Raw genomic sequence first — 72,089 nt, 5'->3', positions numbered from 1 at the left:
GCACATTATTACAGCTTTGAATTGGTAAAATACTAATCAAGCCAACCTGAAATGAGGAAAAGCAACCCCTGACACAGTGTTTCGCTCTCATTAGAGTTCTTCAGAGAGGTATAGCTTTGTCCAGACACAAGGAAGCACCCAGTATAAGTCAAAGAAATACCCTTTCAGGCATAGAGTGACGAATGAATTATGCAAAAAAGAAGCAGAGAACTCTGGGTAGTTCTCAAGTTTAGGTGGAAAGCAGCTCCTGTATGGAGCACTCTCAACACCAGCGACACTCTAGATCTGCTCACCTCAAATGTCTGTTTTTCTATCAAAATCTTTAAGCATAGGATTAGCACAGTGCCATCCACACCGAGATAGAAAAGGACAAAGCATTTTGCCATTTGTACAGGAAAGTCTTTAAGCATAGGACTAGCACAGTGCTGTCCTTGCCGAGCTGTAAAATGACAAAAGCCAATTACCACTCCAGGCACATTATTACAGCTTTGAATTGGTAAAATACCAATCAAGCCAACCTGAAATGAGTAAAAGCAACCCCTGACACATTGTTTCGCTCTAATTAGAGCTCTTCAGATAGATATAGCTTTGTCCAGACACAAGGAATCACCCAGTATAAGTCAAAGAAATACCCTTTCAGGCATAGAGTGACGAATAAATTATGCAAAAGAGAAGCAGAGAACTCTGGGTAGTTCTCAAGTTTAGGTGGAAAGCAGCTCCTGTATGGAGCACTCTCAATACCAGCGACACTCTAGATCTACTCACCTAAAATGTCTGTTTTTCTATCAAAATTTTTAAGCATAGGATTAGCACAGTGCCATCCACGCCGAGATAGAAAAGGACAAAGTCGTTTGCCATTCGTACAGCAAAGTCTTTAAGCATAGGACTAGCACAGTGCTGTCGTTGCCGAGCTGTAAAATGACAAAATCCAATTACCACTCCAGGCACATTATTACAGCTTTGAATTGGTAAAATACTAATCAAGCCAACCTGAAATGAGGAAAAGCAACCCCTGACACAGTGTTTCGCTCTCATTGGAGTTCTTCAGAGAGGTACAGCTTTGTCCAGACACAAGGAAGCACCCAGTATAAGTCAAAGAAATACCCTTTCAGGCATAGAGTGACGAATGAATTATGCAAAAAAGAAGCAGAAAACTCTGGGTAGTTCTCAAGTTTAGGTGGAAAGCATCTCCTGTATGGAGCACTCTCAACACCAGCCACACTCTAGACCTGCTCACCTCAAATGTCTGTTTTTCCATCAAAATCTTTAAGCATAGGATTAGCACAGTGCCAATCACGCCGAGATAAAAAAGGACAAAGTCTTTTGCCATTTGTACAGCAAAGTCTTTAAGCATAGGACTAGCACAGTGCTGTCCTTGCCGAGCTGTAAAATGACAAAAGCCAATTACCACTCCAGGTACATTATTACAGCTTTGAATTGGTAAAATACCAATCAAGCCAACCTGAAACAAGTAAAAGCAAACCCTGACACATTGTTTCGCTCTAATTAGAGCTCTTCAGATAGGTATAGCTTTGTCCAGACACAAGGAATCACCCAGTATAAGTCAAAGAAATACCCTTTCAGGCATAGAGTGACGAATAAATTATGCAAAAGAGAAGCAGAGAACTCTGGGTAGTTCTCAAGTTTAGGTGGAAAGCAGCTCCTGTATGGAGCACTCTCAGTACCAGCGACACTCTAGATCTACTCACCTAAAATGTCTGTTTTTCTATCAAAATCTTTAAGCATAGGATTAGCACAGTGCCATCCACGCCGAGATAGAAAAAGGACAAAGTCGTTTGCCATTTGTACAGCAAAGTCTTTAAGCATAGGACTAGCACAGTGCTGTCCTTGCCGAGCTGTAAAATGACAAAAGCCAATTACCACTCCAGGCACATTATTACAGCTTTGAATTGGTAAAATACCAATCAAGCCAACCTGAAATGAGTGAAAGCAACCCCTGACACAGTGTTTCGCTCTAATTAGAGCTCTTCAGAGAGGTATAGCTTTGTCCAGACACAAGGAAGCACCCAGTATAAGTCAAAGAAATACCCTTTCAGGCATAGTGTGACGAATAAATTATGAAAAAAAGAAGCAGAGAACTATGGGTAGTTCTCAAGTTTAGGTGGAAAGCAGCTCCTGTATGGAGCACTCTCAACACTAGCGACACTCTAGATCTGCTCACCTCAAATGTCTGTTTTTCTATCAAAATCTTAAAGCATAGGATTAGCACAGTGCCATCCACACCGAGATAGAAAAGGACAAAGTATTTTGCCATTTGTACAGCAAAGTCTTTAAGCATAGGACTAGCACAGTGCTGTCCTTGCCGAGCTGTAAAATGACAAAAGCCAATTACCACTCCAGGCACATTATTACAGCTTTGAATTGGTAAAATACCAATCAAGCCAACCTGAAATGAGTAAAAGCAACCCCTGACACATTGTTTCGCTCTAAATAGAGCTCTTCAGATAGGTATAGCTTTGTCCAGACACAAGGAATCACCCAGTATAAGTCAAAGTAATACCCTTTCAGGCATAGAGTGACGAATAAATTATGCAAAGGAGAAGCAGAGAACTCTGGGTAGTTCTCAAGTTTAGGTGGAAAGCAGCTCCTGTATGGAGCACTCTCAACACCAGCGACACTCTAGATCTGCTCCCCTCAAATGTCTGTTTTTCTATCAAAATCTTTAAGCATAGGATTAGCACAGTGCCATCCACACCGAGACAGAAAAGGACAAAGTTTTTTGCCATTTGTACAGCAAAGTCTTTAATCATAGGACTAGCACAGTGCTGTCCTTGCCGAGCTGTAAAATGACAAAAGCCAATTACCACTCCAGGCACATTATTACAGCTTTGAATTGGTAAAATACCATTCAAGCCAACCTGAAATGAGTAAAAGCAACCACTGACACAGTGTTTCGCTCTAATTAGAGCTCTTCAGAGAGGTATAGCTTTGTCCAGACACAAGGAAGCACCCAGTATAAGTCATAGAAATACTCTTTCAGGCATAGAGTGACAAATAAATTATGCAAAAAAGAAGCAGAGAACTCTGGGTAGTTCTCAAGTTTAGGTGGAAAGCAGCTCCTGTATGGAGCACTCTCAACACCAGCGACAATCTAGATCTGCTCACCTCAAATGTCTGTTTTTCTATCAAAATCTTTAAGCATAGGATTAGCACAGTGCCATCCACGCCGAGATAGAAAAGGACAAAGTCTTTTGCCATTTGTACAGCAAAGTCTTTAAGCATAGAACTAGCACAGTGCTGTCCTTGCTGAGCTGTAAAATGACAAAAGCCAATTACCACTCCAGGCACATTATTACAGCTTTGAATTGGTAAAATACCAATCAAGCCAACCTGAAATGAGTAAAAGCAACCCCTGACACAGTGTTTCGCTCTAATTAGAGCTCTTCAGAGAGGTATAGCTTTGTCCAGACACAAGGAAGCACCCAGTATAAGTCAAAGAAATACCCTTTCAGGCATAGAGTGACGAATAAATTATGCAAAAAAGAAACAGAGAACTCTGGGTAGTTCTCAAGTTTAGGTGGAAAGCAGCTCCTGTATGGAGCACTCTCAACACCAGCGACACTCTAGATCTGCTCACCTCAAATGTCTGTTTTTCTATCAAAATCTTTTAACAGAGGATTAGCACAGTGCCATCCACGCCGAGATAGAAAAGGACAAAGTCTTTTGCCATTTGTACAGCAAAGTCTTCAAGCATAGGACTAGCACAGTGCTGTCGTTGCCGAACTGTAAAATGACAAAATCCAATTACCACTCCAGGCACATTATTACAGCTTTGAATTGGTAAAATACCAATCAAGCCAACCTGAAATGAGTAAAAGCAACCCCTGACACAGTGTTTCGCTCTCATTAGAGCTTTTCAGAGAGATATAGCTTTGTCCAGACACAAGGAAGCACCCAGTATAAGTCAAAGAAATACCCTTTCAGGCATAGAGTGACGAATGAATTATGCAAAAAAGAAGCAGAGAACTCTGGGTAGTTCTCAAGTTTAGGTGGAAAGCATCTCCTGTATGGAGCACTCTCAACACCAGCCACACTCTAGATCTGCTCACCTCAAATGTCTGTTTTTCTATCAAAATCTTTAAGCATAGGATTAGCACAGTGCCATCCACGCCGAGATAAAAAAGGACAAAGTCTTTTGCCATTTGTACAGCAAAGTCTTTAAGCATAGGACTAGCACAGTGCTGTCCTTGCCGAGCTGTAAAATGACAAAAGCCAATTACCACTCCAGGTACATTATTACAGCTTTGAATTGGTAAAATACCAATCAAGCCAACCTGAAACAAGTAAAAGCAACCCCTGACACAGTGTTTCGCTCTCATTAGAGCTCTTCAGAGAGGTATAGCTTTGTTCAGACACAAGGAAACACCCAGTATAAGTCAAAGAAATACCCTTTCAGGCATAGAAAGACGAATAAATTATGCAAAAAAGAAGCAGCGAACTCTGGGTAGTTCTCAAGTTTAGGTGGAAAGCAGCTTCTGTATGGAGCACTCTCAACACCAGCGACACTCTAGATCTGCTCACCTCAAATGTCTGTTTTTCTATCAAAATCTTTAAGCATAGGATTAGCACAGTGCCATCCACGCCGAGATAGAAAAGGACAAAGTCTCTTGCCTTTTGTACAGCAAAGTCTTTCAGCATAGGACTAGCACAGTGCTGTCCTTGCCGACCTGTAAAATGACAAAAGCCAATTACCACTCCAGGCACATTATTACAGCTTTGAATTGGTAAAATACCAATCAAGCCAACCTGAAATGAGTAAAAGCAACCCCTGACACATTGTTTCGCTCTAATTAGAGCTCTTCAGATAGGTATAGCTTTGTCCAGACACAAGGAATCACCCGGTATAAGTCAAAGAAATACCCTTTCAGGCATAGAGTGACGAATAAATTATGCAAAAGAGAAGCAGATAACTCTGGGTAGTTCTCAAGTTTAGGTGGAAAGCAGCTCCTGTATGGAGCACTCTCAACACCTGCGACACTCTAGATCTGCTCACCTCAAATGTCTGTTTTTCTATCAAAATCTTTAAGCATAGGATTAGCACAGTGCCATCCACGCCGAGACAGAAAAGGACAAAGTCTTTTGCCATTTGTACAGAAAAGTCTTTAAGCATAGGACTAGCACAGTGCTGTCCTTGCCGAGCTGCAAAATGACAAAAGCCAATTACCACTCCAGGCACATTATTACAGCTTTGAATTGGTAAAATACCAATCAAGCCAACCTGAAATGAGTAAAAGCAACCCCTGACACAGTGTTTCGCTCTAATTAGAGCTCTTCAGAGAGGTATAACTTTGTCCAGACACAAGGAAGCACCCAGTATAAGTCAAAGAAATACCCTTTCAGGCATAGAGTGACGAATAAATTATGCAAAACAGAAGCAGAGAACTCTGGGTAGTTCTCAAGTTTAGGTGGAAAACAGCTCCTGTATGGAGCACTCTCAACACCAGCGATACTCTAGATCTGCTCACCTCAAATGTCTGTTTTTCTATCAAAATCTTTAAGCATAGGATTAGCACAGTGCCATCCACGCCGAGATAGAAAAGGACAAAGTCTTTTGCCATTTGTACAGCAAAGTCTTTAAGCATAGGACTAGCACAGTGCTGTCCTTGCCGAGCTGTAAAATGACAAAAGCCAATTACCACTCCAGGCACATTAGTACAGCTTTGTATTGGTAAAATACCATTCAAGCCAACCTGAAATGAGTAAAAGCAACCCCTGACACAGTGTTTCGCTCTAATTAGAGCTCTTCAGAGAGGTATAGCTTTGTCCAGACACAAGGAAGCACCCAGTATCAGTCAAAGAAATACTCTTTCAGGCATAGAGTGACAAATAAATTATGCAAAAAAGAAGCAGAGAACTCTGGGTAGTTCTCAAGTTTAGGTGGCAAGCAGCTCCTGTATGGAGCACTCTCAACACCAGCGACACTCTAGATCTGCTCACCTCAAATGTCTGTTTTTCTATCAAAATCTTTTAACAGAGGATTAGCACAGTGCCATCCACGCCGAGATAGAAAAGGACAAAGTCTTTTGCCATTTGTACTGCAAAGTCTTTAAGCATAGGACTAGCACAGTGCTGTCGTTGCCGAGCTGTAAAATGACAAAATCCAATTACCACTCCAGGCACATTATTACAGCTTTGAATTGGTAAAATACCAATCAAGCCAACCTGAAACAAGTAAAAGCAACCCCTGACACAGTGTTTCGCTCTCATTAGAGCTCTTCAGAGAGGTATAGCTTTGTTCAGACACAAGGAAACACCCAGTATAAGTCAAAGAAATACCCTTTCAGGCATAGAAAGACGAATAAATTATGCAAAAAAGAAGCAGAGAACTCTGGGTAGTTCTCAAGTTTAGGTGTAAAGCAGCTCCTGTATGGAGCACTCACAACACCAGCGACACTCTAGATCTGCTCACCTCAAATGTCTGTTTTTCTATCAAAATCTTTAAGCATAGGATTAGCACAGTGCCATCCACGCCGAGATAGAAAAGGACAAAGTCTTTTGCCATTTGTACAGCAAAGTCTTTAAGCATAGGATTAGCACAGTGCCATCCACGCTGAGATGGAAAAGTTTAATTCTTTTGCCATTTGTACAGCAAAGTCTTTAAGCATAGGACTAGCACAGTGCTGTCCTTGCTGAGCTGTAAAATGTCAAAAGCCAATTACCAATCCAGGTACATTATGACAGCTTTGAATTGGTAAAATATCAATCAAGCCAACCTGAAATGAGTAAAAGCAACCCCTGCCACAGTGTTTCGCTCTAAATAGAGCTCTTCAGAGAGGTATAGCTTTGTCCAGACACAAGGAAGCATCCAGTATAAGTCAAAGAAATACCCTTTCAGGCATAGAGTGACGAATAAATTAAGCAAAAAAGAAGCAGAGAACTCTGGGTAGTTCTCAAGTTTAGGTGGAAAGCAGCTCCTGTATGGAGCACTCTCAACACCAGCGACACTCTAGATCTGCTCACCTCAAATGTCTGTTTTTCTATCAAAATCTTTAAGCATAGGATTAGCACAGTGCCATCCACGCCGAGATAGAAAAGGACAAAGTCTTTTGCCATTTGTACAGCAAAGTCTTTAAGCATAGGACTAGCACAGTGCTGTCCTTGCCGAGCTGTAAAATGACAAAAGCCAATTACCACTCCAGTCACATTATTACAGCTTTGAATTGGTAAAATGACAATCAAGCCATCCTGAAATGTGTAAAAGCAATAACTGACACAGTGTTTCGCTCTAATTAGAGCTCTTCAGAAAGGTATAGCTTTGTCCAGACACAAGGAAGCACCCAGTATAAGTCTGTGGAAATATGGATTTTTATGATCAATTATGTCCCCTATCTTGGACCCCAACGGTTTCATGTATAAATCACAAGTACATGTATGATTCCTCCAGTTCCAGTTATGAAGACGCAAACACATGTGCGGCCACCGTCAACATGTCCTCTTTCAGATCAGCCATGAATGGGCCGGATATTCTATTCCTAAGTATGAAAGGCCACCGGCTTTATATGGTTCAGTTATGCCATTCTACAGTCCAGGCGAGTAGGCCCTGATTCTGCCATTAAGCTTTTTCCTGCCTTCTGCCTCTGAAAGCTCCAGTCTGAGCTCGCATCTGTATCCATGAACTTTGTCCTACTCCCTGTGCGGCTAACGGTGCCTGACTCGATCTGTCTGCTTGCCAAAAACTGTATTTCACCTTCAAGATTATCTGCTCTGCTCCGTTCCTCACCCAATGCATTCCTGTCTAGTAGTTTAAGTAAACATTCTTCCAGCTACCGAGCAAAAGGCCCGGCTTCTCTGTCTTTATGCAAGTAATTCATAGCCCTGTTACCATGGAATATTCCTACCCCCTCGCATCTAGTGTAGACACTTAGACGCTTGTACACGCACTAACAGTCAGTATAGTCAGTATAGAATAAGATTCTATCCTAAGAGACCTCTCTTTTTGGATAACATAGTTCTTTAAACATAGGATGTTAGATATGATTTGGGATTAGGTTGACATAACCCCAGACTTCTGTCTCCACATGTAGAGCTAAATGTCAAGTCCCCTTCACCCCCTAGTTGCACGTCAATCACACGTCATGCTGCTGCGCGCGCATCTCTGCCAAGTATTTCTGCTGACATTGCGAAATTCTTTCATGGAACCACCCTATTGTGACATCATACCTGATGACGTTCTTTAAGTTACGCCCAGTTACACCCATTTTAGTTACGCATGTATGTTTTTATCTTTGTTATCAACTGTTACGCCTCCTGCATCTGTTTCACTGTAATGCCTATTGTATAAAAATGATTACTTGTCAATAAAGTTAGTCCTTCACTTCCTGAACCTTCGTGGTGATGGAATATGGAGTCCATCAATTCGAATTGATTTTGGAATAAAGCCCGTTCCGAACCTCTAATACCACGGATTCTGCCTCTTATTTTACTGAGCTATTATTATAGATTTTCCGCATCAAATTAAGTTCCAGTAATTAAATTATTTACCACATATATGGCGCCCGAACAGGGACACTTTCTCATCTCACGCGCCGGAGGTGCGTTGCAGGCCCGGTCTCCTGTCACAGCTGGACGGACAACAACGCGTACCCACAGGATTTCCTGTATCTCCCTCCTGCCGAGCGGGGGTAACTGAGGCTGCGATCAACACCCAGACGAGGCGGTGAGAAGTGCGAAGTATCCCAACCAGAGCCTAGCTGAGAGAGCAAGATCCGAGGTATACAGAGGCCCACCAGTTCCGAAGTTCCGAAGTTTCGAGTCGAGTCCAGTCCGGTCCGAGTCCAGTTCAGTTCAGTTCCGAGGCCTTCCGTTCCGAGCTACCCGGTGAGTACCATTGCCGGGGAGGCATTCCGACGTGCACATAGTTTGTGCCGGTCAAGACGGGTTTGGGTACACAAATCCGGTCTGCACTGTTTTAGCAGTGTATCTGTACTGTTTAGCAGTATATCAAGTATGTCTAGTGTATAATTCAGAATTACCTAGTTAGTGCCGAGTATTATGCTTAGTGACTAGTTCCCTAAATGGCTATCATTGTTGTCCATTAAATGTTAAATGTTAAAATGTTTTAAATACGTTCTGCATATTGTGGTGTGAATGACTGTTCATTATTGTGTTTTGTTGTATTAAACGTGTTCAGAATTAGGTATCAGATCAGTTCTCAATATGCCGCTCTTTTCGAAATTAAGACAGATCAAAACTAGAAAAGGGGTACTCGAAGAAGCTGTTCCCATTCCTCCTAGGGACACTCCAGGGTACTTCATGTATCATAAACATGGCCTAGACACTATATTATTTCTTGATTTATGGGTAGACTACACCAAGGAACTACCAGAAAGTCAGAGGTGGCCCGCAGCTGGGACCTGGGATGCAGATTGCATCGTGAAAGTAGAGGAAGAATTATGGAAAAAGAAAGCTAGACAGTCACAGAAAGATGCCATTGAATTATGGCGTAAAGAATCATATAGACGTACAGAAAAAGCACTCAGACAGGAAGAGAAAAGTAAGGAGAATTCAAATAAAGTTCGAGAAAATCTATTAATTGAAGAAGGTACTCGAGTAAAATCAGAACAAATAGACAGACAAAGAAATGCCCTTATGAATGGTATGTATCCTCTTCTGGCCGAAGGATTACCTGAGGCTACTCCGGAGATACCAAAAGACTTGCCACCCCCATTGTTCCCGATAAAAGTACATCCCAAAGGGCATCCCAGAACCGCAGAAGATGTTTTTCTTTCCTCTTATTTAGACGACGCAGCTCCCGAGTATGCTAATACTGCGCCACATAGACCGCCTGCCGAGGGGGTTCAACGCCAAGACCCTCCTCCGTTTGTACCTCCGCAACAACAAACTCCGACACAAGTTCCGGCAAGCACATCTGTTTCTACAGCTGTACCCACAACTATGGTTGCTATATCACGTTCAACGAATCCTTTCACATCCAGCACCCCAGGTGGTGCTACGGGAGGTACAGCAAACATTTTTTCCACGCCACCCAGAGTAAATAAACTTTCCTTTCAAGAATTAGCCCACCAACGTACGCCCAAACTAGTAACTCCCGACGCGCTTAAGGAACTTCTAATAGATTGTAGATATGACCCGGTGCCCGGAAAAGGGGACGAAATGCTGCTGGCATCATTACGTATCCGACGAGCTGCAATATATTTAGGGAGGCTACCAGGAATGACTACACATTTAGAAAATATATATCACTTTGTCCAGTCAGGACGAGATTCTGAAAGTATTAATAGAGCCTTGGAGTACCAGAAAGTGGAGATACAGGGGGAACTGTTACGTTTCCTCATAAATTGTGTGATCAGAAATCAAGACCGACCAGGGGTAAATCCGGAAGAAATGCAAATTCTTACCACATGGAGTCGGAATATATCAGAGGGGAGACATGATAAACGATCATGTATAGTAGCTATGTGCCGCAAGATCCGCAAAGAAGTAGAACGAATACACGAAGAAAGATTAGCAGTAGACGAGCCTGAACAAACCGAGGAGGAGGAAGAATTAGAACTGCCCACAGGACAGTTAGAAACAATGGCCTATGTAGGTAGAGGAAGATCTTGCAATAATACTAGATGCTTTACTGATCCGATACGTCCGATACGTCCAGATAATAGCAGAAATTTCCAAACTCCTATAATAAATATACGGTCCCCCGAACATTCGTTCCAAGCCGCTGACAAATTACTCCGAGAACGAAGGGGTTATCATCTACTCGATTCTATGGACGAACAAGAATTAGCCAGGTCAGCCGTTCATTGGGTTGATAGCCCCGGAAAATATAGTGATGATACATTAGCGCACACGTTTTTGAACCTCACCCCAGATGAACAGCGTTTAGCTGGTATCTATATGGTTCAACAACTCCTTATATTATATAAAAGCCAACACTCCGATCCTGGTCCATTACCTGATATACTGACTGAATTACTCACGAATAAATGGAGAGGTTCAGGTACTGAGTTAATTAGAGAAATACTAGAATCCAGAAAGCAGTACATTCTTTTTGTATGTCCCGAACATGTCTCACTGCCCATAAAAGAAAGAACGACGTATTATATGGATAGACAGAATCCCTTACGCGAAGTGCACCCGATAAAAGGTGATGACAATCAGTTTAAACGTGTGTTTGTATACACACCCATATCTAAAATAGAACTATTAGAAATGAAGAAAGTGGTACCCAGTCATGACAAAGACCCAGCGGGTTTCCACCGTGAAATTAAAGACATGTTGCTCATGGGAGAGTATACCTATCCCGACATTATGACAATATTGAAGGTATTAATGCCTGCGGGCATTTACGAAAAACTCAAGGAAAAGGATTGGGAGGTGGGAGACCAAAAGATAGATTGGACAGCATTAGAAAACGAAGAAAAAGCTCGAGGTCCAGGTTCAGGGCTTGGGGACAAGACCAAAACACTACCAGGTTTACTAGTACAGGTACTGCCACGTTTATTAACTACGAAAAAGGAAGACTGGGGTGCAATCTCAGCCTGTAAACAAAAGCACGATGAGGACACTAGTGATTTCTATGCCCGATTCGAAAAATGTTTTGGTATAAATAGTGGAATAAAAGCAAGTAGCGAATCGTATCCACATCTGTTTGTGACAAAATTAGTTGAAAATTCCTTGCCCCCAAGTTAAGAATAGAGTATTGAAATTTGAGAGTACATGGCAAGGTAACACTCCGTCACAAATGTTACAAATGCTACAGTACCATCACAATAGAATTAGAGAGGAACAAGAACATGAACAAAGACGCATGAAAGACACGAAAATGAAGATGCTAGTTTCTCAGACAGTTCCAGCTGACGGTCATAAAAAGGGTATGACACAGTCCAGTGTTGCAGCAGGTCCTGTAAAAGGGACATGCAACTATTGTAAACAGCCAGGTCATTATGTACACGATTGTCCAGTTTTAAAACATAATATCGCCATAGGTAATACAAAAGAAAGACCACGGCCACTTAGACAGGATCAGAACCAACAAGGAGCTCCGCAGCATGCACAGTCCATGCCAGCTCCGCAACAATCTATGACAGCTCCACCATCGCAGCCTATTGCTGCCACACAAACAACGACACGACAGATGTACCAGACCGCACAGTATGATTATCCTGATTATCAACGATACTCATGAAACAGCCTAGAGAGGGAAGTTGGCTTACCCCTTATCGAGGTCCCTGTAGATCAAGAAGGACCTTATGTACACAGTGAACTATTAGGCCAAGATAGAAAATTTTTACTTGATACAGGGGCAAGCCGAACCACCATAAAACGAAGTGAAGTTCCAGGGGCACCCCTCTCAGGCTCACAGAATATTTCCCTTGGCTTTTCAGGAAAACCTATCGTTAACGAAGTATCACAGCCTCTTCCCCTTACGATAGGTCCCTTGACACGAACTACAGATTTATTGCTTACTAAATCATGTCCAGAAAACTTGTTAGGTATAAAAACTTTGAAAGCTCTAGGAGCTATAATATGTTGTTCTCCGGAAGGAGTAAGATTGTTTCTACGTGATTTCAAAGGGCACTATGTGTCCCGAGACATGGATCACCGACTGCAGACTTTACCCACACATTTATGGGCACAAGGCCCTACAGATGTTGGTTGCATGAACATTACACCATATCGAGTCTCACTAAAGGCAGGAGTGGTACTACCACGAATGCGACAATACAAGTTACCCCCAGATGCTGTAGTGGCTTTACTGCAAATCATTGACGAGCTTATTACCCAAGGAGTGGTTGTGGAAACCGACTCCAATGTATGTAATTCACCGATAATTCCGATTCTTAAACGAACTGATCCAAAAGCCCCGCCAGTATATCGATTGGTTATTGATCTGCGCGAATTAAATAAATGTATTGTACCACAATACCCCGTAGTCCCAGATATTTCTTCATTACTGACAGCCATTGATTCCGAAGCAACATTCTTTACTGTAATTGATCTCAAGAATGCCTTTTTCAGCATCCCAATAGATCCGGAAAGCCAATACTTGTTCGGATTTAGTTTAAATGGACGAAGCTTTAAATTCACACGCGCACCTCAAGGATTCACAGAAAGCCCCAGCATCTATAGCCAAGCACTGAAACGAGAACTTGACAGTATACACATGCCAGTCAACACTGCCCTGCTTAAATATGTCGACGATCTGTTGATCACCGCTAGAAGCGAACCTGAATGTGAAAAAGCCTCACTGACGGTTTTACAATTCTTGGCCGAAAAGGGGCACAAGGTGTCCCCTTCTAAGCTGCAATTCTGTGTCCAGCGAGTTGTTTACCTTGGTCACTCGCTGTCCAAGGAGGGAAGGCAGCTTACACCTGATCGCATCCAGTTAATTGCTAACATGCCAATACCCAAGACACAAAAGGAGGTGCGGGCTTTTATAGGCCTCACTTCATATTGTAGGCAGTGGATCCCTCAGTATGCATTTCTAGCAAAACCACTCATTCAGTTGACAACACAGGAGGCAGCCACATCGACTGTCCTCCCTTGGACTCAGGAACATACACAAGCTTTTGAAAGCCTAAAGAAAGCTTTATGTCAAGCACCTGTTTTAGCAACACCATGTTACAATAAACATTTTACACTTTTTGTTACAGAACGCGAAGGTACTGCTTTGTCAGTACTCACACAGGAACAAGCAGGATCACACAAACCATGTGCTTATTTTTCTAGTACATTAGATCCCGTAGCTCAGGCTCTGCCTGCGTGCCTGAAATCAGTGGCAGCGACAGCTTTAGCAATCAGACAAAGCGATGCCATAGTGTTAGGACATCCATTGACAGTACAAGTACCACACGCAGTAGAGGTTCTCTTGAACCGAACGCAAACACAACACTTGACTATAGCGAGAATCACTGGTTACGAACTAACATTGTTTCAGCCACACATAGAAATCAGACGTTGTAGTACATTAAATCCTGCCACACTGTTACCAGTAAACGGAACAGACCCATTAGCACATGATTGTATAGAAGTTATTACTATCACGACGAAACCTAGACAAGACTTGACAGATATCCCTTTGTCAGATCCAGACCTGACGTTGTATGTAGATGGGTCATGTATGAGAACAAGTACAGGAGAGCTAGTGGCCGCGTATGCAGTCACAACAGACATTGAAGTCATTGAAACAAATCGTATTAATACCTTGTCAGCTCAAGCAGCAGAGCTCATCGCTCTGACACAAGCCTGTATTCAAGCCACAAATAAGAAAGTCAACATATACACTGATTCACGTTATGCATTCGGAGTTGTACATGACTTCGGCGTGCTGTGGCGAGAGAGAGGTTATTTAACTTCTCACGGTGCCCACATTCAGCACGGACCCCTCATTCATGCCTTATTAGATGCAATACATCTACCCGCTGCAATATCAATTATGAAATGTAAAGCTCATACGAAAGTTACTGATATCATTTCCCAAGGCAATGATCTAGCTGACAGAACAGCTAAACAGACTGCTCAAACTCACACATCTGACATGACAAAGACAATAGTTCCGACACCAACACATTGCATGATGGTTAAGGATCCCGCTCTTGACGTAATTGACATACAGACACATGCTACACCAGACGAAATAAAGAAATGGACTGAATTAGGAGGGATCCAAACGGATCAAGGATGGATGACGAAGGAAAAATCTGTATGGTTTCTTCCCGACTCAATGGTCCAAGTTATCATTAATACAATACATAGTCCAGCACACCTAGGAGAAAATGCTATGCTAGACAGCATTCAACACATTTGGTTCAACAAACATTTACGAGCAGCAGCTAAACAAAAGGTCCGTACCTGTATGATCTGCTGTCAGTTTAACCCAGGTAAAAGCATTCCCGTAGAACAGGGTGGATTTCAGACTCCTGAGCACCCTTTTGAAGTCCTCCAGATGGATTATATCCAGATGGAACGATGTCGAGGATTCAAATATGTTCTTGTAGTTGTCTGTGCTCTTTCCCGTTGGACAGAGGCATACCCGGTTTCAGATTACACTGCCCCGACTACTGCCAAACAGTTAGTTCGAGAATTCTTCCCACGGTACGGTTTACCACGTGCTGTCTACTCAGATAACGGCCAGCCGTTCTCATCCGAACTAATGAAACACGTTTCACTTTTGTTAGGCTATCAATGGAGATTTCATTGTGTCCGACACCCCGAGGCAGCAGGTCTCGTGGAACGACATAATCAAACTCTGAAAATTAGATTGTCCAAAATATGTAGAGAGAAAGGTGTCGACTGGGTAGTAGCCTTACCAGTTGCACTCTTTTACATGAGAATGGTAGCGCACTCTCGAACAGGGCTATCCCCTTATGAGGTGATCTTCGGTAGACCACCTAATATGTGGGGGACGCCTATACCTCGCAAAATCACTGATGTAGACTGTAATATGCTGACAGATTACTTGGCTTCCTTGATGTCTGCACTACAATCTTGTCGTTCACAGGTAGCTGCAGCCTTTCCCGACAACACCGAGGTGAAACCCCATGACGTAATTCCCGGGGACCTGGTGTTAGTGAGGAACTTTGACCGGAAGTCTCAGCTGGATCCTAGGTGGAAATCGCCTCAACTCGTACTGTTAACCACGAGGACAGCCGTGAAGATCGAAGGTCGAAAAGGCTGGATACATTCAAGTCATATCAAGAAATTTCATGGATTACCATCCGATATAGAGACTAAACCCTGTATTTCCTCAAAGACAGACTCAAAGCTCCCCTTGGTTGAGCAAACAAACTCAGAACTATATAGACTAAAATTGAGGTCCAATAAGTCAGACAATTTGATTGTTTAAGTCCTCTCCAAGGTGAATCGGTTGAATTTGTCTCTGACATGTATCCTCTGGACCGGAATAGAGAAAGAAATAATCAAATCCAGTTGAAAAAACATGCGTACTGTAAATCACTGCGTAGTCATTGCACAGTGACGTTATTTATTCTGTTTTTCTTATGTCTTTTAATAATCGCTGCAAGTATATTATTGCACATATATTATCCTATTTCTAAACATGTTTACAATGTTACTGCTGAACATTCTTTTAGTGAATTACCCCCGCATGAGTTGTCCTATAGATTTGCGCTGCGCAATAACACTTTTATTAGTATGTTACATCATTCCCATCAGGCTAGCAATGCTACAAATTGTTGGATATGTGGCCGACTCCCTCCCTATCAGAACTATAAGGGAATTCTGCCTCTCTTTCCATATCCGTTCACACACAATGGCTCCTGTGGAGCATGGTTTAGTTTAATTAATTCCCTAGATTCGAATTCCGCAGTTTATCAAGACAACTGGGTTTGGGGAAACCTGAACTTAGTCTTGCTTAAAGTCTGCTACCCTAACAAGGAGGGACTTCCCAAAAGAACAGGAACTGATCTAGAAAATGAAGTATATGGATTAGGTAATTTCACGCTTAATCTCATGATCCTGAATGTCGAATCCGAAGCTGCACCAATTTTGCCCGCTATGTCAGTATTTCCAGTTAAAGGTGAATTGTGTATAAGATAGAATGGCTCCATACACATGGGCCATAGTAAATGCATCACTGTAATAGAATTCAGTGATCAAGGCAAATCTACATTTAGAGCTTCTCGCCATTCCTACTTTGTATGTGGTCAGACTGCATATATACGTCTGCCTCTAGATTGGGATGGTACCTGCTACATCGGATTCCTTTTGCCACCTGTTTTCCTAGCTCCTCCTGATTATCATAGAAATACTCACTTAGTACACAATAGAGAACGGAGAGATCTCCCAATAGTCGACTACACTGAAACAGCATGGGAAAAATACACAGATTTCAATAAAGGTCTCTTTCCCTATATAGGTACAGTCACTAATAGTAAGCTGATACGTAGATTAACCAGAACCCTTGAAGCAGTAGTAAACGAAACTATTTCCGCCTTAGGCAATTTAACAGAAGAGCAGTCTGCTATGCGGATTGTTGTGCTTCAAAATCGTCTTGTCCTTGACGTCATTCTGGCCGATAGGGGCGGAGCTTGTAGGGTCATCGGATCAAGTTGTTGCATTTTCATACCAGAAAATTCGCCATCTGTATATAAAGCCATAACTCGCCTTCATAAGATTGTAAGCCAGATACACCAGAATCCAGGCACCTGGACTTGGTCCGGTTGGTTTTGGAGTGTATTATCAACCTTTGGATGGAGGGTCCTATCCTTCCTAGGTATTGGCTTTCTCATACTATTCAGTTGCTGCTTATGCCTACAATGTGGACCAGCGATTTGTGGTCTGTGTGCCACATCGTGTATTCCACCACCAAGATTTCATTCATCCCGGAAGAAGAAAGAAGAACAAATGATGCTATATGAACAGATCAACGGATTGATGAAGATTGATATCTCTTAAGGGCAAGTAGGGGACAAGGAGGGAATGTGGAAATATGGATTTTTATGATCAATTATGTCCCCTATCTTGGACCCCAACGGTTTCATGTATAAATCACAAGTACATGTATGTTTCCTCCAGTTCCAGTTATGAAGACGCAAACACATGTGCGGCCACCGTCAACATGTCCTCTTTCAGATCAGCCATGAATGGGCCGGATATTCTATTCCTAAGTATGAAAGGCCACCGGCTTTATATGGTTCAGTTATGCCATTCTACAGTCCAGGCGAGTAGGCCCTGATTCTGCCATTAAGCTTTTTCCTGCCTTCTGCCTCTGAAAGCTCCAGTCTGAGCTCGCATCTGTATCCATGAACTTTGTCCTACTCCCTGTGCGGCTAACGGTGCCTGACTCGATCTGTCTGCTTGCCAAAAACTGTATTTCACCTTCAAGATTATCTGCTCTGCTCCGTTCCTCACCCAATGCATTCCTGTCTAGTAGTTTAAGTAAACATTCTTCCAGCTACCGAGCAAAAGGCCCGGCTTCTCTGTCTTTATGCAAGTAATTCATAGCCCTGTTACCATGGAATATTCCTACCCCCTCGCATCTAGTGTAGACACTTAGACGCTTGTACACGCACTAACAGTCAGTATAGTCAGTATAGAATAAGATTCTATCCTAAGAGACCTCTCTTTTTGGATAACATAGTTCTTTAAACATAGGATGTTAGATATGATTTGGGATTAGGTTGACATAACCCCAGACTTCTGTCTCCACATGTAGAGCTAAATGTCAAGTCCCCTTCACCCCCTAGTTGCACGTCAATCACACGTCATGCTGCTGCGCGCGCATCTCTGCCAAGTATTTCTGCTGACATTGCGAAATTCTTTCATGGAACCACCCTATTGTGACATCATACCTGATGACGTTCTTTAAGTTACGCCCAGTTACACCCATTTTAGTTACGCATGTATGTTTTTATCTTTGTTATCAACTGTTACGCCTCCTGCATCTGTTTCACTGTAATGCCTATTGTATAAAAATGATTACTTGTCAATAAAGTTAGTCCTTCACTTCCTGAACCTTCGTGGTGATGGAATATGGAGTCCATCAATTCGAATTGATTTTGGAATAAAGCCCGTTCCGAACCTCTAATACCACGGATTCTGCCTCTTATTTTACTGAGCTATTATTATAGATTTTCCGCATCAAATTAAGTTCCAGTAATTAAATTATTTACCACAAGTCAAAGAAATACCCTTTCAGGCATAGAGTGACGAATAAATTATGCAAAAAAGAAGCAGAGAACTCTGGGTAGTTCTCAAGTTTAGGTGGAAAGCAGCTCCTGTATGGAGCACTCTCAACACCAGCGACACTCTAGATCTGCTCACCTCAAATGTCTGTTTTTCTATCTAAATCTTTAAGCATAGGATTAGCACAGTGCCATCCACACCGAGATAGAAAAGGACAAAGCATTTTGCCATTTGTACAGCAAAGTCTTTAAGCATAGGACTAGCACAGTGCTGTCCTTGCCGAGCTGTAAAATGACAAAATCCAATTACCACTCCAGGCACATTTTTACAGCTTTGAATTGGTAAAATACCAATCAAGCCAACCTGAAATGAGTAAAAGCAACCCCTGACACATTGTTTCGCTCTAATTAGAGCTCTTCAGATAGGTATAGCTTTGTCCAGACACAAGGAATCACCCAGTATAAGTCAAAGAAATACCCTTTCAGGCATAGAGTGACAAATAAATTATGCAAAAGAGAAGCAGAGAACTCTGGGTAGTTCTCAAGTTTAGGTGGAAAGCAGCTCCTGTATGGAGCACCCTCAACACCAGCGACACTTTAGATCTGCTCACCTCAAATGTCTGTTTTTCTATCAAAATCTTTAAGCATAGGATTAGCCCAGTGCCATATACGCCGAGATAGAAAAGGACAAAGTCTTTTACCATTTGTACAGCAAAGTCTTCAAGCATAGGACTAGCACAGTGCTGTCGTTGCCGAACTGTAAAATGACAAAATCCAATTACCACTCCAGGCACATTATTACAGCTTTGAATTGGTAAAATACCAATCAAGCCAACCTGAAATGAGTAAAAGCAACCCCTGACACAGTGTTTCGCTCTCATTAGAGCTTTTCAGAGAGGTATAGCTTTGTCCAGACACAAGGAAGCACCCAGTATAAGTCAAAGAAATACCCTTTCAGGCATAGAGTGACGAATGAATTATGCAAAAAAGAAGCAGAGAACTCTGGGTAGTTCTCAAGTTTAGGTGGAAAGCATCTCCTGTACGGAGCACTCTCAACACCAGCCACACTCTAGATCTGCTCACCTCAAATGTCTGTTTTTCTATCAAAATCTTTAAGCATAGGATTAGCACAGTGCCATCCACGCCGAGATAAAAAAGGACAAAGTCTTTTGCCATTTGTACAGCAAAGTCTTTAAGTATAGGACTAGCACAGTGCTGTCCTTGCCGAGCTGTAAAATGACAAAAGCCAATTACCACTCCAGGTACATTATTACAGCTTTGAATTGGTAAAATACCAATCAAGCCAACCTGAAACAAGTAAAAGCAACCCCTGACACAGTGTTTCGCTCTCATTAGAGCTCTTCAGAGAGGTATAGCTTTGTTCAGACACAAGGAAACACCCAGTATAAGTCAAAGAAATACCCTTTCAGGCATAGAAAGACGAATAAATTATGCAAAAAAGAAGCAGCGAACTCTGGGTAGTTCTCAAGTTTAGGTGGAAAGCAGCTCCTGTATGGAGCACTCTCAACACCAGCGACACTCTAGATCTGCTCACCTCAAATGTCTGTTTTTCTATCAAAATCTTTAAGCATAGGATTAGCACAGTGCCATCCACGCCGAGATAGAAAAGGACAAAGTCTTTTGCCATTTGTACAGCAAAGTCTTTAAGCATAGGATTAGCACAGTGCCATCCACGCCGAGATAGAAAAGGACAAAGTCTTTTGCCATTTGTACAGCAAAGTCTTTAAGCATAGGACTAGCACAGTGCTGTCCTTGCTGAGCTGTAAAATGACAAAAGCCAATTACCACTCCAGGCACATTATTACAGCTTTGAATTGGTAAAATACCAATCAAGCCAACCTGAAATGAGTAAAAGCAACCCCTGACACAGTGTTTCGCTCTCATTAGAGCTTTTCAGAGAGGTATAGCTTTGTCCAGACACAAGGAAGCACCCAGTATAAGTCAAAGAAATACCCTTTCAGGCATAGAGTGACGAATGAATTATGCAAAAAAGAAGCAGAGAACTCTGGGTAGTTCTCAAGTTTAGGTGGAAAGCATCTTCTGTATGGAGCACTCTCAACACCAGCCACACTCTAGATCTGCTCACCTCAAATGTCTGTTTTTCTATCAAAATCTTTAAGCATAGGATTAGCACAGTGCCATCCACGCCGAGATAAAAAAGGACAAAGTCTTTTGCCATTTGTACAGCAAAGTCTTTAAGCATAGGACTAGCACAGTGCTGTCCTTGCCGAGCTGTAAAATGACAAAAGCCAATTACCACTCCAGGTACATTATTACAGCTTTGAATTGGTAAAATACCAATCAAGCCAACCTGAAACAAGTAAAAGCAACCCCTGACACAGTGTTTCGCTCTCATTAGAGCTCTTCAGAGAGGTATAGCTTTGTTCAGACACAAGGAAACACCCAGTATAAGTCAAAGAAATACCCTTTCAGGCATAGAAAGACGAATAAATTATGCAAAAAAGAAGCAGCGAACTCTGGGTAGTTCTCAAGTTTAGGTGGAAAGCAGCTCCTGTATGGAGCACTCTCAACACCAGCGACACTCTAGATCTGCTCACCTCAAATGTCTGTTTTTCTATCAAAATCTTTAAGCATAGGATTAGCACAGTGCCATCCACGCCGAGATAGAAAAGGACAAAGTCTTTTGCCATTTGTACAGCAAAGTCTTTAAGCATAGGATTAGCACAGTGCCATCCACGCCGAGATAGAAAAGGACAAAGTCTTTTGCCATTTGTACAGCAAAGTCTTTAAGCATAGGACTAGCACAGTGCTGTCCTTGCCGAGCTGTAAAATGACAAAAGCCAATTACCACTCCAGGCACATTATTACAGCTTTAAATTGGTAAAATACCAATCAAGCCAACCTGAAATGAGTAAAAGCAACCCCTGACACAGTGTTTCGCTCTAATTAGAACTCTTCAGAGAGGTATAACTTTGTCCAGACACAAGGAAGCACCCAGTATAAGTCAAAGAAATACCCTTTCAGGCATAGAGTGACGAATAAATTATGCAAAACAGAAGCAGAGAACTCTGGGTAGTTCTCAAGTTTAGGTGGAAAACAGCTCCTGTATGGAGCACTCTCAAAACCAGCGATACTCTAGATCTGCTCACCTCAAATGTCTGTTTTTCTATCAAAATCTTTAAGCATAGGATTAGCACAGTGCCATCCACGCCGAGATAGAAAAGGACAAAGTCTTTTGCCATTTGTACAGCAAAGTCTTTAAGCATAGGACTAGCACAGTGCTGTCCTTGCCGAGCTGTAAAATGACAAAAGCCAATTACCACTCCAGGCACATTAGTACAGCTTTGTATTGGTAAAATACCATTCAAGCCAACCTGAAATGAGTACAAGCAACCCCTGACACAGTGTTTCGCTCTAATTAGAGCTCTTCAGAGAGGTATAGCTTTGTCCAGACACAAGGAAGCACCCAGTATCAGTCAAAGAAATACTCTTTCAGGCATAGAGTGACAAATAAATTATGCAAAAAAGAAGCAGAGAACTCTGGGTAGTTCTCAAGTTTAGGTGGAAAGCAGCTCCTGTATGGAGCACTCTCAACACCAGCGACACTCTAGATCTGCTCACCTCAAATGTCTGTTTTTCTATCAAAATCTTTAAGCATAGGATTAGCACAGTGCCATCCACGCCGAGATAGAAAAGGACAAAGTCTTTTGCCATTTGTACAGCAAAGTCTTTAAGCATAGGACTAGCACAGTGCTGTCCTTGTCGAGCTGCAAAATGACAAAAGCCAATTACCACTCCAGGCACATTATTACAGCTTTGAATTGGTAAAATACCAATCAAGCCAACCTGAAATGAGTAAAAGCAACCCCTGACACAGTGTTTCGCTCTAATTAGAGCTCTTCAGAGAGGTATAGCTTTGTCCAGACACAAGGACGCACCCAGTATAAGTCAAAGAAATACCCTTTCAGGCATAGAGTGACGAATAAATTATGCAAAAAAGAAACAGAGAACTCTGGGTAGTTCTCAAGTTTAGGTGGAAAGCAGCTCCTGTATGGAGCACTCTCAACACCAGCGACACTCTAGATCTGCTCACCTCAAATGTCTGTTTTTCTATCAAAATCTTTTAACAGAGGATTAGCACAGTGCCATCCACGCCGAGATAGAAAAGGACAAAGTCTTTTGCCATTTGTACAGCAAAGTCTTTAAGCATAGGACTAGCACAGTGCTGTCGTTGCCGAGCTGTAAAATGACAAAATCCAATTACCACTCCAGGCACATTATTACAGCTTTGAATTGGTAAAATACCAATCAAGCCAACCTGAAATGAGTAAAAGCAACCCCTGACACAGTGTTTCACTCTCATTAGAGTTCTTCAGAGAAGTATAGCTTTGTCCAGACACAAGGAAGCACCCAGTATAAGTCAAAGAAATACCCTTTCAGGCATAGAGTGACAAATGAATTATGCAAAAAAGAAGCAGAGAACTCTGGGTAGTTCTCAAGTTTAGGTGGAAAGCATCTCCTGTATGGAGCACTCTCAACACCAGCCACACTCTAGATCTGCTCACCTCAAATGTCTGTTTTTCTATCAAAATCTTTAAGCATAGGATTAGCACAGTGCCATCCACGCCGAGATAAAAAAGGACAAAGTCTTTTGCCATTTGTACAGCAAAGTCTTTAAGCATAGGACTAGCACAGTGCTGTCCTTGCCGAGCTGTAAAATGACAAAAGCCAATTACCACTCCAGGTACATTATTACAGCTTTGAATTGGTAAAATACCAATCAAGCCAACCTGAAACAAGTAAAAGCAACCCCTGACACAGTGTTTCGCTCTCATTAGAGCTCTTCAGAGAGGTATAGCTTTGTTGAGACACAAGGAAACACCCAGTATAAGTCAAAGAAATACCCTTTCAGGCATAGAAAGACGAATAAATTATGCAAAAAAGAAGCAGAGAACTCTGGGTAGTTCTCAAGTTTAGGTGGAAAGCAGCTCCTGTATGGAGCACTCTCAACACCAGCGACACTCTAGATCTGCTCACCTCAAATGTCTGTTTTTCTATCAAAATCTTTAAGCATAGGATTAGCACAGTGCCATCCACGCCGAGATAGAAAAGGACAAAGTCTTTTAACATTTGTACAGCAAAGTCTTTAAGCATAGGATTAGCACAGTGCCATCCACGCCGAGATAGAAAAGTTTAAGTCTTTTGCCATTTGTACAGCAAAGTCTTTAAGCATAGGACTAGCACAGTGCTGTCCTTGCTGAGCTGTAAAATGTCAAAAGCCAATTACCAATCCAGGTACATTATGACAGCTTTGAATTGGTAAAATATCAATCAAGCCAACCTGAAATGAGTAAAAGCAACACCTGCCACAGTGTTTCGCTCTAAATAGAGCTCTTCAGAGAGGTATAGCTTTGTCCAGACACAAGGAAGCATCCAGTATAAGTCAAAGAAATACCCTTTCAGGCATATAGTGACGAATAAATTAAGCAAAAAAGAAGCAGAGAACTCTGGGTAGTTCTCAAGTTTAGGTGGAAAGCAGCTCCTGTATGGAGCACTCTCAACACCAGCGACACTCTAGATCTGCTCACCTCAAATGTCTGTTTTTCTATCAAAATCTTTAAGCATAGGATTAGCACAGTGCCATCCACGCCGAGATAGAAAAGGACAAAGTCTTTTGCCATTTGTACAGCAAAGTCTTTAAGCATAGGACTAGCACAGTGCTGTCCTTGCCGAGCTGTAAAATGACAAAAGCCAATTATCACTCCAGTCACATTATTACAGCTTTGAATTGGTAAAATGCCAATCAAGCCATCCTGAAATGTGTAAAAGCAATAACTGACACAGTGTTTCGCTCTAATTAGAGCTCTTCAGAAAGGTATAGCTTTGTCCAGACACAAGGAAGCACCCAGTATAAGTCAAAGAAATACCCTTTCAGGCATAGAGTGACGAATAAATTATGCAAAAAAGAAGCAGAGAACTCTGGGTAGTTCTCAAGTTTAGGTGGAAAGCAGCTCCTGTATGGAGCACTCTCAACACCAGCGACACTCTAGATCTGCTCACCTCAAATGTCTGTTTTTCTATCAAAATCTTTTAACAGAGGATTAGCACAGTGCCATCCATGCCGAGATAGAAAAGGACAAAGTCTTTTGCCATTTGTACAGCAAAGTCTTTAAGCATAGGACTAGCACAGTGCTGTCGTTGCCGAGCTGTAAAATGACAAAATCCAATTACCACTCCAGGCACATTATTACAGCTTTGAATTGGTAAAATACCAATCAAGCCAACCTGAAATGAGTAAAAGCAACCCCTGACACAGTGTTTCGCTCTCATTAGAGTTCTTCAGAGAGGTATAGCTTTGTCCAGACACAAGGAAGCACCCAGTATAAGTCAAAGAAATACCCTTTCAGGCATAGAGTGACGAATGAATTATGCAAAAAAGAAGAAGAGAACTCTGGGTTGTTCTCAAGTTTAGGTGGAAAGCATCTCCTGTATGGAGCACTCTCAACACCAGCCACACTCTAGATCTGCTCACCTCAAATGTCTGTTTTTCTATCAAAATCTTTAAGCATAGGATTAGCACAGTGCCAATCACGCCGAGATAAAAAAGGACAAAGTCTTTTGCCATTTGGACAGCAAAGTCTTTAAGCATAGGACTAGCACAGTGCTGTCCTTGCCGAGCTGTAAAATGACAAAAGCCAATTACCACTCCAGGTACATTATTACAGCTTTGAATTGGTAAAATACCAATCAAGCCAACCTGAAACAAGTAAAAGCAACCCCTGACACAGTGTTTCACTCTCATTAGAGCTCTTCAGAGAGGTATAGCTTTGTTCAGACACAAGGAAGCACCCAGTATAAGTCAAAGAAATACCCTTTCAGGCATAGAAAGACGAATAAATTATGCAAAAAAGAAGCAGAGAACTCTGGGTAGTTCTCAAGTTTAGGTGGAAAGCAGCTCCTGTATGGAGCACTCTCAACACCAGCGACACTCTAGATCTGCTCACCTCAAATGTCTGTTTTTCTATCAAAATCTTTAAGCATACGATTAGAACAGTGCCATCCACGCCGAGATAGAAAAGGAGAAAGTCTTTTGCCATTTATACAGCAAAGTTTTTAAGCATAGGACTAGCACAGTGCTGTCCTTGCCGAGCTGTAAAATGATAAAAGCCAACTACCACTCCAGGCACATTATTACAACTTTGAATTGGTAAAATACCAATCAAGCCAACCTAAAATGAGTAAAAGCAACCCCTGACACAGTGTTTGGCTCTAATTAGAGCTCTTCAGAGAGGTATAGCTTTGTCAAGACACATAGAAGCACCCAGTATAAGTCAAAGAAATACCCTTTCAGGCATAGAGTGACGAATAAATTATGCAAAAAAGAAGCAGAGAACTCTGGGTAGTTCTCAAGTTTAGGTGGAAAGCAGCTCCTGTATGGAGCACTCTCAACACCAGCGACACTCTAGATCTGCTCACCTCAAATGTCTGTTTTTCTATCAAAATCTTTAAGCATAGGATTAGCACAGTGCCATCCACACCGAGATAGAAAAGGACAAAGCATTTTGCCATTTGTACAGCAAAGTCTTTAAGAATAGGACTAGCACAGTGCTGTCCTTGCCGAGCTGTAAAATGACAAAAGCCAATTACCACTCCAGGCACATTATTACAGCTTTGAATTGGTAAAATACCAATCAAGCCAACCTGAAATGAGTAAAAGCAACCCCTGACACATTGTTTCGCTCTAATTAGAGCTCTTCAGATAGGTATAGCTTTGTCCAGACACAAGGAATCACCCAGTATAAGTCAAAGAAATACCCTTTCAGGCATAGAGTGACAAATAAATTATGCAAAAGAGAAGCAGAGAACTCTGGGTAGTTCTCAAGTTTAGGTGGAAAGCAGCTCCTGTATGGAGCACCCTCAACACCAGCGACACTCTAGATCTGCTCACCTCAAATGTCTGTTTTTCTATCAAAATCTTTAAGCATAGGATTAGCCCAGTGCTATATACGCCGAGATAGAAAAGGACAAAGTCTTTACCATTTGTACAGCAAAGTCTTCAAGCATAGGACTAGCACAGTGCTGTCGTTGCCGAACTGTAAAATGACAAAATCCAATTACCACTCCAGGCACATTATTACAGCTTTGAATTGGTAAAATACCAATCAAGCCAACCTGAAATGAGTAAAAGCAACCCCTGACACAGTGTTTCGCTCTCATTAGAGCTTTTCAGAGAGGTATAGCTTTGTCCAGACACAAGGAAGCACCCAGTATAAGTCAAAGAAATACCCTTTCAGGCATAGAGTGACGAATGAATTATGCAAAAAAAAAGCAGAGAACTCTGGGTAGTTCTCAAGTTTAGGTGGAAAGCATCTCCTGTATGGAGCACTCTCAACACCAGCCACACTCTAGATCTGCTCACCTCAAATGTCTGTTTTTCTATCAAAATCTTTAAGCATAGGATTAGCACAGTGCCATCCACGCCGAGATAAAAAAGGACAAAGTCTTTTGCCATTTGTACAGCAAAGTCTTTAAGCATAGGACTAGCACAGTGCTGTCCTTGCCGAGCTGTAAAATGACAAAAGCCAATTACCACTCCAGGTATATTATTACAGCTTTGAATTGGTAAAATACCAATCAAGCCAACCTGAAACAAGTAAAAGCAACCCCTGACACAGTGTTTCGCTCTCATTAGAGCTCTTCAGAGAGGTATAGCTTTGTTCAGACACAAGGAAACACCCAGTATAAGTCAAAGAAATACCCTTTCAGGCATAGAAAGACGAATAAATTATGCAAAAAAGAAGCAGCGAACTCTGGGTAGTTCTCAAGTTTAGGTGGAAAGCAGCTCCTGTATGGAGCACTCTCAACACCAGCGACACTCTAGATCTGCTCACCTCAAATGTCTGTTTTTCTATCAAAATCTTTAAGCATAGGATTAGCACAGTGCCATCCACGCCGAGATAGAAAAGGACAAAGTCTTTTGCCATTTGTACAGCAAAGTCTTTAAGCATAGGATTAGCACAGTGCCATCCACGCCGAGATAGAAAAGGACAAAGTCTTTTGCCATTTGTACAGCAAAGTCTTTAAGCATAGGACTAGCACAGTGCTGTCCTTGCCGAGCTGTAAAATGACAAAAGCCAATTACCACTCCAGGCACATTATTACAGCTTTGAATTGGTAAAATACCAATCAAGCCAACCTGAAATGAGTAAAAGCAACCCCTGACACAGTGTTTCGCTCTAATTAGAGCTCTTCAGAGAGGTATAACTTTGTCCAGACACAAGGAAGCACCCAGTATAAGTCAAAGAAATACCCTTTCAGGCATAGAGTGACGAATAAATTATGCAAAACAGAAGCAGAGAACTCTGGGTAGTTCTCAAGTTTAGGTGGAAAACAGCTCCTGTATGGAGCACTCTCAACACCAGCGATACTCTAGATCTGCTCACCTCAAATGTCTGTTTTTCTATCAAAATCTTTAAGCATAGGATTAGCACAGTGCCATCCACGCCGAGATAGAAAAGGACAAAGTCTTTTGCCATTTGTACAGCAAAGTCTTTAAGCATAGGACTAGCAGAGTACTGTCCTTGCCGAGCTGTAAAATGACAAAAGCCAATTACCACTCCAGGCACATTAGTACAGCTTTGTATTGGTAAAATACCATTCAAGCCAACCTGAAATGAGTAAAAGCAACCCCTGACACAGTGTTTCGCTTTAATTAGAGCTTTTCAGAGAGGTATAGCTTTGTCCAGACACAAGGAAGCACCCAGTATCAGTCAAAGAAATACTCTTTCAGGCATAGAGTGACAAATAAATTATGCAAAAAAGAAGCAGAGAACTCTGGGTAGTTCTCAAGTTTAGGTGGAAAGCAGCTCCTGTATGGAGCACTCTCAACACCAGCTACACTCTAGATCTGCTCACCTCAAATGTCTGTTTTTCTATCAAAATCTTTAAGCATAGGATTAGCACAGTGCCATCCACGCCGAGATAGAAAAGGACAAAGTCTTTTGCCATTTGTACAGCAAAGTCTTTAAGCATAGAACTAGCACAGTGCTGTCCTTGCCGAGCTGTAAAATGACAAAAGCCAATTACCACTCCAGGCACATTATTACAGCTTTGAATTGGTAAAATACCAATCAAGCCAACCTGAAATGAGTAAAAGCAACCCCTGACACAGTGTTTCGCTCTAATTAGAGCTCTTCAGAGAGGTATAGCTTTGTCCAGACACAAGGACGCACCCAGTATAAGTCAAAGAAATACCCTTTCAGGCATAGAGTGACGAATAAATTATGCAAAAAAGAAACAGAGAACTCTGGGTAGTTCTCAAGTTTAGGTGGAAAGCAGCTCCTGTATGGAGCACTCTCAACACCAGCGACACTCTAGATCTGCTCACCTCAAATGTCTGTTTTTCTATCAAAATCTTTTAACAGAGGATTAGCACAGTGCCATCCACGCCGAGATAGAAAAGGACAAAGTCTTTTGCCATTTGAACAGCAAAGTCTTTAAGCATAGGATTAGCACAGTGCTGTCGTTGCCGAGCTGTAAAATGACAAAATCCAATTACCACTCCAGGCACATTATTACAGCTTTGAATTGGTAAAATACCAATCAAGCCAACCTGAAATGAGTAAAAGCAACCCCTGACACAGTGTTTCACTCTCATTAGAGCTCTTCAGATAGGTATAGCTTTGTCCAGACACAAGGAAGCACCCAGTATAAGTCAAAGAAATACCCTTTCAGGCATAGAGTGACGAATAAATTATGCAAAAAAGAAGCAGAGAACTCTGGGTAGTTCTCAAGTTTAGGTGGAAAGCAGCTCCTGTATGGAGCACTCTCAACACCAGCGACACTCTAGATCTGCTCACCTCAAATGTCTGTTTTTCTATCAAAATCTTTAAGCATAGGATTAGCACAGTGCCATCCACGCCGAGATAGAAAAGGACAAAGTCTTTTGCCATTTGTACAGCAAAGTCTTTAAGCATAGGATTAGCACAGTGCCATCCACGCCGAGATAGAAAAGTTTAAGTCTTTTGCCATTTGTACAGCAAAGTCTTTAAGCATAGGACTAGCACAGTGCTGTCCTTGCTGAGCTGTAAAATGTCAAAAGCCAATTACCAATCCAGGTACATTATGACAGCTTTGAATTGGTAAAATATCAATCAAGCCAACCTGAAATGAGTAAAAGCAACCCCTGCCACAGTGTTTCGCTCTAAATAGAGCTCTTCAGAGAGGTATAGCTTTGTCCAGACACAAGGAAGCATCCAGTATAAGTCAAAGAAATACCCTTTCAGGCATAGAGTGACGAATAAATTAAGCAAAAAAGAAGCAGAGAACTCTGGGTAGTTCTCAAGTTTAGGTGGAAAGCAGCTCCTGTATGGAGCACTCTCAACACCAGCGACACTCTAGATCTGCTCACCTCAAATGTCTGTTTTTCTATCAAAATCTTTAAGCATAGGATTAGCACAGTGCCATCCACGCCGAGATAGAAAAGGACAAAGTCTTTTGCCATTTGTACAGCAAAGTCTTTAAGCATAGGACTAGCACAGTGCTGTCCTTGCCGAGCTGTAAAATGACAAAAGCCAATTACCACTCCAGTCACATTATTACAGCTTTGAATTGGTAAAATGCCAATCAAGCCATCATGAAATGTGTAAAAGCAATAACTGACACAGTGTTTCGCTCTAATTAGAGCTCTTCAGAAAGGTATAGCTTTGTCCAGACACAAGGAAGCACCCAGTATAAGTCAAAGAAATACCCTTTCAGGCATAGAGTGACGAATAAATTATGCAAAAAAGAAGCAGAGAACTCTGGGTAGTTCTCAAGTTTAGGTGGAAAGCAGCTCCTGTATGGAGCACTCTCAACACCAGCGACACTCTAGATCTGCTCACCTCAAATGTCTGTTTTTCTATCAAAATCTTTTAACAGAGGATTAGCACAGTGCCATCCACGCCGAGATAGAAAAGGACAAAGTCTTTTGCCATTTGTACAGCAAAGTCTTTAAGCATAGGACTAGCACAGTGCTGTCGTTGCCGAGCTGTAAAATGACAAAATCCAATTACCACTCCAGGCACATTATTACAGCTTTGAATTGGTAAAATACCAATCAAGCCAACCTGAAATGAGTAAAAGCAACCCCTGACACAGTGTTTCGCTCTCATTAGAGTTCTTCAGAGAGGTATAGCTTTGTCCAGACAAAAGGAAGCACCCAGTATAAGTCAAAGAAATACCCTTTCAGGCATAGAGTGACGAATGAATTATGCAAAAAAGAAGAAGAGAACTCTGGGTTGTTCTCAAGTTTAGGTGGAAAGCATCTCCTGTATGGAGCACTCTCAACACCAGCCACACTCTAGATCTGCTCACCTCAAATGTCTGTTTTTCTATCAAAATCTTTAAGCATAGGATTAGCACAGTGCCAATCACGCCGAGATAAAAAAGGACAAAGTCTTTTGCCATTTGTACAGCAAAGTCTTTAAGCATAGGACTAGCACAGTGCTGTCCTTGCCGAGCTGTAAAATGACAAAAGCCAATTACCACTCCAGGTACATTATTACAGCTTTGAATTGGTAAAATACCAATCAAGCCAACCTGAAACAAGTAAAAGCAACCCCTGACACAGTGTTTCACTCTCATTAGAGCTCTTCAGAGAGGTATAGCTTTGTTCAGACACAAGGAAGCACCCAGTATAAGTCAAAGAAATACCCTTTCAGGCATATAAAGACGAATAAATTATGCAAAAAAGAAGCAGAGAACTCTGGGTAGTTCTCAAGTTTAGGTGGAAAGCAGCTCCTGTATGGAGCACTCTCAACACCAGCGACACTCTAGATCTGCTCACCTCAAATGTCTGTTTTTCTATCAAAATCTTTAAGCATACGATTAGCACAGTGCCATCCACGCCGAGATAGAAAAGGAGAAAGTCTTTTGCCATTTATACAGCAAAGTTTTTAAGCATAGGACTAGCACAGTGCTGTCCTTGCCGAGCTGTAAAATGATAAAAGCCAACTACCACTCCAGGCACATTATTACAGCTTTGAATTGGTAAAATACCAATCAAGCCAACCTAAAATGAGTAAAAGCAACCCCTGACACAGTGTTTGGCTCTAATTAGAGCTCTTCAGAGAGGTATAGCTTTGTCAAGACACATAGAAGCACCCAGTATAAGTCAAAGAAATACCCTTTCAGGCATAGAGTGACGAATAAATTATGCAAAAAAGAAGCAGAGAACTCTGGGTAGTTCTCAAGTTTAGGTGGAAAGCAGCTCCTGTATGGAGCACTCTCAACACCAGCGACACTCTAGATCTGCTCACCTCAAATGTCTGTTTTTCTATCAAAATCTTTAAGCATAGGATTAGCACAGTGCCATCCACACCGAGATAAAAAAGGACAAAGCATTTTGCCATTTGTACAGCAAAGTCTTTAAGCATAGGACTAGCACAGTGCTGTCCTTGCCGAGCTGTAAAATGACAAAAGCCAATTACCACTCCAGGCACATTATTACAGCTTTGAATTGGTAAAATACCAATCAAGCCAACCTGAAATGAGTAAAAGCAACCCCTGACACATTGTTTCGCTCTAATTAGAGCTCTTCAGATAGGTATAGCTTTGTCCAGACACAAGGAATCACCCAGTATAAGTCAAAGAAATACCCTTTCAGTCATAGAGTGACAAATAAATTATGCAAAAGAGAAGCAGAGAACTCTGGGTAGTTCTCAAGTTTAGGTGGAAAGCAGCTCCTGTATGGAGCACCCTCAACACCAGCGACACTCTAGATCTGCTCACCTCAAATGTCTGTTTTTCTATCAAAATCTTTAAGCATAGGATTAGCCCAGTGCCATATACGCCGAGATAGAAAAGGACAAAGTCTTTACCATTTGTACAGCAAAGCCTTCAAGCATAGGACTAGCACAGTGCTGTCGTTGCCGAACTGTAAAATGACAAAATCCAATTACCACTCCAGGCACATTATTACAACTTTGAATTGGTAAAATACCAATCAAGCCAACCTGAAATGAGTAAAAGCAACCCCTGACACAGTGTTTCGCTCTCATTAGAGCTTTTCAGAGAGGTATAGCTTTGTCCAGACACAAGGAAGCACCCAGTATAAGTCAAAGAAATACCCTTTCAGGCATAGAGTGACGAATGAATTATGCAAAAAAAAAGCAGAGAACTCTGGGTAGTTCTCAAGTTTAGGTGGAAAGCATCTCCTGTATGGAGCACTCTCAACACCAGCCACACTCTAGATCTGCTCACCTCAAATGTCTGTTTTTCTATCAAAATCTTTAAGCATAGGATTAGCACAGTGCCATCCACGCCGAGATAAAAAAGGACAAAGTCTTTTGCCATTTGTACAGCAAAGTCTTTAAGCATAGGACTAGCACAGTGCTGTCCTTGCCGAGCTGTAAAATGACAAAAGCCAATTACCACTCCAGGTACATTATTACAGCTTTGAATTGGTAAAATACCAATCAAGCCAACCTGAAACAAGTAAAAGCAACCCCTGACACAGTGTTTCGCTCTCATTAGAGCTCTTCAGAGAGGTATAGCTTTGTTCAGACACAAGGAAACACCCAGTATAAGTCAAAGAAATACCCTTTCAGGCATAGAAAGACGAATAAATTATGCAAAAAAGAAGCAGCGAACTCTGGGTAGTTCTCAAGTTTAGGTGGAAAGCAGCTCCTGTATGGAGCACTCTCAACACCAGCGACACTCTAGATCTGCTCACCTCAAATGTCTGTTTTTCTATCAAAATCTTTAAGCATAGGATTAGCACAGTGCCATCCACGCCGAGATAAAAAAGGACAAAGTCTTTTGCCATTTGTACAGCAAAGTCTTTAAGCATAGGATTAGCACAGTGCCATCCACGCTGAGATAGAAAAGGACAAAGTCTTTTGCCATTTGTACAGCAAAGTCTTTAAGCATAGGACTAGCACAGTGCTGTCCTTGCCGAGCTGTAAAATGACAAAAGCCAATTACCACTCCAGGCACATTATTACAGCTTTGAATTGGTAAAATACCAATCAAGCCAACCTGAAATGAGTAAAAGCAACCCCTGACACAGTGTTTCGCTCTAATTAGAGCTCTTCAGAGAGGTATAACTTTGTCCAGACACAAGGAAGCACCCAGTATAAGTCAAAGAAATACCCTTTCAGGCATAGAGTGACGAATAAATTATGCAAAACAGAAGCAGAGAACTCTGGGTAGTTCTCAAGTTTAGGTGGAAAACAGCTCCTGTATGGAGCACTCTCAACACCAGCGATACTCTAGATCTGCTCACCTCAAATGTCTGTTTTTCTATCAAAATCTTTAAGCATAGGATTAGCACAGTGCCATCCACGCCGAGATAGAAAAGGACAAAGTCTTTTGCCATTTGTACAGCAAAGTCTTTAAAAATAGGACTAGCAGAGTGCTGCCCTTGCCGAGCTGTAAAATGACAAAAGCCAATTACCACTCCAGGCACATTAGTACAGCTTTGTATTGGTAAAATACCATTCAAGCCAACCTGAAATGAGTAAAAGCAACCCCTGACACAGTGTTTCGCTTTAATTAGAGCTTTTCAGAGAGGTATAGCTTTGTCCAGACACAAGGAAGCACCCAGTATCAGTCAAAGAAATACTCTTTCAGGCATAGAGTGACAAATAAATTATGCAAAAAAGAAGCAGAGAACTCTGGGTAGTTCTCAAGTTTAGGTGGAAAGCAGCTCCTGTATGGAGCACTCTCAACACCAGCGACACTCTAGATCTGCTCACCTCAAATGTCTGTTTTTCTATCAAAATCTTTAAGCATAGGATTAGCACAGTGCCATCCACGCCGAGATAGAAAAGGACAAAGTCTTTTGCCATTTGTACAGCAAAGTCTTTAAGCATAGAACTAGCACAGTGCTGTCCTTGCCGAGCTGTAAAATGACAAAAGCCAATTACCACTCCAGGCACATTATTACAGCTTTGAATTGGTAAAATACCAATCAAGCCAACCTGAAATGAGTAAAAGCAACCCCTGACACAGTGTTTCGCTCTAATTAGAGCTCTTCAGAGAGGTATAGCTTTGTCCAGACACAAGGACGCACCCAGTATAAGTCAAAGAAATACCCTTTCAGGCATAGAGTGACGAATAAATTATGCAAAAAAGAAACAGAGAACTCTGGGTAGTTCTCAAGTTTAGGTGGAAAGCATCTCCTGTATGGAGCACTCTCAACACCAGCCACACTCTAGATCTGCTCACCTCAAATGTCTGTTTTTCTATCAAAATCTTTAAGCATAGGATTAGCACAGTGCCATCCACGCCGAGATAAAAAAGGACAAAGTCTTTTGCCATTTGTACAGCAAAGTCTTTAAGCATAGGACTAGCACAGTGCTGTCCTTGCCGAGCTGTAAAATGACAAAAGCCAATTACCACTCCAGGTACATTATTACAGCTTTGAATTGGTAAAATACCAATCAAGCCAACCTGAAACAAGTAAAAGCAACCCCTGACACAGTGTTTCGCTCTCATTAGAGCTCTTCAGAGAGGTATAGCTTTGTTCAGACACAAGGAAACACCCAGTATAAGTCAAAGAAATACCCTTTCAGGCATAGAAAGACGAATAAATTATGCAAAAAAGAAGCAGAGAACTCTGGGTAGTTCTCAAGTTTAGGTGGAAAGCAGCTCCTGTATGGAGCACTCTCAACACCAGCGACACTCTAGATCTGCTCACCTCAAATGTCTGTTTTTATATCAAAATCTTTAAGCATAGGATTAGCACAGTGCCATCCACGCCGAGATAGAAAAGGACAAAGTCTTTTGCCATTTGTACAGCAAAGTCTTTAAGCATAGGATTAGCACAGTGCCATCCACGCCGAGATAGAAAAGTTTAAGTCTTTTGCCATTTGTACAGCAAAGTCTTTAAGCATAGGACTAGCACAGTGCTGTCCTTGCTGAGCTGTAAAATGTCAAAAGCCAATTACCAATCCAGGTACATTATGACAGCTTTGAATTGGTAAAATATCAATCAAGCCAACCTGAAATGAGTAAAAGCAACCCCTGCCACAGTGTTTCGCTCTAAATAGAGCTCTTCAGAGAGGTATAGCTTTGTCCAGACACAAGGAAGCATCCAGTATAAGTCAAAGAAATACCCTTTCAGGCATAGAGTGACGAATAAATTAAGCAAAAAAGAAGCAGAGAACTCTGGGTAGTTCTCAAGTTTAGGTGGAAAGCAGCTCCTGTATGGAGCACTCTCAACACCAGCGACACTCTAGATCTGCTCACCTCAAATGTCTGTTTTTCTATCAAAATCTTTAAGCATAGGATTAGCACAGTGCCATCCACGCCGAGATAGAAAAGGACAAAGTCTTTTGCCATTTGTACAGCAAAGTCTTTAAGCATAGGACTAGCACAGTGCTGTCCTTGCCAAGCTGTAAAATGACAAAAGCCAATTACCATTCCAGTCACATTATTACAGCTTTGAATTGGTAAAATGCCAATCAAGCCATCCTGAAATGTGTAAAAGCAATAACTGACACAGTGTTTCGCTCTAATTAGAGCTCTTCAGAAAGGTATAGCTTTGTCCAGACACAAGGAAGCACCCAGTATAAGTCAAAGAAATACCCTTTCAGGCATAGAGTGACGAATAAATTATGCAAAAAAGAAGCAGAGAACTCTGGGTAGTTCTCAAGTTTAGGTGGAAAGCAGCTCCTGTATGGAGCACTCTCAACACCAGCGACACTCTAGATCTGCTCACCTCAAATGTCTGTTTTTCTATCAAAATCTTTAAGCATACGATTAGCACAGTGCCATCCACGCCGAGATAGAAAAGGAGAAAGTCTTTTGCCATTTATACAGCAAAGTTTTTAAGCATAGGACTAGCACAGTGCCATCCACGCCGAGATAGAAAAGTTTAAGTCTTTTGCAATTTGTACTGCAAAGTCTTTAAGCATAGGACTAGCACAGTGCTGTCCTTGCCGAGCTGTAAAATGATAAAAGCCAACCACCACTCCAGGCACATTATTACAGCTTTGAATTGGTAAAATACCAATCAAGCCAACCTAAAATGAGTAAAAGCAACCCCTGACACAGTGTTTGGCTCTAATTAGAGCTCTTCAGAGAGGTATAGCTTTGTCAAGACACATAGAAGCACCCAGTATAAGTCAAAGAAATACCCTTTCAGGCATAGAGTGACGAATAAATTATGCAAAAAAGAAGCAGAGAACTCTGGGTAGTTCTCAAGTTTAGGTGGAAAGCAGCTCCTGTATGGAGCACTCTCAACACCAGCGACACTCTAGATCTGCTCACCTCAAATGTCTGTTTTTCTATCAAAATCTTTAAGCATAGGATTAGCACAGTGCCATCCACACCGAGATAGAAAAGGACAAAGTCGTTTGCCATTTGTACAGCAAAGTCTTTAAGCATAGGACTAGCACAGTGCTGTCGTTGCCAAGCTGTAAAATGACAAAATCCAATTACCACTCCAAGCACATTATTACAGCTTTGAATTGGTAAAATACTAATCAAGCCAACCTGAAATGAGTAAAAGCAACCCCTGACACAGTGTTTCGCTCTCATTAGAGTTCTTCAGAGAGGTACAGCTTTGTCCAGACACAAGGAAGCACCCAGTATAAGTCAAAGAAATACCCTTTCAGGCATAGAGTGACGAATGAATTATGCAAAAAAGAAGCAGAGAACTCTGGGTAGTTCTCAAGTTTAGGTGGAAAGCATCTCCTGTATGGAGCACTCTCAACACCAGCCACACTCTAGATCTGCTCACCTCAAATGTCTGTTTTTCTATCAAAATCTTTAAGCATAGGATTAGCACAGTGCCAATCACGCCGAGATAAAAAAGGACAAAGTCTTTTGCCATTTGTACAGCAAAGTCTTTAAGCATAGGACTAGCACAGTGCTGTCCTTGCCGAGCTGTAAAATGACAAAAGCCAATTACCACTCCAGGTACATTATTACAGCTTTGAATTGGTAAAATACCAATCAAGCCAACCTGAAACAAGTAAAAGCAACCCCTGACACATTGTTTCGCTCTAATTAGAGCTCTTCAGATAGGTATAGCTTTGTCCAGACACAAGGAATCACCCAGTATAAGTCAAAGAAATACCCTTTCAGGCATAGAGTGACAAATAAATTATGCAAAAGAGAAGCAGAGAACTCTGGGTAGTTCTCAAGTTTAGGTGGAAAGCAGCTCCTGTATGGAGCACTCTCAGTACCAGCTAAACTCTAGATCTACTCACCTAAAATGTCTGTTTTTCTATCAAAATCTTTAAGCATAGGATTAGCACAGTGCCATCCACGCCGAGATAGAAAAGGACAAAGTCGTTTGCCATTTGTACAGCAAAGTCTTTAAGCATAGGACTAGCACAGTGCTGTCCTTGCCGAGCTGTAAAATGACAAAAGCCAATTACCACTCCAGGCACAATATTACAGCTTTGAATTGGTAAAATACCAATCAAGCCAACCTGAAATGAGTGAAAGCAACCCCTGACACAGTGTTTCGCTCTAATTAGAGCTCTTCAGAGAGGTATAGCTTTGTCCAGACACAAGGAAGCACCCAGTATAAGTCAAAGAAATACCCTTTCAGGCATAGAGTGACGAATAAATTATGAAAAAAAGAAGCAGAGAACTCTGGGTAGTTCTCAAGTTTAGGTGGAAAGCAGCTCCTGTATGGAGCACTCTCAACACTAGCGACACTCTAGATCTGCTCACCTCAAATGTCTGTTTTTCTATCAAAATCTTTAAGCATAGGATTAGCACAGTGACATCCACACCGAGATAGAAAAGGACAAAGTATTTTGCCATTTGTACAGCAAAGTCTTTAAGCATAGGACTAGCACAGTGCTGTCCTTGCCGAGCTGTAAAATGACAAAAGCCAATTACCACTCCAGGCACATTATTACAGCTTTGAATTGGTAAAATACCAATCAAGCCAACCTGAAATGAGTGAAAGCAACCCCTGACACAGTGTTTTGCTCTAATTAGAGCTCTTCAGAGAGGTATAGCTTTGTCCAGACACAAGGAAGCACCCAGTATAAGTCAAAGAAATACCCTTTCAGGCATAGAGTGACGAATAAATTATGAAAAAAAGAAGCAGAGAACTCTGGGTAGTTCTCAAGTTTAGGTGGAAAGCAGCTCCTGTATGGAGCACTCTCAACACCAGCGACACTCTAGATCTGCTCCCCTCAAATGTCTGTTTTTCTATCAAAATCTTTAAGCAAAGGATTAGCACAGTGCCATCCACACCGAGACAGAAAAGGACAAAGTTTTTTGCCATTTGTACAGCAAAGTCTTTAAGCATAGGACTAGCACAGTGCTGTCCTTGCCGAGCTGTAAAATGACAAAAGCCAATTACCACTCCAGGCACATTATTACAGCTTTGAATTGGTAAAATACCAATCAAGCCAACCTGAAATGAGTAAAAGCAACCCCTGACACATTGTTTCGCTCTAATTAGAGCTCTTCAGATAGGTATAGCTTTGTCCAGACACAAGGAATCACCCAGTATAAGTCAAAGAAATACCCTTTCAGTCATAGAGTGACAAATAAATTATGCAAAAGAGAAGCAGAGAACTCTGGGTAGTTCTCAAGTTTAGGTGGAAAGCAGCTCCTGTATGGAGCACCCTCAACACCAGCGACACTCTAGATCTGCTCACCTCAAATGTCTGTTTTTCTATCAAAATCTTTAAGCATAGGATTAGCCCAGTGCCATATACGCCGAGATAGAAAAGGACAAAGTCTTTACCATTTGTACAGCAAAGCCTTCAAGCATAGGACTAGCACAGTGCTGTCGTTGCCGAACTGTAAAATGACAAAATCCAATTACCACTCCAGGCACATTATTACAACTTTGAATTGGTAAAATACCAATCAAGCCAACCTGAAATGAGTAAAAGCAACCCCTGACACAGTGTTTCGCTCTCATTAGAGCTTTTCAGAGAGGTATAGCTTTGTCCAGACACAAGGAAGCACCCAGTATAAGTCAAAGAAATACCCTTTCAGGCATAGAGTGACGAATGAATTATGCAAAAAAAAAGCAGAGAACTCTGGGTAGTTCTCAAGTTTAGGTGGAAAGCATCTCCTGTATGGAGCACTCTCAACACCAGCCACACTCTAGATCTGCTCACCTCAAATGTCTGTTTTTCTATCAAAATCTTTAAGCATAGGATTAGCACAGTGCCATCCACGCCGAGATAAAAAAGGACAAAGTCTTTTGCCATTTGTACAGCAAAGTCTTTAAGCATAGGACTAGCACAGTGCTGTCCTTGCCGAGCTGTAAAATGACAAAAGCCAATTACCACTCCAGGTACATTATTACAGCTTTGAATTGGTAAAATACCAATCAAGCCAACCTGAAACAAGTAAAAGCAACCCCTGACACAGTGTTTCGCTCTCATTAGAGCTCTTCAGAGAGGTATAGCTTTGTTCAGACACAAGGAAACACCCAGTATAAGTCAAAGAAATACCCTTTCAGGCATAGAAAGACGAATAAATTATGCAAAAAAGAAGCAGCGAACTCTGGGTAGTTCTCAAGTTTAGGTGGAAAGCAGCTCCTGTATGGAGCACTCTCAACACCAGCGACACTCTAGATCTGCTCACCTCAAATGTCTGTTTTTCTATCAAAATCTTTAAGCATAGGATTAGCACAGTGCCATCCACGCCGAGATAAAAAAGGACAAAGTCTTTTGCCATTTGTACAGCAAAGTCTTTAAGCATAGGATTAGCACAGTGCCATCCACGCTGAGATAGAAAAGGACAAAGTCTTTTGCCATTTGTACAGCAAAGTCTTTAAGCATAGGACTAGCACAGTGCTGTCCTTGCCGAGCTGTAAAATGACAAAAGCCAATTACCACTCCAGGCACATTATTACAGCTTTGAATTGGTAAAATACCAATCAAGCCAACCTGAAATGAGTAAAAGCAACCCCTGACACAGTGTTTCGCTCTAATTAGAGCTCTTCAGAGAGGTATAACTTTGTCCAGACACAAGGAAGCACCCAGTATAAGTCAAAGAAATACCCTTTCAGGCATAGAGTGACGAATAAATTATGCAAAACAGAAGCAGAGAACTCTGGGTAGTTCTCAAGTTTAGGTGGAAAACAGCTCCTGTATGGAGCACTCTCAACACCAGCGATACTCTAGATCTGCTCACCTCAAATGTCTGTTTTTCTATCAAAATCTTTAAGCATAGGATTAGCACAGTGCCATCCACGCCGAGATAGAAAAGGACAAAGTCTTTTGCCATTTGTACAGCAAAGTCTTTAAAAATAGGACTAGCAGAGTGCTGCCCTTGCCGAGCTGTAAAATGACAAAAGCCAATTACCACTCCAGGCACATTAGTACAGCTTTGTATTGGTAAAATACCATTCAAGCCAACCTGAAATGAGTAAAAGCAACCCCTGACACAGTGTTTCGCTTTAATTAGAGCTTTTCAGAGAGGTATAGCTTTGTCCAGACACAAGGAAGCACCCAGTATCAGTCAAAGAAATACTCTTTCAGGCATAGAGTGACAAATAAATTATGCAAAAAAGAAGCAGAGAACTCTGGGTAGTTCTCAAGTTTAGGTGGAAAGCAGCTCCTGTATGGAGCACTCTCAACACCAGCGACACTCTAGATCTGCTCACCTCAAATGTCTGTTTTTCTATCAAAATCTTTAAGCATAGGATTAGCACAGTGCCATCCACGCCGAGATAGAAAAGGACAAAGTCTTTTGCCATTTGTACAGCAAAGTCTTTAAGCATAGAACTAGCACAGTGCTGTCCTTGCCGAGCTGTAAAATGACAAAAGCCAATTACCACTCCAGGCACATTATTACAGCTTTGAATTGGTAAAATACCAATCAAGCCAACCTGAAATGAGTAAAAGCAACCCCTGACACAGTGTTTCGCTCTAATTAGAGCTCTTCAGAGAGGTATAGCTTTGTCCAGACACAAGGACGCACCCAGTATAAGTCAAAGAAATACCCTTTCAGGCATAGAGTGACGAATAAATTATGCAAAAAAGAAACAGAGAACTCTGGGTAGTTCTCAAGTTTAGGTGGAAAGCATCTCCTGTATGGAGCACTCTCAACACCAGCCACACTCTAGATCTGCTCACCTCAAATGTCTGTTTTTCTATCAAAATCTTTAAGCATAGGATTAGCACAGTGCCATCCACGCCGAGATAAAAAAGGACAAAGTCTTTTGCCATTTGTACAGCAAAGTCTTTAAGCATAGGACTAGCACAGTGCTGTCCTTGCCGAGCTGTAAAATGACAAAAGCCAATTACCACTCCAGGTACATTATTACAGCTTTGAATTGGTAAAATACCAATCAAGCCAACCTGAAACAAGTAAAAGCAACCCCTGACACAGTGTTTCGCTCTCATTAGAGCTCTTCAGAGAGGTATAGCTTTGTTCAGACACAAGGAAACACCCAGTATAAGTCAAAGAAATACCCTTTCAGGCATAGAAAGACGAATAAATTATGCAAAAAAGAAGCAGAGAACTCTGGGTAGTTCTCAAGTTTAGGTGGAAAGCAGCTCCTGTATGGAGCACTCTCAACACCAGCGACACTCTAGATCTGCTCACCTCAAATGTCTGTTTTTATATCAAAATCTTTAAGCATAGGATTAGCACAGTGCCATCCACGCCGAGATAGAAAAGGACAAAGTCTTTTGCCATTTGTACAGCAAAGTCTTTAAGCATAGGATTAGCACAGTGCCATCCACGCCGAGATAGAAAAGTTTAAGTCTTTTGCCATTTGTACAGCAAAGTCTTTAAGCATAGGACTAGCACAGTGCTGTCCTTGCTGAGCTGTAAAATGTCAAAAGCCAATTACCAATCCAGGTACATTATGACAGCTTTGAATTGGTAAAATATCAATCAAGCCAACCTGAAATGAGTAAAAGCAACCCCTGCCACAGTGTTTCGCTCTAAATAGAGCTCTTCAGAGAGGTATAGCTTTGTCCAGACACAAGGAAGCATCCAGTATAAGTCAAAGAAATACCCTTTCAGGCATAGAGTGACGAATAAATTAAGCAAAAAAGAAGCAGAGAACTCTGGGTAGTTCTCAAGTTTAGGTGGAAAGCAGCTCCTGTATGGAGCACTCTCAACACCAGCGACACTCTAGATCTGCTCACCTCAAATGTCTGTTTTTCTATCAAAATCTTTAAGCATAGGATTAGCACAGTGCCATCCACGCCGAGATAGAAAAGGACAAAGTCTTTTGCCATTTGTACAGCAAAGTCTTTAAGCATAGGACTAGCACAGTGCTGTCCTTGCCAAGCTGTAAAATGACAAAAGCCAATTACCATTCCAGTCACATTATTACAGCTTTGAATTGGTAAAATGCCAATCAAGCCATCCTGAAATGTGTAAAAGCAATAACTGACACAGTGTTTCGCTCTAATTAGAGCTCTTCAGAAAGGTATAGCTTTGTCCAGACACAAGGAAGCACCCAGTATAAGTCAAAGAAATACCCTTTCAGGCATAGAGTGACGAATAAATTATGCAAAAAAGAAGCAGAGAACTCTGGGTAGTTCTCAAGTTTAGGTGGAAAGCAGCTCCTGTATGGAGCACTCTCAACACCAGCGACACTCTAGATCTGCTCACCTCAAATGTCTGTTTTTCTATCAAAATCTTTAAGCATACGATTAGCACAGTGCCATCCACGCCGAGATAGAAAAGGAGAAAGTCTTTTGCCATTTATACAGCAAAGTTTTTAAGCATAGGACTAGCACAGTGCCATCCACGCCGAGATAGAAAAGTTTAAGTCTTTTGCAATTTGTACTGCAAAGTCTTTAAGCATAGGACTAGCACAGTGCTGTCCTTGCCGAGCTGTAAAATGATAAAAGCCAACCACCACTCCAGGCACATTATTACAGCTTTGAATTGGTAAAATACCAATCAAGCCAACCTAAAATGAGTAAAAGCAACCCCTGACACAGTGTTTGGCTCTAATTAGAGCTCTTCAGAGAGGTATAGCTTTGTCAAGACACATAGAAGCACCCAGTATAAGTCAAAGAAATACCCTTTCAGGCATAGAGTGACGAATAAATTATGCAAAAAAGAAGCAGAGAACTCTGGGTAGTTCTCAAGTTTAGGTGGAAAGCAGCTCCTGTATGGAGCACTCTCAACACCAGCGACACTCTAGATCTGCTCACCTCAAATGTCTGTTTTTCTATCAAAATCTTTAAGCATAGGATTAGCACAGTGCCATCCACACCGAGATAGAAAAGGACAAAGTCGTTTGCCATTTGTACAGCAAAGTCTTTAAGCATAGGACTAGCACAGTGCTGTCGTTGCCAAGCTGTAAAATGACAAAATCCAATTACCACTCCAAGCACATTATTACAGCTTTGAATTGGTAAAATACTAATCAAGCCAACCTGAAATGAGTAAAAGCAACCCCTGACACAGTGTTTCGCTCTCATTAGAGTTCTTCAGAGAGGTACAGCTTTGTCCAGACACAAGGAAGCACCCAGTATAAGTCAAAGAAATACCCTTTCAGGCATAGAGTGACGAATGAATTATGCAAAAAAGAAGCAGAGAACTCTGGGTAGTTCTCAAGTTTAGGTGGAAAGCATCTCCTGTATGGAGCACTCTCAACACCAGCCACACTCTAGATCTGCTCACCTCAAATGTCTGTTTTTCTATCAAAATCTTTAAGCATAGGATTAGCACAGTGCCAATCACGCCGAGATAAAAAAGGACAAAGTCTTTTGCCATTTGTACAGCAAAGTCTTTAAGCATAGGACTAGCACAGTGCTGTCCTTGCCGAGCTGTAAAATGACAAAAGCCAATTACCACTCCAGGTACATTATTACAGCTTTGAATTGGTAAAATACCAATCAAGCCAACCTGAAACAAGTAAAAGCAACCCCTGACACATTGTTTCGCTCTAATTAGAGCTCTTCAGATAGGTATAGCTTTGTCCAGACACAAGGAATCACCCAGTATAAGTCAAAGAAATACCCTTTCAGGCATAGAGTGACAAATAAATTATGCAAAAGAGAAGCAGAGAACTCTGGGTAGTTCTCAAGTTTAGGTGGAAAGCAGCTCCTGTATGGAGCACTCTCAGTACCAGCTAAACTCTAGATCTACTCACCTAAAATGTCTGTTTTTCTATCAAAATCTTTAAGCATAGGATTAGCACAGTGCCATCCACGCCGAGATAGAAAAGGACAAAGTCGTTTGCCATTTGTACAGCAAAGTCTTTAAGCATAGGACTAGCACAGTGCTGTCCTTGCCGAGCTGTAAAATGACAAAAGCCAATTACCACTCCAGGCACAATATTACAGCTTTGAATTGGTAAAATACCAATCAAGCCAACCTGAAATGAGTGAAAGCAACCCCTGACACAGTGTTTCGCTCTAATTAGAGCTCTTCAGAGAGGTATAGCTTTGTCCAGACACAAGGAAGCACCCAGTATAAGTCAAAGAAATACCCTTTCAGGCATAGAGTGACGAATAAATTATGAAAAAAAGAAGCAGAGAACTCTGGGTAGTTCTCAAGTTTAGGTGGAAAGCAGCTCCTGTATGGAGCACTCTCAACACTAGCGACACTCTAGATCTGCTCACCTCAAATGTCTGTTTTTCTATCAAAATCTTTAAGCATAGGATTAGCACAGTGACATCCACACCGAGATAGAAAAGGACAAAGTATTTTGCCATTTGTACAGCAAAGTCTTTAAGCATAGGACTAGCACAGTGCTGTCCTTGCCGAGCTGTAAAATGACAAAAGCCAATTACCACTCCAGGCACATTATTACAGCTTTGAATTGGTAAAATACCAATCAAGCCAACCTGAAATGAGTGAAAGCAACCCCTGACACAGTGTTTTGCTCTAATTAGAGCTCTTCAGAGAGGTATAGCTTTGTCCAGACACAAGGAAGCACCCAGTATAAGTCAAAGAAATACCCTTTCAGGCATAGAGTGACGAATAAATTATGAAAAAAAGAAGCAGAGAACTCTGGGTAGTTCTCAAGTTTAGGTGGAAAGCAGCTCCTGTATGGAGCACTCTCAACACCAGCGACACTCTAGATCTGCTCCCCTCAAATGTCTGTTTTTCTATCAAAATCTTTAAGCAAAGGATTAGCACAGTGCCATCCACACCGAGACAGAAAAGGACAAAGTTTTTTGCCATTTGTACAGCAAAGACTTTAAGCATAGGAATAGCACAGTGCTGTCCTTGCCGAGCTGTAAAATGACAAAAGCCAATTACCACTCCAGGCACATTATTACAGCTTTGAATTGGTAAAATACCATTCAAGCCAACCTGAAATGAGTAAAAGCAACCACGGACACAGTGTTTCGCTCTAATTAGAGCTCTTCAGAGAGGTATAGCTTTGTCCAGACACAAGGAAGCACCCAGTATAAGTCATAGAAATACTCTTTCAGGCATAGAGTGACAAATAAATTATGCAAAAAAGAAGCAGAGAACTCTGGGTAGTTCTCAAGTTTAGGTGGAAAGCAGCTCCTGTATGGAGCACTCTCAACACCAGCGACACTCTAGATCGGCTCACCTCAAATGTCTGTTTTTCTATCAAAATCTTTAAGCATAGGATTAGCACAGTGCCATCCACGCCGAGATAGAAAAGGACAAAGTCTTTTGCCATTTGTACAGCAAAGTCTTTAAGCATAGAACTAGCACAGTGCTGTCCTTGCCGAGCTGTAAAATGACAAAAGCCAATTACCACTCCAGGCACATTATTACAGCTTTGAATTGGTAAAATACCAATCAAGCCAACCTGAAATGAGTAAAAGCAACCCCTGACACAGTGTTTCGCTCTAATTAGAGCTCTTCAGAGAGGTATAGCTTTGTCCAGACACAAGGAAGCACCCAGTATAAGTCAAAGAAATACCCTTTCAGGCATAGAGTGACGAATAAATTATGCAAAAAAGAAACAGAGAACTCTGGGTAGTTCTCAAGTTTAGGTGGAAAGCAGCTCCTGTATGGAGCACTCTCAACACCAGCGACACTCTAGATCTGCTCACCTCAAATGTCTGTTTTTCTATCAAAATCTTTTAACAGAGGATTAGCACAGTGCCATCCACGCCGAGATAGAAAAGGACAAAGTCTTTTGCCATTTGTACAGCAAAGTCTTCAAGCATAGGACTAGCACAGTGCTGTCGTTGCCGAGCTGTAAAATGACAAAATCCAATTACCACTGCAGGCACATTATTACAGCTTTGAATTGGTAAAATACCATTCAAGCCAACCTGAAATGAGTAAAAGCAACCCCTGACACAGTGTTTCGCTCTCATTAGAGCTCTTCAGAGAGGTATAGCTTTGTCCAGACACAAGGAAGCACCCAGTATAAGTCAAAGAAATACCCTTTCAGGCATAGAGTGACGAATGAATTATGCAAAAAAGAAGCAGAGAACTCTGGGTAGTTCTCAAGTTTAGGTGGAAAGCATCTCCTGTATGGAGCACTCTCAACACCAGCCACACTCTAGATCTGCTCACCTCAAATATCTGTTTTTCTATCAAAATCTTTAAGCATAGGATTAGCACAGTGCCATCCACGCCGAGATAAAAAAGGACAAAGTCTTTTGCCATTTGTACAGCAAAGTCTTTAAGCATAGGACTAGCACAGTGCTGTCCTTGCCGAGCTGTAAAATGACAAAAGCCAATTACCACTCCAGGTACATTATTACAGCTTTGAATTGGTAAAATACCAATCAAGCCAACCTGAAACAAGTAAAAGCAACCCCTGACACAGTGTTTCGCTCTCATTAGAGCTCTTCAGAGAGGTATAGCTTTGTTCAGACACAAGGAAACACCCAGTATAAGTCAAAGAAATACCCTTTCAGGCATAGAAAGACGAATAAATTATGCAAAAAAGAAGCAGCGAACTCTGGGTAGTTCTCAAGTTTAGGTGGAAAGCAGCTCCTGTATGGAGCACTCTCAACACCAGCGACACTCTAGATCTGCTCACCTCAAATGTCTGTTTTTCTATCAAAATTTTTAAGCATAGGATTAGCACAGTGCCATCCACGCCGAGATAGAAAAGGACAAAGTCGTTTGCCATTTGTACAGCAAAGTCTTTAAGCATAGGACTAGCACAGTGCTGTCGTTGCCAAGCTGTAAAATGACAAAATCCAATTACCACTCCAGGCACATTATTACAGCTTTGAATTGGTAAAATACTAATCAAGCCAACCTGAAATGAGTAAAAGCAACCCCTGACACAGTGTTTCGCTCTCATTAGAGTTCTTCAGAGAGGTACAGCTTTGTCCAGACACAAGGAAGCACCCAGTATAAGTCAAAGAAATACCCTTTCAGGCATAGAGTGACAAATGAATTATGCAAAAAAGAAGCAGAGAACTCTGGGTAGTTCTCAAGTTTAGGTGGAAAGCATCTCCTGTATGGAGCACTCTCAACACCAGCCACACTCTAGATCTGCTCACCTCAAATGTCTGTTTTTCTATCAAAATCTTTAAGCATAGGATTAGCACAGTGCCAATCACGCCGAGATAAAAAAGGACAAAGTCTTTTGCCATTTGTACAGCAAAGTCTTTAAGCATAGGACTAGCACAGTGCTGTCCTTGCCGAGCTGTAAAATGACAAAAGCCAATTACCACTCCAGGTACATTATTACAGCTTTGAATTGGTAAAATACCAATCAAGCCAACCTGAAACAAGTAAAAGCAACCCCTGACACATTGTTTCGCTCTAATTAGAGCTCTTCAGATAGGTATAGCTTTGTCCAGACACAAGGAATCACCCAGTATAAGTCAAAGAAATACCCTTTCAGGCATAGAGTGACGAATAAATTATGCAAAAGAGAAGCAGAGAACTCTGGGTAGTTCTCAAGTTTAGGTGGAAAGCAGCTCCTGTATGGAGCACTCTCAGTACCAGCTAAACTCTAGATCTACTCACCTAAAATGTCTGTTTTTCTATCAAAATCTTTAAGCATAGGATTAGCACAGTGCCATCCACGCCGAGATAGAAAAGGACAAAGTCGTTTGCCATTTGTACAGCAAAGTCTTTAAGCATAGGACTAGCACAGTGCTGTCCTTGCCGAGCTGTAAAATGACCAAAGCCAATTACCACTCCAGGCACATTATTACAGCTTTGAATTGGTAAAATACCAATCAAGCCAACCTGAAATGAGTGAAAGCAACCCCTGACACAGTGTTTCGCTCTAATTAGAGCTCTTCAGAGAGGTATAGCTTTGTCCAGACACAAGGAAGCACCCAGTATAAGTCAAAGAAATACCCTTTCAGGCATAGAGTGACGAATAAATTATGAAAAAAAGAAGCAGAGAACTCTGGGTAGTTCTCAAGTTTAGGTGGAAAGCAGCTCCTGTATGGAGCACTCTCAACACCAGCGACACTCTAGATCTGCTCCCCTCAAATGTCTGTTTTTCTATCAAAATCTTTAAGCATAGGATTAGCACAGTGCCATCCACACCGAGACAGAAAAGGACAAAGTTTTTTGCCATTTGTACAGCAAAGTCTTTAAGCATAGGACTAGCACAGTGCTGTCCTTGCCGAGCTGTAAAATGACAAAAGCCAATTACCACTCCAGGCACATTATTACAGCTTTGAATTGGTAAAATACCATTCAAGCCAACCTGAAATGAGTAAAAGCAACCACTGACACAGTGTTTCGCTCTAATTAGAGCTCTTCAGAGAGGTATAGCTTTGTCCAGACACAAGGAAGCACCCAGTATAAGTCAAAGAAATACCCTTTCAGGCATAGAGTGACGAATGAATTATGCAAAAAAGAAGCAGAGAACTCTGGGTAGTTCTCAAGTTTAGGTGGAAAGCATCTCCTGTATGGAGCACTCTCAACACCAGCCCCACTCTAGATCTGCTCACCTCAAATATCTGTTTTTCTATCAAAATCTTTAAGCATAGGATTAGCACAGTGCCATCCACGCCGAGATAAAAAAGGACAAAGTCTTTTGCCATTTGTACAGCAAAGTCTTTAAGCATAGGACTAGCACAGTGCTGTCCTTGCCGAGCTGTAAAATGACAAAAGCCAATTACCACTCCAGGTACATTATTACAGCTTTGAATTGGTAAAATACCAATCAAGCCAACCTGAAACAAGTAAAAGCAACCCCTGACACAGTGTTTCACTCTCATTAGAGCTCTTCAGAGAGGTATAGCTTTGTTCAGACACAAGGAAATACCCTTTCAGGCATAGAAAGACGAATAAATTATGCAAAAAAGAAGCAGCGAACTCTGGGTAGTTCTCAAGTTTAGGTGGAAAGCAGCTCCTGTATGGAGCACTCTCAACACCAGCGACACTCTAGATCTGCTCACCTCAAATGTCTGTTTTTCTATCAAAATCTTTAAGCATAGGATTAGCACAGTGCCATCCACGCCGAGATAGAAAAGGACAAAGTCTTTTGCCATTTGTACAGCAAAGTCTTTAAGCATAGGATTAGCACAGTGCCATCCACGCTGAGATAGAAAAGGACAAAGTCTTTTGCCATTTGTACAGCAAAGTCTTAAAGCATAGGACTAGCACAGTGCTGTCCTTGCCGAGCTGTAAAATGACAAAAGCCAATTACCACTCCAGGCACATTATTACAGCTTTGAATTGGTAAAATACCAATCAAGCCAACCTGAAATGAGTAAAAGCAACCCCTGACACAGTGTTTCGCTCTCATTAGAGTTCTTCAGAGAGGTACAGCTTTGTCCAGACACAAGGAAGCACCCAGTATAAGTCAAAGAAATACCCTTTCAGGCATAGAGTGACGAATGAATTATGCAAAAAAGAAGCAGAGAACTCTGGGTAGTTCTCAAGTTTAGGTGGAAAGCATCTCCTGTATGGAGCACTCTCAACACCAGCCACACTCTAGATCTGCTCACCTCAAATGTCTGTTTTTCTATCAAAATCTTTAAGCATAGGATTAGCACAGTGCCAATCACGCCGAGATAAAAAAGGACAAAGTCTTTTGCCATTTGTACAGCAAAGTCTTTAAGCATAGGACTAGCACAGTGCTGTCCTTGCCGAGCTGTAAAATGACAAAAGCCAATTACCACTCCAGGTACATTATTACAGCTTTGAATTGGTAAAATACCAATCAAGCCAACCTGAAACAAGTAAAAGCAACCCCTGACACATTGTTTCGCTCTAATTAGAGCTCTTCAGATAGGTATAGCTTTGTCCAGACACAAGGAATCACCCAGTATAAGTCAAAGAAATACCCTTTCAGGCATAGAGTGACGAATAAATTATGCAAAAGAGAAGCAGAGAACTCTGGGTAGTTCTCAAGTTTAGGTGGAAAGCAGCTCCTGTATGGAGCACTCTCAGTACCAGCTAAACTCTAGATCTACTCACCTAAAATGTCTGTTTTTCTATCAAAATCTTTAAGCATAGGATTAGCACAGTGCCATCCACGCCGAGATAGAAAAGGACAAAGTCGTTTGCCATTTGTACAGCAAAGTCTTTAAGCATAGGACTAGCACAGTGCTGTCCTTGCCGAGCTGTAAAATGACAAAAGCCAATTACCACTCCAGGCACATTATTACAGCTTTGAATTGGTAAAATACCAATCAAGCCAACCTGAAATGAGTGAAAGCAACCCCTGACACAGTGTTTCGCTCTAATTAGAGCTCTTCAGAGAGGTATAGCTTTGTCCAGACACAAGGAAGCACCCAGTATAAGTCAAAGAAATACCCTTTCAGGCATAGAATGACGAATAAATTATGAAAAAAAGAAGCAGAGAACTCTGGGTAGTTCTCAAGTTTAGGTGGAAAGCAGCTCCTGTATGGAGCACTCTCAACACTAGCGACACTCTAGATCTGCTCACCTCAAATGTCTGTTTTTCGATCAAAATCTTTAAGCATAGGATTAGCACAGTGACTTCCACACCGAGATAGAAAAGGACAAAGTATTTTGCCATTTGTACAGCAAAGTCTTTAAGCATAGGACTAGCACTGTGCTGTCCTCGCCGAGCTGTAAAATGACAAAAGCCAATTACCACTCCAGGCACATTATTACAGCTTTGAATTGGTAAAATACCAATCAAGCCAACCTGAAACAAGTAAAAGCAACCCCTGACACAGTGTTTCGCTCTAATTAGAGCTCTTCAGAGAGGTATAGCTTTGTCCAGACACAAGGAAGCACCCAGTATAAGTCATAGAAATACTCTTTCAGGCATAGAGTGACAAATAAATTATGCAAAAAAGAAGCAGAGAACTCTGGGTAGTTCTCAAGTTTAGGTGGAAAGCAGCTCCTGTATGGAGCACTCTCAACACCAGCGACACTCTAGATCGGCTCACCTCAAATGTCTGTTTTTCTATCAAAATCTTTAAGCATAGGATTAGCACAGTGCCATCCACGCCGAGATAGAAAAGGACAAAGTCTTTTGCCATTTGTACAGCAAAGTCTTTAAGCATAGAACTAGCACAGTGCTGTCCTTGCCGAGCTGTAAAATGACAAAAGCCAATTACCACTCCAGGCACATTATTACAGCTTTGAATTGGTAAAATACCAATCAAGCCAACCAGAAATGAGTAAAAGCAACCCCTGACACAGTGTTTCGCTCTAATTAGAGCTCTTCAGAGAGGTATAGCTTTGTCCAGACACAAGGAAGCACCCAGTATAAGTCAAAGAAATACCCTTTCAGGCATAGAGTGACGAATGAATTATGCAAAAAAGAAGCAGAGAACTCTGGGTAGTTCTCAAGTTTAGGTGGAAAGCATCTCCTGTATGGAGCACTCTCAACACCAGCCACACTCTAGATCTGCTCACCTCAAATATCTGTTTTTCTATCAAAATCTTTAAGCATAGGATTAGCACAGTGCCATCCACGCCGAGATAAAAAAGGACAAAGTCTTTTGCCATTTGTACAGCAAAGTCTTTAAGCATAGGACTAGCACAGTGCTGTCCTTGCCGAGCTGTAAAATGACAAAAGCCAATTACCACTCCAGGTACATTATTACAGCTTTGAATTGGTAAAATACCAATCAAGCCAACCTGAAACAAGTAAAAGCAACCCCTGACACAGTGTTTCGCTCTCATTAGAGCTCTTCAGAGAGGTATAGCTTTGTTCAGACACAAGGAAACACCCAGTATAAGTCAAAGAAATACCCTTTCAGGCATAGAAAGACGAATAAATTATGCAAAAAAGAAGCAGCGAACTCTGGGTAGTTCTCAAGTTTAGGTGGAAAGCAGCTCCTGTATGGATGACAAAAGCCAATTACCACTCCAGGCACATTATTACAGCTTTGAATTGGTAAAATACCAATCAAGCCAACCTGAAATGAGTAAAAGCAACCCCTGACACAGTGTTTCGCTCTAATTAGAGCTCTTCAGAGAGGTATAACTTTGTCCAGACACAAGGAAGCACCCAGTATAAGTCAAAGAAATACCCTTTCAGGCATAGAGTGACGAATAAATTATGCAAAACAGAAGCAGAGAACTCTGGGTAGTTCTCAAGTTTAGGTGGAAAACAGCTCCTGTATGGAGCACTCTCAACACCAGCGATACTCTAGATCTGCTCACCTCAAATGTCTGTTTTTCTATCAAAATCTTTAAGCATAGGATTAGCACAGTGCCATCCACGCCGAGATAGAAAAGGACAAAGTCTTTTGCCATTTGTACAGCAAAGTCATTAAGCATAGGACTAGCACAGTGCTGTCCTTGCTGAGCTGTAAAATGACAAAAGCCAATTACCACTCCAGGCACATTAGTACAGCTTTGAATTGGTAAAATACCATTCAAGCCAACCTGAAATGAGTAAAAGCAACCCCTGACAGAGTGTTTCGCTCTAATTAGAGCTCTTCAGAGAGGTATAGCTTTGTCCAGACACAAGGAAGCACCCAGTATCAGTCAAAGAAATACTCTTTCAGGCATAGAGTGATGAATGAATTATGCAAAAAAGAAGCAGAGAACTCTGGGTAGTTCTCAAGTTTAGGTGGAAAGCATTTCCTGTTTGGAGCACTCTCAACACCAGCCACACTCTAGATCTGCTCACCTCAAATGTCTGTTTTTCTATCAAAATCTTTAAGCATAGGATTAGCACAGTGCCATCCACGCCGAGATAAAAAAGGAAAAAGTCTTTTGCCATTTGTACAGCAAAGTCTTTAAGCATAGGACTAGCACAGTGCTGTCCTTGCCGAGCTGTAAAATGACAAAAGCCAATTACCACTCCAGGTACATTATTACAGCTTTGAATTGGTAAAATACCAATCAAGCCAACCTGAAACAAGTAAAAGCAACCCCTGACACAGTGTTTTGCTCTCATTAGAGCTCTTCAGAGAGGTATAGCTTTGTTCAGACACAAGGAAACACCCAGTATAAGTCAAAGAAATACCCTTTCAGGCATAGAAAGACGAATAAATTATGCAAAAAAGAAGCAGCGAACTCTGGGTAGTTCTCAAGTTTAGGTGGAAAGCAGCTCCTGTATGGAGCACTCTCAACACCAGCCACACTCTAGATCTGCTCACCTCAAATGTCTGTTTTTCTATCAAAATCTTTAAGCATAGGATTAGCACAGTGCCATCCACGTCGAGATAGAAAAGGACAAAGTCTTTTGCCATTTGTACAGCAAAGTCTTTAAGCATAGGATTAGCACAGTGCCATCCACGCTGAGATAGAAAAGGACAAAGTCTTTTGCCATTTGTACAGCAAAGTCTTAAAGCATAGGACTTGCACAGTGCTGTCCTTGCCGAGCTGTAAAATGACAAAAGCCAATTACCACTCCAGGCACATTATTACAGCTTTGAATTGGTAAAATACCAATCAAGCCAACCTGAAATGAGTAAAAGCAACCCCTGACACAGTGTTTCGCTCTAATTAGAGCTCTTCAGAGAGGTATAACTTTGTCCAGACACAAGGAAGCACCCAGTATAAGTCAAAGAAATACCCTTTCAGGCATAGAGTGACGAATAAATTATGCAAAACAGAAGCAGAGAACTCTGGGTAGTTCTCAAGTTTAGGTGGAAAACAGCTCCTGTATGGAGCACTCTCAACACCAGCGATACTCTAGATCTGCTCACCTCAAATGTCTGTTTTTCTATCAAAATCTTTAAGCATAGGATTAGCACAGTGCCATCCACGCCGAGATAGAAAAGGACAAAGTCTTTTGCCATTTGTACAGCAAAGTCATTAAGCATAGGACTAGCACAGTGCTGTCCTTGCCGAGCTGTAAAATGACAAAAGCCAATTACCACTCCAGGCACATTAGTACAGCTTTGAATTGGTAAAATACCATTCAAGCCAACCTGAAATGAGTAAAAGCAACCCCTGACACAGTGTTTCGCTCTAATTAGAGCTCTTCAGAGAGGTATAGCTTTGTCCAGACACAAGGAAGCACCCAGAATCAGTCAAAGAAATACTCTTTCAGGCATAGAGTGATGAATGAATTATGCAAAAAAGAAGCAGAGAACTCTGGGTAGTTCTCAAGTTTAGGTGGAAAGCATTTCCTGTTTGGAGCACTCTCAACACCAGCCACACTCTAGATCTGCTCACCTCAAATGTCTGTTTTTCTATCAAAATCTTTAAGCATAGGATTAGCACAGTGCCATCCACGCCGAGATAAAAAAGGACAAAGTCTTTTGCCATTTGTACAGCAAAGTCTTTAAGCATAGGACTAGCACAGTGCTGTCCTTGCCGAGCTGTAAAATGACAAAAGCCAATTACCACTCCAGGTACATTATTACAGCTTTGAATTGGTAAAATACCAATCAAGCCAACCTGAAACAAGTAAAAGCAACCCCTGACACAGTGTTTTGCTCTCATTAGAGCTCTTCAGAGAGGTATAGCTTTGTTCAGACACAAGGAAACACCCAGTATAAGTCAAAGAAATACCCTTTCAGGCATAGAAAGACGAATAAATTATGCAAAAAAGAAGCAGCGAACTCTGGGTAGTTCTCAAGTTTAGGTGGAAAGCAGCTCCTGTATGGAGCACTCTCAACACCAGCCACACTCTAGATCTGCTCACCTCAAATGTCTGTTTTTCTATCAAAATCTTTAAGCATAGGATTAGCACAGTGCCATCCACGCCGAGATAGAAAAGGACAAAGTCTTTTGCCATTTGTACAGCAAAGTCTTTAAGCATAGGATTAGCACAGTGCCATCCACGCTGAGATAGAAAAGGACAAAGTCTTTTGCCATTTGTACAGCAAAGTCTTAAAGCATAGGACTAGCACAGTGCTGTCCTTGCCGAGCTGTAAAATGACAAAAGCCAATTACCACTCCAGGCACATTATTACAGCTTTGAATTGGTAAAATACCAATCAAGCCAACCTGAAATGAGTAAAAGCAACCCCTGACACAGTGTTTCGCTCTAATTAGAGCTCTTCAGAGAGGTATAACTTTGTCCAGACACAAGGAAGCACCCAGTATAAGTCAAAGAAATACCCTTTCAGGCATAGAGTGACGAATAAATTATGCAAAACAGAAGCAGAGAACTCTGGGTAGTTCTCAAGTTTAGGTGGAAAACAGCTCCTGTATGGAGCACTCTCAACACCAGCGATACTCTAGATCTGCTCACCTCAAATGTCTGTTTTTCTATCAAAATCTTTAAGCATAGGATTAGCACAGTGCCATCCACGCCGAGATAGAAAAGGACAAAGTCTTTTGCCATTTGTACAGCAAAGTCATTAAGCATAGGACTAGCACAGTGCTGTCCTTGCCGAGCTGTAAAATGACAAAAGCCAATTACCACTCCAGGCACATTAGTACAGCTTTGAATTGGTAAAATACCATTCAAGCCAACCTGAAATGAGTAAAAGCAACCCCTGACACAGTGTTTCGCTCTAATTAGAGCTCTTCAGAGAGGTATAGCTTTGTCCAGACACAAGGAAGCACCCAGTATCAGTCAAAGAAATACTCTTTCAGGCATAGAGTGATGAATGAATTATGCAAAAAAGAAGCAGAGAACTCTGGGTAGTTCTCAAGTTTAGGTGGAAAGCATTTCCTGTTTGGAGCACTCTCAACACCAGCCACACTCTAGATCTGCTCACCTCAAATGTCTGTTTTTCTATCAAAATCTTTAAGCATAGGATTAGCACAGTGCCATCCACGCCGAGATAAAAAAGGACAAAGTCTTTAAGCATAGGACTAGCACAGTGCTGTCCTTGCCGAGCTGTAAAATGACAAAAGCCAATTACCACTCCAGGTACATTATTACAGCTTTGAATTGGTAAAATACCAATCAAGCCAACCTGAAACAAGTAAAAGCAACCCCTGACACAGTGTTTTGCTCTCATTAGAGCTCTTCAGAGAGGTATAGCTTTGTTCAGACACAAGGAAACACCCAGTATAAGTCAAAGAAATACCCTTTCAGGCATAGAAAGACGAATAAATTATGCAAAAAAGAAGCAGCGAACTCTGGGTAGTTCTCAAGTTTAGGTGGAAAGCAGCTCCTGTATGGAGCACTCTCAACACCAGCCACACTCTAGATCTGCTCACCTCAAATGTCTGTTTTTCTATCAAAATCTTTAAGCATAGGATTAGCACAGTGCCATCCACGCCGAGATAGAAAAGGACAAAGTCTTTTGCCATTTGTACAGCAAAGTCTTTAAGCATAGGACTAGCACAGTGCTGTCCTTGCCGAGCTGTAAAATGATAAAAGCCAATTACCACTCCAGGCACATTATTACAGCTTTGAATTGGTAAAATACCAATCAAGCCAACCTGAAATGAGTAAAAGCAACCCGTGACACAGTGTTTCGCTCTAATTAGAGCTCTTCAGAGAGGTATAACTTTGTCCAGACACAAGGAAGCACCCAGTATAAGTCAAAGAAATACCCTTTCAGGCATAGAGTGACGAATAAATTATGCAAAACAGAAGCAGAGAACTCTGGGTAGTTCTCAAGTTTAGGTGGAAAACAGCTCCTGTATGGAGCACTCTCAACACCAGCGATACTCTAGATCTGCTCACCTCAAATGTCTGTTTTTCTATCAAAATCTTTAAGCATAGGATTAGCACAGTGCCATCCACGCCGAGATAGAAAAGGACAAAGTCTTTTGCCATTTGTACAGCAAAGTCTTTAAGCATAGGACTAGCACAGTGCTGTCCTTGCCGAGCTGTAAAATGACAAAAGCCAATTACCACTCCAGGCACATTAGTACAGCTTTGAATTGGTAAAATACCATTCAAGCCAACCTGAAATGAGTAAAAGCAACCCCTGACACAGTGTTTCGCTCTAATTAGAGCTCTTCAGAGAGGTATAGCTTTGTCCAGACACAAGGAAGCACCCAGTATCAGTCAAAGAAATACTCTTTCAGGCATAGAGTGACAAATAAATTATGCAAAAAAGAAGCAGAGAACTCTGGGTAGCTCTCAAGTTTAGGTGGAAAGCAGCTCCTGTATGGAGCACTCTCAACACCAGCGACACTCTAGATCTGCTCACCTCAAATGTCTGTTTTTCTATCAAAATCTTTAAGCATAGGATTAGCACAGTGCCATCCACGCCGAGATAGAAAAGGACAAAGTCTTTTGCCATTTGTACAGCAAAGTCTTTAAGCATAGAACTAGCACAGTGCTGTCCTTGCCGAGCTGTAAAATGACAAAAGCCAATTACCACTCCAGGCACATTATTACAGCTTTGAATTGGTAAAATACCAATCAAGCTAACCTGAAATGAGTAAAAGCAACCCCTAACACAGTGTTTCGCTCTAATTAGAGCTCTTCAGAGAGGTATAGCTTTGTCCAGACACAAGGAAGCACCCAGTATAAGTCAAAGAAATACCCTTTCAGGCATAGAGTGACGAATAAATTATGCAAAAAAGAAACAGAGAACTCTGGGTAGTTCTCAAGTTTAGGTGGAAAGCAGCTCCTGTATGGAGCACTCTCAACACCAGCGACACTCTAGATCTGCTCACCTCAAATGTCTGTTTTTCTATCAAAATCTTTTAACAGAGGATTAGCACAGTGCCATCCACGCCGAGATAGAAAAGGACAAAGTCTTTTGCCATTTGTACAGCAAAGTCTTTAAGCATAGGACTAGCACAGTGCTGTCGTTGCCGAGCTGTAAAATGACAAAATCCAATTACCACTCCAGGCACATTATTACAGCTTTGAATTGGTAAAATACCAATCAAGCCAACCTGAAATGAGTAAAAGCAACCCCTGACACAGTATTTCACTCTCATTAGAGCTCTTCAGAGAGGTATAGCTTTGTCCAGACAAAAGGAAGCACCCAGTATAAGTCAAAGAAATACCCTTTCAGGCATAGAGTGACAAATGAATTATGCAAAAAAGAAGCAGAGAACTCTGGGTAGTTCTCAAGTTTAGGTGGAAAGCATCTCCTGTATGGAGCACTCTCAACACCAGCCACACTCTAGATCTGCTCACCTCAAATGTCTGTTTTTCTATCAAAATCTTTAAGCATAGGATTAGCACAGTGCCATCCACGCCGAGATAAAAAAGGACAAAGTCTTTTGCCATTTGTACAGCAAAGTCTTTAAGCATAGGACTAGCACAGTGCTGTCCTTGCCGAGCTGTAAAATGACAAAAGCCAATTACCACTCCAGGTACATTATTACAGCTTTGAATTGGTAAAATACCAATCAAGCCAACCTGAAACAAGTAAAAGCAACCCCTGACACAGTGTTTCGCTCTCATTAGAGCTCTTCAGAGAGGTATAGCTTTGTTCAGACACAAGGAAACACCCAGTATAAGTCAAAGAAATACCCTTTCAGGCATAGAAAGACGAATAAATTATGCAAAAAAGAAGCAGAGAACTCTGGGTAGTTCTCAAGTTTAGGTGGAAAGCAGCTCCTGTATGGAGCACTCTCAACACCAGCGACACTCTAGATCTGCTCACCTCAAATGTCTGTTTTTCTATCAAAATCTTTAAGCATACGATTAGCACAGTGCCATCCACGCCGAGATAGAAAAGGAGAAAGTCTTTTGCCATTTATACAGCAAAGTTTTTAAGCATAGGACTAGCACAGTGCTGTACTTGCCGAGCTGTAAAATGATAAAAGCCAACCACCACTCCAGGCACATTATTACAGCTTTGAATTGGTAAAATACCAATCAAGCCAACCTAAAATGAGTAAAAGCAACCCCTGACACAGTGTTTGGCTCTAATTAGAGCTCTTCAGAGAGGTATAGCTTTGTCAAGACACATAGAAGCACCCAGTATAAGTCAAAGAAATACCCTTTCAGGCATAGAGTGACGAATAAATTATGCAAAAAAGAAGCAGAGAACTCTGGGTAGTTCTCAAGTTTAGGTGGAAAGCAGCTCCTGTATGGAGCACTCTCAACACCAGCGACACTCTAGATCTGCTCACCTCAAATGTCTGTTTTTCTATCAAAATCTTTAAGCATAGGATTAGCACAGTGCCATCCACACCGAGATAGAAAAGGACAAAGCATTTTGCCATTTGTACAGCAAAGTCTTTAAGCATAGGACTAGCACAGTGCTGTCCTTGCCGAGCTGTAAAATGACAAAAGCCAATTACCACTCCAGGCACATTATTACAGCTTTGAATTGGTAAAATACCAATCAAGCCAACCTGAAATGAGTAAAAGCAACCCCTGACACATTGTTTCGCTCTAATTAGAGCTCTTCAGATAGGTATAGCTTTGTCCAGACACAAGGAATCACCCAGTATAAGTCAAAGAAATACCCTTTCAGGCATAGAGTGACAAATAAATTATGCAAAAGAGAAGCAGAGAACTCTGGGTAGTTCTCAAGTTTAGGTGGAAAGCAGCTCCTGTATGGAGCACTCTCAATACCAGCGGCACTCTAGATCTACTCACCTAAAATGTCTGTTTTTCTATCAAAATTTTTAAGCATAGGATTAGCACAGTGCCATCCACGCCGAGATAGAAAAGGACAAAGTCGTTTGCCATTTGTACAGCAAAGTCTTTAAGCATAGGACTAGCACAGTGCTGTCGTTGCCAAGCTGTAAAATGACAAAATCCAATTACCACTCCAGGCACATTATTACAGCTTTGAATTGGTAAAATACTAATCAAGCCAACCTGAAATGAGTAAAAGCAACCCCTGACACAGTGTTTCGCTCTCATTAGAGTTCTTCAGAGAGGTACAGCTTTGTCCAGACACAAGGAAGCACCCAGTATAAGTCAAAGAAATACCCTTTCAGGCATAGAGTGACGAATGAATTATGCAAAAAAGAAGCAGAGAACTCTGGGTAGTTCTCAAGTTTAGGTGGAAAGCATCTCCTGTATGGAGCACTCTCAACACCAGCCACACTCTAGATCTGCTCACCTCAAATGTCTGTTTTTCTATCAAAATCTTTAAGCATAGGATTAGCACAGTGCCAATCACGCCGAGATAAAAAAGGACAAAGTCTTTTGCCATTTGTACAGCAAAGTCTTTAAGCATAGGACTAGCACAGTGCTGTCCTTGCCGAGCTGTAAAATGACAAAAGCCAATTACCACTCCAGGTACATTATTACAGCTTTGAATTGGTAAAATACCAATCAAGCCAACCTGAAACAAGTAAAAGCAACCCCAGACACATTGTTTCGCTCTAATTAGAGCTCTTCAGATAGGTATAGCTTTGTCCAGACACAAGGAATCACCCAGTATAAGTCAAAGAAATACCCTTTCAGGCATAGAGTGACGAATAAATTATGCAAAAGAGAAGCAGAGAACTCTGGGTAGTTCTCAAGTTTAGGTGGAAAGCAGCTCCTGTATGGAGCACTCTCAACACTAGCGACACTCTAGATCTGCTCACCTCAAATGTCTGTTTTTCTATCAAAATCTTTAAGCATAGGATTAGCACAGTGCCATCCACGCCGAGATAAAAAAGGACAAAGTCTTTTGCCATTTGTACAGCAAAGTCTTTAAGCATAGGACTAGCACAGTGCTGTCCTTGCCGAGCTGTAAAATGACAAAAGCCAATTACCACTCCAGGTACATTATTACAGCTTTGAATTGGTAAAATACCAATCAAGCCAACCTGAAATGAGTGAAAGCAACCCCTGACACAGTGTTTCGCTCTAATTAGAGCTCTTCAGAGAGGTATAGCTTTGTCCAGACACAAGGAAGCACCCAGTATAAGTCAAAGAAATACCCTTTCAGGCATAGAGTGACGAATAAATTATGAAAAAAAGAAGCAGAGAACTCTGGGTAGTTCTCAAGTTTAGGTGGAAAGCAGCTCCTGTATGGAGCACTCTCAACACTAGCGACACTCTAGATCTGCTCACCTCAAATGTCTGTTTTTCTATCAAAATCTTTAAGCATAGGATTAGCACAGTGCCATCCACACCGAGATAGAAAAGGACAAAGTATTTTGCCATTTGTACAGCAAAGTCTTTAAGCATAGGACTAGCACAGTGCTGTCCTTGCCGAGCTGTAAAATGACAAAAGCCAATTACCACTCCAGGCACATTATTACAGCTTTGAATTGGTAAAATACCAATCAAGCCAACCTGAAATGAGTAAAAGCAACCCCTGACACATTGTTTCGCTCTAAATAGAGCTCTTCAGATAGGTATAGCTTTGTCCAGACACAAGGAATCACCCAGTATAAGTCAAAGAAATACCCTTTCAGGCATAGAGTGACAAATAAATCATGCAAAGGAGAAGCAGAGAACTCTGGGTAGTTCTCAAGTTTAGGTGGAAAGCAGCTCCTGTATGGAGCACTCTCAACACCAGCGACACTCTAGATCTGCTCCCCTCAAATGTCTGTTTTTCTATCAAAATCTTTAAGCATAGGATTAGCACAGTGCCATCCACGCCGAGATAGAAAAGGACAAAGTCTTTTGCCATTTGTACAGCAAAGTCTTTAAGCATAGAACTAGCACAGTGCTGTCCTTGCCGAGCTGTAAAATGACAAAAGCCAATTACCACTCCAGGCACATTATTACAGCTTTGAATTGGTAAAATACCAATCAAGCCAACCTGAAATGAGTAAAAGCAACCCCTGACACAGTGTTTCGCTCTAATTAGAGCTCTTCAGAGAGGTATAGCTTTTTCCAGACACAAGGAAGCACCCAGTATAAGTCAAAGAAATACCCTTTCAGGCATAGAGTGACGAATAAATTATGCAAAAAAGAAACAGAGAACTCTGGGTAGTTCTCAAGTTTAGGTGGAAAGCAGCTCCTGTATGGAGCACTCTCAACACCAGCGACACTCTAGATCTGCTCACCTTAAATGTCTGTTTTTCTATCAAAATCTTTTAACAGAGGATTAGCACAGTGCCATCCACGGCGAGATAGAAAAGGACAAAGTCTTTTGCCATTTGTACAGCAAAGTCTTCAAGCATAGGACTAGCACAGTGCTGTTGTTGCCGAGCTGTAAAATGACAAAATCCAATTACCACTCCAGGCACATAATTTCAGCTTTGAATTGGTAAAATACCATTCAAGCCAACCTGAAATGAGTAAAAGCAACCCCTGACACAGTGTTTCGCTCTCATTAGAGCTCTTCAGAGAGGTATAGCTTTGTCCAGACACAAGGAAGCACCCAGTATAAGTCAAAGAAATACCCTTTCAGGCATAGAGTGACGAATGAATTATGCAAAAAAGAAGCAGAGAACTCTGGGTAGTTCTCAAGTTTAGGTGGAAAGCATCTCCTGTATGGAGCACTCTCAACACCAGCCACACTCTAGATCTGCTCACCTCAAATATCTGTTTTTCTATCAAAATCTTTAAGCATAGGATTAGCACAGTGCCATCCACACCGAGATAGAAAAGGACAAAGTATTTTGCCATTTGTACAGCAAAGTCTTTAAGCATAGGATTAGCACAGTGCCATCCACGCCGAGATAAAAAAGGACAAAGTCTTTTGCCATTTGTACAGCAAAGTCTCCAGGCACATTATTACAGCTTTGAATTGGTAAAATACCAATCAAGCCAACCTGAAATGAGTAAAAGCAACCCCTGACACAGTGTTTCGCTCTAATTAGAGCTCTTCAGAGAGGTATAGCTTTGTCCAGACACAAGGAAGCACCCAGTATAAGTCAAAGAAATACCCTTTCAGGCATAGAGTGACGAATAAATTATGAAAAAAAGAAGCAGAGAACTCTGGGTAGTTCTCAAGTTTAGGTGGAAAGCAGCTCCTGTATGGAGCACTCTCAACACTAGCGACACTCTAGATCTGCTCACCTCAAATGTCTGTTTTTCTATCAAAATCTTTAAGCATAGGATTAGCACAGTGCCATCCACACCGAGATAGAAAAGGACAAAGTATTTTGCCATTTGTACAGCAAAGTCTTTAAGCATAGGACTAGCACAGTGCTGTCCTTGCCGAGCTGTAAAATGACAAAAGCCAATTACCACTCCAGGCACATTATTACAGCTTTGAATTGGTAAAATACCAATCAAGCCAACCTGAAATGAGTAAAAGCAACCCCTGACACATTGTTTCGCTCTAAATAGAGCTCTTCAGATAGGTATAGCTTTGTCCAGACACAAGGAATCACCCAGTATAAGTCAAAGAAATACCCTTTCAGGCATAGAGTGACGAATAAATTATGCAAAGGAGAAGCAGAGAACTCTGGGTAGTTCTCAAGTTTAGGTGGAAAGCAGCTCCTGTATGGAGCACTCTCAACACCAGCGACACTCTGGATCTGCTCCCCTCAAATGTCTGTTTTTCTATCAAAATCTTTAAGCATAGGATTAGCACAGTGCCATCCACACCGAGACAGAAAAGGACAAAGTTTTTTGCCATTTGTACAGCAAAGTCTTTAAGCATAGGACTAGCACAGTGCTGTCCTTGCCGAGCTGTAAAATGACAAAAGCCAATTACCACTCCAGGCACATTATTACAGCTTTGAATTGGTAAAATACCATTCAAGCCAACCTGAAATGAGTAAAAGCAACCACTGACACAGTGTTTCGCTCTAATTAGAGCTCTTCAGAGAGGTATAGCTTTGTCCAGACACAAGGAAGCACCCAGTATAAGTCATAGAAATACTCTTTCAGGCATAGAGTGACAAATAAATTATGCAAAAAAGAAGCAGAGAACTCTGGGTAGTTCTCAAGTTTAGGTGGAAAGCAGCTCCTGTATGGAGCACTCTCAACACCAGCGACACTCTAGATCGGCTCACCTCAAATGTCTGTTTTTCTATCAAAATCTTTAAGCATAGGATTAGCACAGTGCCATCCACGCCGAGATAGAAAAGGACAAAGTCTTTTGCCATTTGTACAGCAAAGTCTTTAAGCATAGAACTAGCACAGTGCTGTCCTTGCCGAGCTGTAAAATGACAAAAGCCAATTACCACTCCAGGCACATTATTACAGCTTTGAATTGGTAAAATACCAATCAAGCCAACCTGAAATGAGTAAAAGCAACCCCTGACACAGTGTTTCGCTCTAATTAGAGCTCTTCAGAGAGGTATAGCTTTGTCCAGACACAAGGAAGCACCCAGTATAAGTCAAAGAAATACCCTTTCAGGCATAGAGTGACGAATAAATTATGCAAAAAAGAAACAGAGAACTCTGGGTAGTTCTCAAGTTTAGGTGGAAAGCAGCTCCTGTATGGAGCACTCTCAACACCAGCGACACTCTAGATCTGCTCACCTCAAATGTCTGTTTTTCTATCAAAATCTTTTAACAGAGGATTAGCACAGTGCCATCCACGCCGAGATAGAAAAGGACAAAGTCTTTTGCCATTTGTACAGCAAAGTCTTCAAGCATAGGACTAGCACAGTGCTGTCGTTGCCGAGCTGTAAAATGACAAAATCCAATTACCACTCCAGGCACATTATTACAGCTTTGAATTGGTAAAATACCATTCAAGCCAACCTGAAATGAGTAAAAGCAACACCTGACACAGTGTTTCGCTCTCATTAGAGCTCTTCAGAGAGGTATAGCTTTGTCCAGACACAAGGAAGCACCCAGTATAAGTCAAAGAAATACCCTTTCAGGCATAGAGTGACGAATGAATTATGCAAAAAAGAAGCAGAGAACTCTGGGTAGTTCTCAAGTTTAGGTGGAAAGCATCTCCTGTATGGAGCACTCTCAACACCAGCCACACTCTAGATCTGCTCACCTCAAATATCTGTTTTTCTATCAAAATCTTTAAGCATAGGATTAGCACAGTGCCATCCACGCCGAGATAAAAAAGGACAAAGTCTTTTGCCATTTGTACAGCAAAGTCTTTAAGCATAGGACTAGCACAGTGCTGTCCTTGCCGAGCTGTAAAATGACAAAAGCCAATTACCACTCCAGGTACATTATTACAGCTTTGAATTGGTAAAATACCAATCAAGCCAACCTGAAACAAGTAAAAGCAACCCCTGACACAGTGTTTCGCTCTCATTAGAGCTCTTCAGAGAGGTATAGCTTTGTTCAGACACAAGGAAACACCCAGTATAAGTCAAAGAAATACCCTTTCAGGCATAGAAAGACGAATAAATTATGCAAAAAAGAAGCAGCGAACTCTGGGTAGTTCTCAAGTTTAGGTGGAAAGCAGCTCCTGTATGGAGCACTCTCAACACCAGCGACACTCTAGATCTGCTCACCTCAAATGTCTGTTTTTCTATCAAAATTTTTAAGCATAGGATTAGCACAGTGCCATCCACGCCGAGATAGAAAAGGACAAAGTCGTTTGCCATTTGTACAGCAAAGTCTTTAAGCATAGGACTAGCACAGTGCTGTCGTTGCCAAGCTGTAAAATGACAAAATCCAATTACCACTCCAGGCACATTATTACAGCTTTGAATTGGTAAAATACTAATCAAGCCAACCTGAAATGAGTAAAAGCAACCCCTGACACAGTGTTTCGCTCTCATTAGAGTTCTTCAGAGAGGTACAGCTTTGTCCAGACACAAGGAAGCACCCAGTATAAGTCAAAGAAATACCCTTTCAGGCATAGAGTGACAAATGAATTATGCAAAAAAGAAGCAGAGAACTCTGGGTAGTTCTCAAGTTTAGGTGGAAAGCATCTCCTGTATGGAGCACTCTCAACACCAGCCACACTCTAGATCTGCTCACCTCAAATATCTGTTTTTCTATCAAAATCTTTAAGCATAGGATTAGCACAGTGCCATCCACGCCGAGATAAAAAAGGACAAAGTCTTTTGCCATTTGTACAGCAAAGTCTTTAAGCATAGGACTAGCACAGTGCTGTCCTTGCCGAGCTGTAAAATGACAAAAGCCAATTACCACTCCAGGTACATTATTACAGCTTTGAATTGGTAAAATACCAATCAAGCCAACCTGAAGCAAGTAAAAGCAACCCCTGACACAGTGTTTCGCTCTCATTAGAGCTCTTCAGAGAGGTATAGCTTTGTTCAGACACAAGGAAACACCCAGTATAAGTCAAAGAAATACCCTTTCAGGCATAGAAAGACGAATAAATTATGCAAAAAAGAAGCAGCGAACTCTGGGTAGTTCTCAAGTTTAGGTGGAAAGCAGCTCCTGTATGGAGCACTCTCAACACCAGCGACACTCTAGATCTGCTCACCTCAAATGTCTGTTTTTCTATCAAAATTTTTAAGCATAGGATTAGCACAGTGCCATCCACGCCGAGATAGAAAAGGACAAAGTCGTTTGCCATTTGTACAGCAAAGTCTTTAAGCATAGGACTAGCACAGTGCTGTCGTTGCCAAGCTGTAAAATGACAAAATCCAATTACCACTCCAGGCACATTATTACAGCTTTGAATTGGTAAAATACTAATCAAGCCAACCTGAAATGAGTAAAAGCAACCCCTGACACAGTGTTTCGCTCTCATTAGAGTTCTTCAGAGAGGTACAGCTTTGTCCAGACACAAGGAAGCACCCAGTATAAGTCAAAGAAATACCCTTTCAGGCATAGAGTGACGAATAAATTATGCAAAAGAGAAGCAGAGAACTCTGGGTAGTTCTCAAGTTTAGGTGGAAAGCAGCTCCTGTATGGAGCACTCTCAGTACCAGCTAAACTCTAGATCTACTCACCTAAAATGTCTGTTTTTCTATCAAAATCTTTAAGCATAGGATTAGCACAGTGCCATCCACGCCGAGATAGAAAAGGACAAAGTCGTTTGCCATTTGTACAGCAAAGTCTTTAAGCATAGGACTAGCACAGTGCTGTCCTTGCCGAGCTGTAAAATGACAAAAGCCAATTACCACTCCAGGCACATTATTACAGCTTTGAATTGGTAAAATACCAATCAAGCCAACCTGAAATGAGTGAAAGCAACCCCTGACACAGTATTTCGCTCTAATTAGAGCTCTTCAGAGAGGTATAGCTTTGTCCAGACACAAGGAAGCACCCAGTATAAGTCAAAGAAATACCCTTTCAGGCATAGAGTGACGAATAAATTATGAAAAAAAGAAGCAGAGAACTCTGGGTAGTTCTCAAGTTTAGGTGGAAAGCAGCTCCTGTATGGAGCACTCTCAACACTAGCGACACTCTAGATCTGCTCACCTCAAATGTCTGATTTTCTATCAAAATCTTTAAGCAGAGGATTAGCACAGTGCCATCCACACCGAGATAGAAAAGGACAAAGTATTTTGCCATTTGTACAGCAAAGTCTTTAAGCATAGGACTAGCACAGTGCTGTCCTTGCCGAGCTGTAAAATGACAAAAGCCAATTACCACTCCAGGCACATTATTACAGCTTTGAATTGGTAAAATACCAATCAAGCCAACCTGAAATGAGTAAAAGCAACCCCTGACACATTGTTTCGCTCTAAATAGAGCTCTTCAGATAGGTATAGCTTTGTCCAGACACAAGGAATCACCCAGTATAAGTCAAAGAAATACCCTTTCAGGCATAGAGTGACGAATAAATTATGCAAAGGAGAAGCAGAGAACTCTGGGTAGTTCTCAAGTTTAGGTGGAAAGCAGCTCCTGTATGGAGCACTCTCAACACCAGCGACACTCTAGATCTGCTCCCCTCAAATGTCTGTTTTTCTATGAAAATCTTTAAGCATAGGATTAGCACAGTGCCATCCACACCGAGACAGAAAAGGACAAAGTTTTTTGCCATTTGTACAGCAAAGTCTTTAAGCATAGGACTAGCACAGTGCTGTCCTTGCTGAGCTGTATAATGACAAAAGCCAATTACCACTCCAGGCACATTATTACAGCTTTGAATTGGTAAAATACCATTCAAGCCAACCTGAAATGAGTAAAAGCAACCACTGACACAGTGTTTCGCTCTAATTAGAGCTCTTCAGAGAGGTATAGCTTTGTCCAGACACAAGGAAGCACCCAGTATAAGTCATAGAAATACTCTTTCAGGCATAGAGTGACAAATAAATTATGCAAAAAAGAAGCAGAGAACTCTGGGTAGTTCTCAAGTTTAGGTGGAAAGCAGCTCCTGTATGGAGCACTCTCAACACCAGCGACACTCTAGATCGGCTCACCTCAAATGTCTGTTTTTCTATCAAAATCTTTAAGCATAGGATTAGCACAGTGACATCCACGCCGAGATAGAAAAGGACAAAGTCTTTTGCCATTTGTACAGCAAAGTCTTTAAGCATAGAACTAGCACAGTGCTGTCCTTGCCGAGCTGTAAAATGACAAAAGCCAATTACCACTCCAGGCACATTATTACAGCTTTGAATTGGTAAAATACCAATCAAGCCAACCTGAAATGAGTAAAAGCAACCCCTGACACAGTGTTTCGCTCTAATTAGAGCTCTTCAGAGAGGTATAGCTTTGTCCAGACACAAGGAAGCACCCAGTATAAGTCAAAGAAATACCCTTTCAGGCATAGAGTGACGAATAAATTATGCAAAAAAGAAACAGAGAACTCTGGGTAGTTCTCAAGTTTAGGTGGAAAGCAGCTTCTGTATGGAGCACTCTCAACACCAGCGACACTCTAGATCTGCTCACCTCAAATGTCTGTTTTTCTATCAAAATCTTTTAACAGAGGATTAGCACAGTGCCATCCACGCCGAGATAGAAAAGGACAAAGTCTTTTGCCATTTGTACAGCAAAGTCTTCAAGCATAGGACTAGCACAGTGCTGTCGTTGCCGAGCTGTAAAATGACAAAATCCAATTACCACTCCAGGCACATTATTACAGCTTTGAATTGGTAAAATACCATTCAAGCCAACCTGAAATGAGTAAAAGCAACCCCTGACACAGTGTTTCGCTCTCATTAGAGCTCTTCAGAGAGGTATAGCTTTGTCCAGACACAAGGAAGCACCCAGTATAAGTCAAAGAAATACCCTTTCAGGCATAGAGTGACGAATGAATTATGCAAAAAAGAAGCAGAGAACTCTGGGTAGTTCTCAAGTTTAGGTGGAAAGCATCTCCTGTATGGAGCACTCTCAACACCAGCCACACTCTAGATCTGCTCACCTCAAATATCTGTTTTTCTATCAAAATCTTTAAGCATAGGATTAGCACAGTGCCATCCACGCCGAGATAAAAAAGGACAAAGTCTTTTGCCATTTGTACAGCAAAGTCTTTAAGCATAGGACTAGCACAGTGCTGTCCTTGCCGAGCTGTAAAATGACAAAATCCAATTACCACTCCAGGTACATTATTACAGCTTTGAATTGGTAAAATACCAATCAAGCCAACCTGAAACAAGTAAAAGCAACCCCTGACACAGTGTTTCGCTCTCATTAGAGCTCTTCAGAGAGGTATAGCTTTGTTCAGACACAAGGAAACACCCAGTATAAGTCAAAGAAATACCCTTTCAGGAATAGAAAGACGAATAAATTATGCAAAAAAGAAGCAGCGAACTCTGGGTAGTTCTCAAGTTTAGGTGGAAAGCAGCTCCTGTATGGAGCACTCTCAACACCAGCGACACTCTAGATCTGCTCACCTCAAATGTCTGTTTTTCTATCAAAATCTTTAAGCATAGGATTAGCACAGTGCCATCCACGCCGAGATAGAAAAGGACAAAGTCTTTTGCCATTTGTACAGCAAAGTCTTAAAGCATAGGATTAGCACAGTGCTGTCCTTGCCGAGCTGTAAAATGACAAAAGCCAATTACCACTCCAGGCACATTATTACAGCTTTGAATTGGTAAAATACCAATCAAGCCAACCTGAAATGAGTAAAAGCAACCCCTGACACAGTGTTTCGCTCTAATTAGAGCTCTTCAGAGAGGTATAACTTTGTCCAGACACAAGGAAGCACCCAGTATAAGTCAAAGAAATACCCTTTCAGGCATAGAGTGACGAATAAATTATGCAAAACAGAAGCAGAGTACTCTGGGTAGTTCTCAAGTTTAGGTGGAAAACAGCTCCTGTATGGAGCACTCTCAACACCAGCGATACTCTAGATCTGCTCACCTCAAATGTCTGTTTTTCTATCAAAATCTTTAAGCATAGGATTAGCACAGTGCCATCCACGCCGAGATAAAAAAGGACAAAGTCTTTTGCCATTTGCACAGCAAAGTCTTTAAGCATAGGACTAGCACAGTGCTGTCCTTGCCGAGCTGTAAAATGACAAAAGCCAATTACCACTCCAGGTACATTATTACAGCTTTGAATTGGTAAAATACCAATCAAGCCAACCTGAAACAAGTAAAAGCAACCCCTGACACAGTGTTTCGCTCTCATTAGAGCTCTTCAGAGAGGTATAGCTTTGTTCAGACACAAGGAAACACCCAGTATAAGTCAAAGAAATACCCTTTCAGGCATAGAAAGACGAATAAATTATGCAAAAAAGAAGCAGCGAACTCTGGGTAGTTCTCAAGTTTAGGTGGAAAGCAGCTCCTGTATGGAGCACTCTCAACACCAGCCACACTCTAGATCTGCTCACCTCAAATGTCTGTTTTTCTATCAAAATCTTTAAGCATAGGATTAGCACAGTGCCATCCACGCCGAGATAGAAAAGGACAAAGTCTTTTGCCATTTGTACAGCAAATTCTTTAAGCATAGGACTAGCACAGTGCTGTCGTTGCCGAGCTGTAAAATGACAAAATCCAATTACCACTCCAGGCACATTATTACAGCGTTGAATTGGTAAAATACCAATCAAGCCAACCTGAAATGAGTAAAAGCAACCCCTAACACAGTGTTTCACTCTCATTAGAGCTCTTCAGAGAGGTATAGCTTTGTCCAGACAAAAGGAAGCACCCAGTATAAGTCAAAGAAATACCCTTTCAGGCATAGAGTGACAAATGAATTATGCAAAAAAGAAGCAGAGAACTCTGGGTAGTTCTCAAGTTTAGGTGGAAAGCATCTCCTGTATGGAGCACTCTCAACACCAGCCACACTCTAGATCTGCTCACCTCAAATGTCTGTTTTTCTATCAAAATCTTTAAGCATAGGATTAGCACAGTGCCATCCACGCCGAGATAAAAAAGGACAAAGTCTTTTGCCATTTGTACAGCAAAGTCTTTAAGCATAGGACTAGCACAGTGCTGTCCTTGCCGAGCTGTAAAATGACAAAAGCCAATTACCACTCCAGGTACATTATTACAGCTTTGAATTGGTAAAATACCAATCAAGCCAACCTGAAACAAGTAAAAGCAACCCCTGACACAGTGTTTCGCTCTCATTAGAGCTCTTCAGAGAGGTATAGCTTTGTTCAGACACAAGGAAACACCCAGTATAAGTCAAAGAAATACCCTTTCAGGCATAGAAAGACGAATAAATTATGCAAAAAAGAAGCAGAGAACTCTGGGTAGTTCTCAAGTTTAGGTGGAAAGCATCTCCTGTATGGAGCACTCTCAACACCAGCGACACTCTAGATCTGCTCACCTCAAATGTCTGTTTTTCTATCAAAATCTTTAAGCATAGGATTA

This window comes from Triturus cristatus, chromosome 5_1 (assembly GCF_964204655.1).
Source record: "Triturus cristatus chromosome 5_1, aTriCri1.1, whole genome shotgun sequence".
Taxonomy (NCBI): Eukaryota; Metazoa; Chordata; class Amphibia; order Caudata; family Salamandridae; genus Triturus; species Triturus cristatus.
Note: the sequence above shows the minus strand (reverse complement) of the source record.